The sequence below is a fragment of the Chiloscyllium plagiosum genome, unplaced genomic scaffold, assembly GCF_037043375.1.
Source record: "Chiloscyllium plagiosum isolate Xiang-an unplaced genomic scaffold, Cpla_swu_hap1 HiC_scaffold_33, whole genome shotgun sequence".
NCBI lineage: Eukaryota > Metazoa > Chordata > Chondrichthyes > Orectolobiformes > Hemiscylliidae > Chiloscyllium > Chiloscyllium plagiosum.
This window is the reverse complement of record NW_028270171.1, coordinates 13,223,556-13,292,792: the sequence shown is the minus strand read 5'-3', so window position 1 is coordinate 13,292,792 and position 69,237 is coordinate 13,223,556. Positions and strand designations below refer to the sequence as shown.

At 44.4% G+C, this 69,237-nt stretch overlaps 7 protein-coding genes across 7 annotated transcripts; 6 read left to right on the top strand and 1 right to left on the bottom strand.

Annotated features, from left to right (window-relative positions):
• Window positions 1-723: 723 nt before the first annotated feature.
• On the bottom strand, window positions 724-3,581 carry LOC148141214 (ferritin, middle subunit-like). Its single transcript, XM_087978030.1, has 4 exons — window positions 3,480-3,581; window positions 1,958-2,104; window positions 1,499-1,624; window positions 724-879 (listed from the first exon to the last, which is right to left on the bottom strand). The coding sequence occupies exons 1-4, from the start codon at window positions 3,579-3,581 to the stop codon at window positions 724-726; spliced, it is 531 nt and encodes a 176-aa protein (XP_087834156.1).
• Window positions 3,582-11,186: 7,605 nt separating this feature from the next.
• LOC122542227 (ferritin, middle subunit-like) lies at window positions 11,187-15,451 on the top strand. Its single transcript, XM_043679741.2, has 4 exons — window positions 11,187-11,288; window positions 13,419-13,565; window positions 14,528-14,653; window positions 15,296-15,451. Exons 1-4 carry the CDS (start codon window positions 11,187-11,189, stop codon window positions 15,449-15,451), a joined length of 531 nt encoding a protein of 176 aa, XP_043535676.2.
• A 4,238-nt stretch (window positions 15,452-19,689) lies between these two features.
• Window positions 19,690-25,751, top strand: LOC122542226 (ferritin, middle subunit-like). Its single transcript, XM_043679740.2, has 4 exons — window positions 19,690-19,791; window positions 24,038-24,184; window positions 24,829-24,954; window positions 25,596-25,751. The coding sequence occupies exons 1-4, from the start codon at window positions 19,690-19,692 to the stop codon at window positions 25,749-25,751; spliced, it is 531 nt and encodes a 176-aa protein (XP_043535675.2).
• A 4,780-nt stretch (window positions 25,752-30,531) lies between these two features.
• LOC122542225 (ferritin, middle subunit-like) lies at window positions 30,532-34,389 on the top strand. The gene is made up of 4 exons (XM_087978097.1): window positions 30,532-30,633; window positions 32,849-32,995; window positions 33,294-33,419; window positions 34,234-34,389. Exons 1-4 carry the CDS (start codon window positions 30,532-30,534, stop codon window positions 34,387-34,389), a joined length of 531 nt encoding a protein of 176 aa, XP_087834223.1.
• Window positions 34,390-38,453: 4,064 nt separating this feature from the next.
• LOC122545631 (ferritin, middle subunit-like) lies at window positions 38,454-42,289 on the top strand. Its single transcript, XM_087978028.1, has 4 exons — window positions 38,454-38,555; window positions 40,773-40,919; window positions 41,222-41,347; window positions 42,134-42,289. Exons 1-4 carry the CDS (start codon window positions 38,454-38,456, stop codon window positions 42,287-42,289), a joined length of 531 nt encoding a protein of 176 aa, XP_087834154.1.
• A 3,281-nt stretch (window positions 42,290-45,570) lies between these two features.
• Window positions 45,571-50,807, top strand: LOC122542221 (ferritin, middle subunit-like). The gene is made up of 4 exons (XM_043679734.2): window positions 45,571-45,672; window positions 49,353-49,499; window positions 49,839-49,964; window positions 50,652-50,807. Exons 1-4 carry the CDS (start codon window positions 45,571-45,573, stop codon window positions 50,805-50,807), a joined length of 531 nt encoding a protein of 176 aa, XP_043535669.2.
• Window positions 50,808-56,621: 5,814 nt separating this feature from the next.
• Window positions 56,622-61,348, top strand: LOC122541973 (ferritin, middle subunit-like). The gene is made up of 4 exons (XM_043679266.2): window positions 56,622-56,723; window positions 59,544-59,690; window positions 60,000-60,125; window positions 61,193-61,348. Exons 1-4 carry the CDS (start codon window positions 56,622-56,624, stop codon window positions 61,346-61,348), a joined length of 531 nt encoding a protein of 176 aa, XP_043535201.2.
• Window positions 61,349-69,237: the final 7,889 nt, after the last annotated feature.

The window sequence follows — 69,237 nt, the reverse complement described above, 5'->3', positions numbered from 1 at the left end:
CGGATGGATGGTTTTGGTCAATTTGCTGTCTCCATTCCTTTCTACTAAAGGAGTAGAGTTCCTGCTACCTCAAGCAGGAAGTGGGCAAGGAAGAGAGAGATGTGTACATGTGAATTAATATGACAAATACTTTAGTTACTACGAGGAACATGAGATAGACCAAGCCAATACAAATAGACCTTTAAATTGTATCAGCTTGCTTCGCCTGTAGGATCTACTAGATCAGAACTGGCTCATTGGAGAGAGTTGGTCATTCAGGCCATCATCTGCACCAGCCTCTCCTTCCCACACACTGGAAAAGAAAGATTTTATTCTAATGGAGTTGTGCACCCAATTCAGAACAGTTGGTGTAAAGCCCAGCCTATGTTGGCTCCAAACCAATTATTTACCATATGTGTTCCCGATCTGCCTTCACAAACAAGGATCAAGCATTGGTTTCAAACACACATTTCAGGGAATCTAAGTTCTGCACTGGTACTCCACCACTGTGCCCACTTACAGTAGGGAAGAGATCAGTGTGATCACCAGAAATCTGTTAGATCACTGATCATTCTACTGGAATTCAAGCTCCTGTAAATGGACATTAAACCTGCATCAGTAATAGGAACAAGCATCAGACATGGGTAGATTTTTCTTTAATTATGTCCAAGTTATTCAACATAGCCACTTTTGACATTATCCAGAGAAAGAGGAAGTGAGACACGAACAGTATTCAATGTCCCACTAACTGCTGTCCTCCAGCGAGAGCCTGTCAAACAGGTACTCTCCCAGCCCATTCTCAGGAGCTCCCAGACGCTTCAGGTTGGTGATGTAGTCCCCAAGTCGCTTGATGATCTCAACCTCCTCATCCAAATAGTGAGTCTCCAGGAAGTCACACAGCTGGAAGGAAGGTAGAGTGTCAGATATTAAAAGAGAAGTCAGAACATGGGAGCATGGGAGTGATCAGCTCCTATGCAGCTCATTCTCCATCATTCAGGCTGTTTACAACTATGGGGGGGGGAGAAAGGAGGAGGAGTTTCACCACATAGGATCACAGAAAGGCAGTGGTCATTATGCACAGCAACCTCCCACAGAGACTAGACATTTTGCCAACAAGTACAGGATAAACATTGGACAAGATCCAGAGGGTACATCACCACCCCCCACCCCCCTCAAAAATAAAACAGCAGAAACTCCCTCCAATGTTCGTTGGAGATGAACTGTAGTTTGCTGCACCAGTTTTGCCCCTCCAGTGGCTCTCCAATCTACAACACATTGGAGAATACAGAGGCACAGCTAGTCAGGGAAGAGAAAACTCAGTTTCATCCAGATATTGACCAAATGCCAAAAGGAGGATTTAGTGTTGTTACCACAAGATTCTTAAAGGCTTTGCTGGAAATGTAGCATATTCAGAAGTACATTAGATTACTAAACAGTTTGTGGCTTTGCAATGATCAGGCCAGTGTGAAGTGTTGCCCTGAGGGTCAGGCAGTGATGAGAATGAGGTGGTGAAGCTTACATGAGGGTCAGTCTGGGCAGTGGCGAGTTGGTGTAGATCCAGCAAACTCTGGTTCACATTCTTCTCCAGATCCAGGGCAACCTGCATTGCCTGCAGACTGTTACCCCACTCATCCCTCTCTGGCTTCTGAAACATGGAAACAAAGGACAGTTAAGGATCAGAACAACCAGCTGTTTCAGGTTGCTTTCACCTTGCACATTTGTCAATGATATTAAAGGAGCCACAAGAGTCAGACAGGTCAATATATTCCTTACCATGGAGTGGAATTTAAAGAATTCACTGCTCCTTGTGTATCTCCCCTACACAGGGGATTTCAGACTTGTCTATGGGGCTGATCCCAAGATCAGACAGAAAGCTAGACTAGAACTTGAATTCCCACACCCCCTTCAGGATGTGAAAACCCTGTCACTGATTTGAAGCCACATCACGCAAGCTGCCATTCACCCTCCATATTCCCACCTTCACATCCTGGAGGAGGACTCTGCCTCCACGCTGATTCTGGAATTTCAGCAGCTTCTCTGCATGTTCCTGCTTCTCCTGGGACTGAGCTTTGAAGAACTGGGAGAAATGATGCAGGGCAACATCATCCCGGTCAAAGTACGACATCTGAAAGAAGAATCTTTATCCTGTTAACACATCACACGCAGTGACCCAAGTGGTCACAGACTTCTGGTGATTCAATGACAGAATTAAGGGTCTTTACTCAAGCAGTGTTGTTCCTCAGGACAAACTGGCTCAACTAGCTTCACAAGCCACTATGCAGCAACTCTAGGGATAGGAAGGAGCTACAATCAGAGTCAAAGATGTACAGCATAGAAACAGACCCTTCGGTCCAACCTGTCCATGCCAACCAGATACCCCAACCAAATCACGTCCTACCTGCCAGCTTATATCCCACCAAACCCTTCCTATACATATACCCATCCAGATGCCTTTTTAAATGTTCCAATTGTACTCACCTCCACCACTTCCTCTAGCAGCTCATTCCATACTTGTACCAGCCTCAGCATGAAAAAGAATTGCCCCTTGGGTCTCTTTATATCTTTCCCCTCTCACCCTAAACCTATGCCCTCTAATTCTGAACTCCCTGACCCCAGGGAAAAGGCTGTTTATTTATCCTATCCACACCCATCCTGATTTTGTAAACTTCTACAAGGTCACCCCTCAACCTCTGACACTCCAGGGAAAACAGCCCCAGCCTGTTCAGCCTCTCCCTATAATTCAGATCCTCCAACCCTGGCAACAACCTTGTAAGTCTTTTCTGAACCATTTCAAGTTTCACAACAACATTTTTCCAATAGGAAGGAGACCAGAATTGCATGCAATATTCCAACAGTGGCCTAACCAATGTCCTGTTCTACCACAGGACAACATCCCAACCCCCCCCCCCCAACTCCTGTACTCAATACTGCTGACCAATAAAGCATACCAAACCCCTTCTTCACTATCCTATCTACCTGCAACTCCACTTTAAGGAGCTATGAACCTGCATTCCAAGGTCTCTTTGTTCAGAGACACTCCCAACGACCTTACCATTAAGGTGTACCAGTCCTGCTAAGATTTGAACACCTTCACTCAATACACCGAGTTCACCTCCTAACCAGTAATATTTAGACTTTGGCCAACATTAGAAACAGAGCACTATGACCAAAGTGTGAATATATTGTTTTTAAGCTGGGACAGCTGCAAAAACATGCAGCAACTCCTTCAGAGGAAAGAAAGAGTCTGACAACTGACTAGACTTATTACACTCCATCAGGAAAAAGTTTAGATAGTGGACTCTCCCCACTACTCTTCAGCAAAACATCACATCCTTCAGCCAGATTCAGTTATTTTTTAGCATCAAATATATTTTAATCATTAAAATTATATACATAGTCACTAAAACAGCTTGGTTCTATGTAGCATCATAGAAGAAAACAAACAAATACTAGAGTTTGACTCTATCCAAAGATTCAGTCTTAACCCCACAGAGACTCACCAAAGACTGATAGAGATAGGAGGCAGTCAGCTCGATGTTAATCTGTTTGTTGACAGCTGCTTCACAATCCTGGTGGTAGTTTTGACAAACCTGGGAGGCCATTTTGTCAATACAATTCCTAAACAACAAACTCCCAATCTAAAAATCCACTATCATGGAAATTGGATTTATACTCTAGGAGCAGGCCCACAATTTATTAAACAGGAAATGACATCATCAGTGATGCCAATCACTCTTGCTAATCACATGAAGAGCTACTATGTCCAATCAGATTCCAGTCAGCACAATATGGGATTTTGGGTCTCATGAGTCAATCAGAATATTAAAGGTCTCCTTAAGGGCAGTACTTGTCACTGGCCACCTGGGTGTTTTCCTATCTTCCTGGTGGTGGAAATTGAATAAAGATTCGTGCACTTTGTGTCTTCCACTGTGTCTCCCACCTGCACACACACCATGGGTGCTGGGGATAAAATAAGCACTACAAGAAAAAAAAATAAAGAAAAAAAAGAAGAAAAAAAAATTAAAGGTCTCCTTCAGACTGGAAATAGCGCAGAGATATGCGGATATTTATGCAGTCCCTGTAAAACCACCTAAAGCTGAACAGCCCCAATTCCAAAGGTCTCCTGAACCACAGAAGCCCCCATCACATACCTACCATGATCCCAGTGGAGCCATTTACAGTGATGAGGATGAGAATGAGGATGAGCAGTATCGAAGACAATTAGCTGACCATTCAAAGCGTGGTTACTATGGACAACATGCAGTGCAACCAACCAAATACAGGGACACCGAATGGTAGAAAACAATATTTTGTAATCCAAATTTTTTTAAAAACAGAAATTTACAAACACAAGCTGGAAATGGACAGCGGGTCTGTTGGTGCCTGAATTTTCAGCTGCTGATTGACTCGCTAAGTATTTGTGCAGCATTTTTATTTTGATAGGTCTTTATGGAATAACCTACTTTATACCTTACAAAATGCTATTCTAACTGCCTTTACTGTATTTTTCCCTCATCATTTGATTGAATTTTTTTTTGTTGCACTTCAAGATAAAGAGCAAATTACAATAAAGTATTTGAGCTGACCAGATACTCTTAAGTAATTAGATTCCGAACAGTAACAAGTGCCTTTCTCCATGCCCCCTCTCTCGTTTTTTGAACAAAAAGATATATTTGGTGATGGTAATGACACTGGATTTTGGTTTGATTTGAGTGATCAACTGTTGTGGTATAAAGTGCTTGTAGGGACCAGAGAGAAAATATCTAATTTTGTATTGCCATTTGTAATTGATGTGTGTCTGTGTTTTGCACAGTTTTTTTTTGTCTTCTAACCTATTGAAAAGGATATTGTTTTTAAACTGATCAAATAAAATAAATTGTATTTAAGTGTCAAAAATAAAATTAAAGGTCTCCTTCGATGGCAACTCAATGATAATGTCATTGTTCATTCATCTGTGACAATCTTCACACGTCAAATGCAAACTCAGTAAGTGTCTATAAACGCTTATGAAATATTCATCAGAATCTTGTCCTTAACGGGCTGTGTACATAAATTGATCAACCAGAAACTCCAGTGATTTATTGCTGGTAGTTAAGAGATGACAATTGCCTCAGGTGATTTGATGTTGGGTAAAACTGTTCAGTTGTGTATGGTAGCAGTTCTGGATAATAAAAAAAAACAGTAGAACTGCATTTGGTCAGCTGAGAGCAGATGTTATGATAAGCTTGACCAAACCAGAGGAGCTGAGTTAATTTATTTCCTCGGAGGACTCTTCTTCCTGACTCCTGAATGACTGTATTGAAACACTGACAAAATAATAGTTCCAGGGATGGCAAGAATGGTATTACCACTCAACTATTCATACAGTGACCCAGGCAATGTTCAGTGGAACTGGGTTCAAATCCGACCATGGCAGGTGGTGGAATTTGAATTGCCTTTGCTCTCTCTGACAGAGGTACTTGCCAGCAGCCACTGAGCAAGTCCAACTTAGAAATGTTAAGTTACTTGTCCCATCTTTTTGACAATGCGCATAAAGACTGATGCATATCCAATTCCATAGTTGGAGGACTGTGTCAAAAAGATGGGACAAGTAACTTACATTTCTAAGTTGGACTTGCTCAGAGGCTGCTGGCAAGTACCTCTGTCAGAGAGAGCAAAGGCAATTTCGGCTTTCGTAATGCCAAATGGACAATATCAGTTCAAACTCATGCCATTTGGTATGAAAATCGCTCCAGCCACATTTCAGAGACTGACTAATAAGGTCATTGCCGGGTTACCCAACTGTCTGGTGTATATTGATGACCTGGTGATTTTTTAGTCACTCGTGGAAGGAACATTTACAGCATTTATTGGACTTGATCGATTAACTTTGGAAGGCAGGCTTGGTGACCAACCTAGCTAAAGGTGAACTTGCCAAAGCCCAAGTCACCTTCCTGGGCCATGTTATTGGACGCGGACAAATGGCCCCACGGGGTGTGAAAACGAATGTAATTGGGGAATTTCCCACACCGTCGATGAAAAAGGCAGTACTACAGTTCATGGGATTGAGAGGGTTTTACTGAAAGTTTGTGCCGAACTTTAGCAATGTGGCTGCTCCCCTCACCGGACTGTTAAAAAAGGGCAAGAAGTTTCAGTGGACAGCGGACTGACAGCCTAAAAACTGTGATAGCCACTGCCCCAGTATTAGCCACAGCGGATTACACAATGCCTTTCAAGTTGGCTATCGATGCCAGTGATGTGGGTGTCGGTGCGGTGCTCCTGCAGGAGGATGACATGGGAATAGAGAGACCCATTGGGTATTTTTCCAGGAAGTTGAACATTCATCAACAGAAATATTCAACGGTGGAGAAAGAGACTTTGAGCTTGGTGTTGGCATTCCAACATTTCCGAGTTTATATTACCAGCAATGCATCTGAGACAGTCGTATACACCGATCCTTGGTTTTTTTTCAGAGGGGTCATAAACCATTGAGGCTCCAAACTGACTGGTGTGGGAAAGAGATGAAAGGCCTTTTGTTTTATACAATGAGGCCAAATCTTTTATGTTTTTAAAGGTAACCTGTATAAGTCAAGGGGGCGTGGCCAGCTCTCTAGCTGAGCCAGTTCAGTTCAGAAGTTAAGATTGAGTCAGTTTAGCTGTGGGTTGTGAGGAAACAAGTTTGTTTTGAGGGGTCTAGCCTAGTCCATAACAGGAGGCAAAGCAGAAAGTCACCTCAAAGAAGAAGAAATATATTAAGGGAGGATGAGGCAAACATGGATGACAAGGAAAGTCAGAGACAGCGAACAAGCGAAAGAAAAAGCATACAATGTGGTGAGGATTAGCGGGAAGCCAGAGGATTGGGAAAACCAGCAGAGGGTAACTAGAAAAGTAAGAGTGGCTGGAAGATGAAGGTGAGGGTAAGCTAACTAGTGATATAAAACAGGATTGCAAGAGTATTTTTACATATCTACAAGGTAAGACAGAGGGAAGAGTGGACATTGGACAGCTGGAAAATGAAGCTGGGAAAGTAGGGGAAGGGAACAAAGAAGGTGGAGGAACTGAACAGGTACTTTGCATCAGTTTTCACAGTGGAAGGCACCATCACTAAGGCGAATCTACTGGGGAGGCTGAAAGGTCTGAAGGTGGATAAATCACCTGGACCAGGTGGACTACACATGTCGAAGAGTGTGGTGCTGGCAAAGCACAGCCAGTCAGGCAGCATCTGAGGAGCAGGAAAGTCGACGATTCAGGCATAAGCCCTTCATCATGTCGAATCTCCTGCTCCTCGGATGCTGCCTGACTGTGGCTGTGCTTTTCCAGCACCACACTCATCGACTCTGATCTCCAGCACCTGCAGTTTCCCCCAAGTGGACTACACCTCAGCGTTCTGAAAGAGATGGATGAGGAGATTGTAAATGGTGATTTTTCAGGAATCGCTGGAATCTGGCGCGGTTCTGGAAGAGTGGAAACTGGTGCATGTTACACTTCTGTTTAAGGAAGGAAGGAAGCAGAAGACGGAAATTATAGACACTTAGCCTGATCTCTGTCATTGGCAAGAATTTGGAGTCCATTATTAAGGATGAGATTGCAGAGTTCCTCAAACTGTGTGATCAAAGTAGGGCTGAGTCAGCATGGGGCTTCATCAAGGGAAGGTCATGCCTGATAAATCTGTTTGAATTCTTTGCAGAGGTAATGAGCAAGCTGGAAAGAGTGGATGCAATCGCCTTGGATTTCCAGAAGGTCTTTGTCAAGGTGCTGCACAGGAGGTTGCTAAAAAAGATAAGACCCCGTTGTGTTAGGGGCAAGGTACTGGATGGAGGATTGGCTGACTGAACGCAGGCAGTAGGGGTTGTTACAGACCAGACAAAATCCCCTTCAAATATATCTAGGAGATAGCCTAGACCTTCACTTTTATTTAATTTAAAGGCAAGCTTGTAAAGATTGTGCAGTCAATCACATTTGACCAAGTATGGAGCCCGAACAAAACTGGAGTCAAAGGGAATCAGGGGTAAAACTCTCTACATGTTCGAGTCACACATGACATAAAATAAGGTGTTAGTGGTTGTTGGAGGTCCGTCACCTCAGCTCCAGGTGATCTCTGGAGAAGTTTCTCAGGGTAGAGCCTTTGGCGCAACTACCTTCAGCTGCTTCATCAACTGGTTAGAAGACATCTGGATGGGTATATGAATAGGAAGGGTTTAGAAAGATATGGGCCAAGTGCTGGCAAATGGGACTAGATTAGGTTGGGATATCTGATCGGCATGGACGAATTGGACCGAAGGGTCTGTATCTGTGCTGTACATCTCTATGACTCTAAGTGTAAGGTGCTGTGTTCCAGATGTAATTCGAATGCTTACCCTACTTATCTTTAAGCAAAACACTTTACTAAGACACTGGATGTCAGTGGAGTTGCAACACAGAGAGAGGGCACTGGCAGCTCAAGGTGGTCAGATAGGGAACAGGCATCACGAGGCACTGAGGCAGGGAACAGGCAGCACAGGGTGGTTAGGCAGGGAACAGGCATCGCGAGGCACTGAGGCAGGGAACAGGCATCACGAGGCAGTGAGAGAGGGAACAGGAGCACAAGGTGGTCAGATAGGGAACAGGCATCACGAGGCACTGAGGCAGGGAACAGGCAGCACAGGGTGGTTAGGCAGGGAACAGGCATCGCGAGGCAGTGAGGCAGGGAACAGGCATCACGAGGCAGTGAGGCAGGGAACAGGCAGCACAAGGTGGTCAGGGAGGGAACAGGCATCACGAGGCACTGAGGCAGGGAACAGGCAGCACAAGGTGGTTAGGCAGGGAACAGGCATCGCGAGGCAGTGAGAGAGGGAACAGGAGCACAAGGTGGTCAGATAGGGAACAGGCATCACGAGGCAGTGAGGCAGGGAACAGGCAGCACAGGGTGGTTAGGCAGGGAACAGGCATCGCGAGGCACTGAGGCAGGGAACAGGCAGCACAAGGTGGTTAGGCAGGGAACAGGCATCGCGAGGCACTGAGGCAGGTAACAGGCATCACGAGGCAGTGAGGCAGGGAACAGGCAGCACAAGGCAGTGAGAGAGGGAACAGGCAGCACAAGGTGGTCAGGGAGGGAACAGGCAGCACAAGGCAGTGAGACAGGGAACAGGCATCAGGAGACAGTGAGACAGTGAACAGGCAGCACAAGGTAGTCAGGGAGGGAACAGGCATTGCGAGGCAGTGAGAGAGGGAACAGGCAATCAAATACATTGTCTCAGATGTGATTTTAGCAGCAGAGAGAGAACCCAAGTCTTTCGCTGTAACAGCTTCCATGTCCAACTTCAAAACCCCCAACAACTGCTGAAAGCTAAACTAAAGCCCTGGTTCTGTAGGAATCTGACTCCACCCAGTCAGACTGCTTCTATTGTTACAGCTTTGAAAAAAACCTGAAGCCTCACAAGCTGTTTACTTTATTGGCTTGGAAGAGACAGCTCAACTCAAAATGGCTGCTTTAAAAAGAAGAGAACAGAATACACTTCCTAAAGCCATCGTATCGTCACAGGATAAAAGGCTTTTTTTCAGGATAGCATTAGTGGAGTTCTGCAGGGGTTAGTGTGGCAACTACAATAGTTCATGTTATACATTAACGATCTGGATGAAGGAACTGAGGACATTGTTCCTAAGTTTGAACATGTCATAAAGTTAGTGGAGGAATGGGTAGAGTTGAGGAAGTGGGGAGGCTGCAGAAGGACTTGGTAAAAACAATGACTGCAGATGCTGGAAACCAGATTCTGGATTAGTGGGTGCTGGAAGAGCACAGCAGTTCAGGCAGCATGCTGCGCTTCTAGCACCACTAATCCAGAATGCAGAAGGACTTGGACAGTCTGGGAGAGTGGAAAAATAGAGATAGACGGAATACAGTGTGGGAACATGTGAGGTTGGAAGGAAGAATAACAGCATAGATTATTTTCTAAATGGGGAAAGGTTTTGGAAATCTGAATCTCAAAGGGATTTGCCAATCCCAGTGTAACCATCTTTCCCTCTCTCCAAATATGTGCAGTTTAGGTGGATTGGCGATGTTAAATTACCCCTGTAGTGTTCAGGATTGTGCAAGCCTGGTGGTTTAGCCATGGGATATGCAGGGTTACAGGGATAGGGCAGGGAGATGAGTCTGGGTGGGGTGCTCTTTGGAGGGTCAGTGTAGACTTGTTGGGCTGAATGGCCTGTTTCCACACTGTAGGGATTTTATGATTATTGTCACGTGTATTCCAGTACAGGAATACAGGAGTACAATGTCACCATTCCCAGCAACATCTTAGCTACAAATGTTCTTAGGTACAATGCAGAAAAATAAAGAAATAAAGTTAAAAGTTCAACATTACAGTCCTTCTTAAGTGTTTAGCTGTGCTGGGCTCACACTCCCCACGAGAGCTCGATCACCTCTATGCTGGGCTTGATGTAGAGTATATTTTGTCTTAGAGTATATTTTACTGTCATTTTCAGTTCAGACATTTCCACAGTTTGCACTTGATTTTATTTTTGTTTGTTGTGTGTGTGCAGGTGTGAGACACAGTGAGAGACACAAGGTGCACAAATCTTTATTCAGTTTCCACCACCAGGAAGAAAAGAAACACCCGAGTGGCCAGTGACAAGGTGCACCCTTCACATCAAAGGGCAATGCTGTGTGATCAAACAGTGAAGGAGTGGGCAGGGATTTAATCAAAATAGAGTTGGAGGGGGTAGTAAAGCACTCCACTCCCTGTGGTGCACCACCTCTCCCTTAAATTCTCGAGGGTGTTGGTAGACACCACGTGCTCCTTCTCCAGGGACACCCGGGCTCTGACATACCCGCGAAAGATGGGCAGGCAATCAGCCGTAATGACTCCCTCCATGGCCCACTGCCTGGACCTGTTTATGGCAAGTTTGGCCAGGCCCAGGAGCAGACCCACGAGGAGATCCTCTGACCTACCCTCCTCCTCCACACCAGGTGCCCAAAGATCAGGAGCATGGGGCCATTCCTCATCAAGGAGTTGGTGATTGGTTGCTGGGTTCAAAACTCATCCCATGCTGCTTGGAATCTGATTGGACATGGCAGCTAATTGATTAATGAACAAGGGTAATTGGCCATCACTGATGATGTCTTTGAATTTGTGCTTAATACCAGGGGTATAAATTCAAGTTTGAGGGCAGTGGGGGATTGCATATAGTTGGTGTTAAGCTTTAGTGTGTGCTAGTTATTGTGGTTTGCTGGTGAAGTCCCCATTGATAAGATGGCCTCCCAGGTTTGTCAAAACTATCACCAGGATTGTGAAGCTGCTGTGAACAAGCAGATTAACCTGGAGCTCACTGCCTCCTATCTCTATCAGTCTTTGGTGAGTGTTGTCTGTTTTTAAAGTGACTTGATGCAGTTAGATATATGTAAACATTACTTTTGTGTATCAAGGTCTTTTTGGTTTTGTTTTGGATAGTCTAAGTTCAATGTTTGGGTTTGATCTGCAGCTGCAGAACTGAACTGCTTTTGTGTGTGTATATGCAAAGATCTATTTTATGAATAAAATGTCACTTGAAATAAGTGACTTTTGAGCTGTTGTGGGAATGGCAGGTACTAAACAAATCCATGTTTAAACTCTTAGAGTTTTATACTCTTAATTTAGTAATTGGTTGGTTGATGGATGTGAAGAGCAAGTAGGTAAAAGGTGAGGAGCATATCAGCCATGACTGGTGAAGCAGATGTGATGGGCCAAATGACCTACTTCAGTTCTTTCATCTTATGAACTTGAGCTCTACACTAAGAAGCAGTTTGAATATCTGCATAGGTGACAGTGGTGATAGACTTCAGTATTGGAATAACTCACAGGCCAGACCCTGTAGTACTGCCCATTTGGGTGTTTCCTTACTTCCTGGTGGTGGAAATTGAATAACCACTTGTATACCTGTTGTCTTTTACTGTGTCTCTTGTATACACAAGACTTTCAGTTTGCACTTCATTCATTTTGAACTGAAAATGACAGTAAAACATATGAAGACAAAACATACACTAGATTTAGTATTTTCCAAAGCTTGCTATAATTAATATAACTTAATATTAGAAATGAGAATTGATATGCATTCCACAATCTGAGCTTTTGAAGCTGAGTAAATACTAGACAGCTCAAAGGTGCACATGTATGAACTGAGGAAGAGTAACTTCTGAAACATGGGGAAACTTGTGCTTTTGTATCCAGGAGCACGTTGACCTAGGCATCAAATAAAATCCTAGCATTGGGACTTGTGGTCATGGGATTGCCTGGCTTCCCAACTTCTGAAAAGGGGTGCATTCCTTCAAAACAAGGATCTGAGCTATTTTCAGCAAAAATAGCATCTTCCTGTTTGGAAAGTTTTTGAAGTAGCACAAGTGATAGTGAAGTTAACTTGATTTATGGGAGAAAGTACAGGGAATGTAACTTCCTGTTTTGAGACAGGACTGATGTGATGGGTTGAATAGTATCCTTCTGTACTATAACCACGAAATTGTTCTCTCTTCACACAACTTGGCAGGTTGTTCTGTAGCTATCTTAACCAGTTCATTGGCATAATGTCCCCTCTATGTAGCTAGATAGGATGTGGGTGAGAAGAATCCAGATGGAAAGTGTTGTCATGGTTAGTCTCTAATCCATTCTCTGGATCTGACTGGACAATCCCCAAGACTGTCAAATGACCATCTCCTTGAGTTCAGTGGGCGTTGGGCAATCTGAGAATGGTGACAAACTGGGTAAAAACAGTAGCTCTCACTTGGGTTTCTAACTTTGCAGCTTTCTATCACTTGGACATGTGTATCTCTAAATTATTGCCAATCTAATTAGTGCCTGTGCAAAAAGTGCTTCCTTTCAATCTTTTTGAATTGAAGGAATTTTGACACTTCCTTCCTCTAGCTAGTCCTAATGATCTAGATTAGATTAGATTACTTAGTGTGGAAACAGGCCCTTCGGCCCAACAAGTCCACACCGCCCTGCCAAAGTGCAACCCACCCATACCCCTACCCCTACATTTACATTTACCCCTTACCTAACACTACGGGCAATTTAGCATGGCCAATTCACCTGACCTGCACATCTAGTAGCAATGTAACTATTGCTTTAGTGTCTTTGATACTGAAAGTCAGAATTATTGAAGCTTCCAGTGTTGTACTGGCCAGTTGTATCTTTGGTTAATGTTGCTCCTTCTCTTTCCCATCCTGCCACTTAGATGCTGCAAGATTTAATCTTGCCCTAATACATTGACTGGACTGAATGTCTCATTATTACTGTTCTTTAAATTCTCAGGCAGTTGAATAGACTTTCTCCTGGGTGAATATCCCCATTTTTGGAATCATCTAAGATCTTGAACTCCAATCTGAGGAAAGTGGGTATTTACTTGTTATGGAGTAATTCACTGGCCCAGACAGAGCTAGGAAAGGGTTGGTTCCAGTTGTGAACTAGAATTGGGCCCAGTGCGTTAATGGGATGGAAATGGTTCTCTTTCAGATGTCGTACTTTGACCAGGATGATGTTGCCCTGCACCATTTCTCCCAGTTCTTCAAAGCTCAGTCCCAGGAGAAGCAGGAACATGCAGAGAAGCTGCTGAAATTCCAGAATCAGCGTGGAGGCAGAGTCTTCCTCCAGGATGTGAAGGTGGGAATGTTGGGGAGGGGAGGGAAATGGCTGCTCTTGTGATGAGTTCAAGTCAGTGACAGGATTTTCACATCCTGAAGGGAAAGTTCTTCAGGTTTCATGATCTCTGTACTGATCTTCAGGATAGTGAAGGTGTTTAGCATGCTTTCCTTTATTGGTCAGAGCATTGAATCTAGGAGTCAGGTGGTCATGTTGTGGCTATGTAGTGTTGGTTAGGCCACTTCTGAACTATTGTATGCAATTCTGGTCTCCTTTCCATTGGTAGGACATTCGGAAACTAGAGTTCTGAAAAGGTTAACAAGAATGCTGCCAGGTTCTCCCTTTAGGAAGAGGCTGGGGTTTTCTTTGAAGCATCAGAGGCTGCGGGTGTCCTTGCAGGCTTATAAAATCAGGCATGATAGGATAAACTTGGACAAGTCTACCCCAGGGTAGAGGAGTCCAGAACTAGAGGCCATAGGTTTAGGGTGAGGAGAAAGGTAAAGGAGCTAAGGGGCAACTTTTTCATGCAGAGGGTGGTCCATGTATGGAATGGGCTGCCAGTGGAAATAGGTATAATTCTACACTTAGAAGCCATCTGGATGGGTACATGAGGGTTGAGGGACAAATGGGACTAATTTACCTAATCTGGTTGGCATGAATGAGTTGGACCAAAAGGTCTTTGTGCTGCACAACTCTAGTCCTGGCACCATGTGGATAAGAATGTCTCCACCTCATTGTGGGACTGAGATCCATCCTGACATACAAATTATTTTACCTGTCCCACAACCCCATGATCAAGAACACATTGACCTTTCCCGGGCTTTGTGCTTCACTGACACCCCAGTACCAAGCAAATTGCTAGAACTCCACTGGTTTCATCATCTCTATATGGAGAGAGTTAACACTGAATCCTGTTAACTTTCAGCTTTTGTGAAAGCAACTTGAAATGGCTAATTGTTCTGTCCTTTGTTTCCATGTTTCAGAAGCCAGAGAGGGATGAGTGGGGTAACGGGCTGCAGGCAATGCAGGTTGCCCTGGATCTGGAGAAGAATGTGAACCAGAGTTTGCTGGATCTACACCAACTCGCCACTGTCCAGACTGACCCTCATGTAAGCTTCACATTCTCATCACTGCCTGACCCTCAGGGCAACACTTCACACTGGCCTGATCATTGCAAGGACCCATTAGAGAACCATCAGTCTTGTCCTGAATAACTATATTGTAAATAAGGATACTAAATGAACAATGAAATACTGCTTGAAATTTAAAACTAAATTGTATTTCATTGACTGTAGCTGTCTCTGTAAAGAATGGTCTTCTCGAGCTCCATCTTGAAGATTCGAGCCCTAGTCCAGAGCCATGCACTGACTGTTGTACTACAGGACCCTGTCTCAATTCCTTCATGAAGAGCTGCCCTCCCTTTAAGGGGTAATGCCCTCTGGAACTTGGCCAATGTTCTAGCCTGTTCATGGCAAAACCTCATCTCTCGTAGGAGCTTGCTATGCTTTCTAACTATTCTTTCCTATTAGCATTCTTAGTGACTACAGTCCAAATCTTCCTTGCACCATACCACTCTTCACTTTTTAAGTTTATCTCTTTAACCACTCACACCTCCCTGTAAACTCTTTAGCACATTCAGTGGTCTAACCCTAACAGTGAATGTAATTTTTGACATGAGGCAGAAAACCGCATGAATATTGGAGAATGAGCTGGATAGAAACTCTTGTAATGTCTGTCTGCCTTCCTTCCAGCTGTGTGACTTCCTGGAGACTCACTATTTGGATGAGGAGGTTGAGATCATCAAGCGACTTGGGGACTACATCACCAACCTGAAGCGTCTGGGAGCTCCTGAGAATGGGCTGGGACAGTACCTGTTTGACCGGCTCTCGCTGGAGGACAGCAGTTAGTGGGGCCTTTGACAGCAATCTCTTTACCTGCTTCATTCCAAAGCTGCTCCTAGAATTTAGAAATGAGTAACAAAGAAATAGCTGTGTTGGATCACTTGACAATAAAGAAATCTGTTGATCTTGCCTATACTTGCTATTTTGATCACCTGGTTACTTAAACCTCAAGCTTGACTTGGTCAAATGATTCAGTGACTTATCTGAGTGATCACACTGGATTCTCTTTTGATTGAGGGTGAACAAGTTGTTATGCCTTTTTAGAAAGTGCTGACTTGATGGGAATAAGGTTTATGGTACTGCAGTCTTGATAGTGAAATCCCCTGAAAGGTGTGTAGGGGGAATTAAATTACAACTTGCATCCCATGAAAAGGGGCTTCACTTTGATTTACTGTTGTGTACTGAGATAGTGAAAAGCTTGCTGCTGTACAAGCAGATCATAGTAACCAAGGAAAGATCCAAAAGACTTAACATAAGGCTATAGTGCACAGACACAATTAGCATTGTTTGGCCTCTGCTCAGCATCTGACTTTGTTATCTGAGGAGTGCTTTTTGGTAAAAGGCAGAAAGATACCATCTGTTCCTGGTCTGTAACTACATTCCAATCCTACATTTGATACCTGACTTATCTCACCCAGCTCACTGGGAGCAAGTCCCACATTGTTTGAAACAAACTTAACTGCTGAATAGTATGTATCACTCTTGCCACTGCCCTAAATTGAACACGTTCTACTGTTGAATTCACTTTCACTGTGGAATCAGGCAATTTGTGACCCCTCTTACAGTTTATGGGCTTTAAAAACCTCCTAAGGAGATGGTCTGGATGACGGATCAGGTTAAGAACATTTGACACTAGCATAAAAGGGCAAATGAAGCTGCAGGTTATTCCTCACATTAGTATGAATGATGGGGGGGGGGAGAGAAAGGAAGGTTTTAGTGACTGTACAAGGTTAGGAGTGGTTAAATTAAAACCCTCAGTGTAATTCCTGGTTTGCTTCCCACTGCCAGCTCCCATGGAGGGAAGGGGGTAAAAGAGTTACTCCAATGGCTGGAGAAGTGCTGATACGTTCAGAGTCTTGGCTCATTGGGATTATTTTCTGGGACTGGAAACCCTGCGTGAAGGAAAGAACTGTTTGTCACACCAGATGCACTCTGTCTAAACCAACTGAATACTGCACCCACACTCACCACTCACTCACTACTCAGTTTGAGCCTAACATCCTAAACCTGACTGGGATTAGAAGTGTTGATGCTCACAAGAGCACCTAAATTGATTTGGAGCAGGCCAAGCCTCCTCCAAATATAGCCAGGAGACAATCTGCATCTTTAATGTTTCTTATTTAAAAGCAAGTGTAAGGTGCTATGTTCCAGATGTGATTTGATTGGTTCCACCACCCTCTTTAAGCAAAGCATGCTTTACCCTTACCCTACAGTTAAAATACAAATGAGAATCATTGTATTGGAGCACTTAACAGAATAATAGAGTATCTAACTTTTAAACACTAATTCCAATCTAGTGACATTCCACAAATACACCCATGACAAAGTCAGTCAAATATAATGTCTCATGATTCGGGTAGCAAACAGATGTTGCAGCTTTCACATTCCCCCTCTTCTTCCCCCCCCATAACTGCTGAAAGCTGAACTAACTGGTTTTGAGAGCCTGACTCCACCCAGTCGGCTAACCAGTTCCCTATCCAGGTCAGTACATTAGTGTTAACCCAATGCACAATAATACTTTTGAGAGGTTAGTAAAGGCACACATTAACTCTAGCCTCCAAGATTTCCCTGATCTGCTACAATCCGCCAACCATCATAACAGGTCCATGCCAGATGCCATCTCCCTGACCCAACACTGATTCCTGGAACATCCAAATGACAAGGACACCTATATCCGGCTCCTATTTATTAACTTTAGTTCCAGCTTCAACATCACAATTCCATCATGACTCATCTCCAAACTCCTAGAGCTACGACTTTGCAACTCAACTTCCTGACCCACAGACTGCAATCAGTAAGGGTAGAGCTAATACACCTCTAACTGCTGTGGTTCTGTTCACCGAGCTGGAAGTTTTTGTTGCAAACGTTTCGTCCCCTGTCTAGGTGACATCCTCAGTGCTTGGGAGCCTCCTGTGAAGCGCTTCTGTGGTGTTTCCTCCGGCATTTATAGTGGTCTGTCCCTGCCGCTTCCGGTTGTCAGTTTCAGCTGTCCGCTGTAGTGGCCGGTATATTGGATCCAGGTCGATGTGTTTGTTGATGGAGTTTGTGGATGAGTGCCATGTTTCTAGGAATTCCCTGGCTGTTCTTTGTTTGGCTTGCCCTATATACCGGCCACTACAGCGGACAGCTGAAACTGACAACCGGAAGCGGCAGGGACAGGCCACTATAAACACCGGAGGAAACATCACAGAAGCGCTTCACAGGAGGCTCCCAAGCACTGAGGATGTCACCTAGACAGGGGACGATACGTTTGCAACAAAAACTTCCAGCTCGGCGAACAGAACCACAGCAACGAGCACCCGAGCTACAAATCTTCTCACAAACTTTGAACACCTCTTTAACACTGATGCCCTGCAAGGCTGAGCACTCAGCCCCTTACTGTACTCCTTGTACACTTAGGACTGTGCAACAAACACTATATTGGACAGACAGGCAGGAAACTAGCGACCAGGATACACGAGCATCAACCAGCCACCAAAAGACGTGACCAACTATCACTAATATCCACACACAGAGACAACAAGGAACGCCAATTCAACTGGGAGTATACATCCATCCTGGGACAGGCTAAACAAAGACACACATGGTAATTCCTACAGGCCTGACATTTGAACCGGAACTCCATCATAAACACACTGATTTGGATCCGATTTACCAATCTCTCAGAAAAAGAACCGGAAATGATATCACCCACCACAACAGACCAGGACACATAAACAGAATTCAGGACATTATACCAGCACCTCACCAGAGGCTCAGTGATGATGTAACCTGGCATGGTGATGAAACATCTGAGAACAAACCTTCCAGCTCAGCGAGCAAACTTGTACAATGAAAGGGGAGTGGCTAGTTCTCCCAGCTCAGCTTTGCTCTGGTTTGGTTTGGGCTTTAGCAGTAGTGTTGAAGAAGCTGCTGGTCCCAGAGAAGCAGGTCCAGGAGTATTCTCTCTCTCTCTCTCTCTCTCTGACTTCTCTCCTATAAGAATCCATGTTCGATTTTACCTTTTGTGCCAAGGGGTGTTTATGGGGATCGTTGCAAGTATTTGGAACAGCATCGTAAAGTTGGGATAATCTGTTGGGTTTTCGGAGCGGTTAAGTTATTTGGTATTCTGCTCTCTTTAGTTTGTGTTTCATTCAGTAATCTTGTAAATCAAATCTGTTTTGTTTAAAACTAAGTGGTTTGACCAACTGCATCTCTCCTGGAATATCCGCTGTACACCTGCTTAAAGCAACAGGCAAAGTTAGAGTCTGAGCTACTTTCTTGAAATGTTTTGAAGGGGTCTGGCCTGGTCTATAACACAGTCCATCATGAAAACCAGCCTTCCATCCACTGACTCCATCTATACTTGCCTCAGGAAAGCAGCCAACAAGATCAGAAATGCTTCCTACCCCAGTTATACTCTCTTCCACCCTCTTCTTTCAGGCTGAAGATACAAAAATTTGAAACCCCACATCAACAGATTTAAGAACAGCATCTTCCCAGCTGTTGATATTATGAACAAACCTCTTATACATTAGAATTGATCTTTCTCTGCACCTTCTCTGTAGCTCGAACATTATATCTGCATTCTATTCTATTCCCCTGATGTATTTGTGTAAGGTACGATTTGTTTGGGCAGCACACAGTACAATAGTTTTCACTGTATCTCAGTATGTGTGACAATAATAAATCAACAAAATCAAAAAGTATTATCATTAAGTATTTTTATTGTTATTTTCAGTTCAAACATTTTCACAGTTTGCACTTGAGAAGGAGATCAAAGGTCAATCAGCAATTTCTCATTGTTGATTCTGATTGGTTCCTGGGTCCAAATCACATCCTGTGCTGACTGGAACCTGATTGGGCATGGCAGCTGAATGATTAATGAACAGGAGTGATTGGCTATCACTGATGATGTCATTGAATTGCTGCTTAATTCCAGGGGTATAAATTCAAGTTCCATGGCAATGGGTTATTGGTTGTAGTTGGTGTTAGATTTATTTTTGAGAGAGGTGCTTGTGTGTTTTGGTGTCTACTTTGGCTAAATGGATTCTCAGGTTTGTCAAAACTATCACCAGGATTGTGAAGCTGCTGTCAACAAGCAGATTAACCTGGAGCTCACTGCCTCCTATGTCTATCAGTCTTTGGTAAGTGTTTTTTTTTTTTTTGTCTCTGTTTTAAGGGGCTTCTCTTAGGAAGTAAATTTCCCCTGACATTATGGGAAAATGTAGGGAATTGTAACTAGTTCTAATCTGAGCCCAACCAGGCTGGGCTCAATGATATCCCTCTGCACTAATGTTGAAATTTTTGTTTTTCATCTAGACTTGATTTGTAGCATGTTGTTGTTTTTTGTAGCTGTCTTAAACCACTAAGCCAATGGAGCTAATACTAATGATGTCCTATATATAATAGATGGAAAGTGCTGTCTGTTAGTCTGTAACACACTCTGGATGTTACTGACCAGTGCAATTCCTTGGGTCTGTCCTTAAATTATCTCTCTGCACTGGCTTAATGGGAGTTTAGTCACTCATGTTGAGGAGATGGAGATATCTATCAGACAAGCTGGGTAAAGGCAGCAGCTGTCATTAATCTTACAGTTAAACCATGAAATCAGAAACCAATTACTTCATCAGAGATGTACAGTGTGGAAACAGATCCTTTTGGTCCAATGTGTCCATGCTGACCAGATATCCCATCCCAATCTAATCCCATTTGCTGATACCAGTTGTACATCTCTTGATTTCCTCTGCTTTGTTACATCCCCTGGGCAAATTACTTGTTCATTTGATGTCATGCTGCTCTTCAGCCTCTCAAATGTCAAATTGAGGAGCTAGGGCAAAAGAAAAATCAGACAATGTCCCTTAATGATGACTGCCAAAGGCTCTGACATTGAAAGGTTTGAGAGGTTAGTGATGGCACACACCAACTCCAGCCTCCCAAAATGCCTCTACCTGCTGCAATTCAGCAAACATCGTAACAGGTCCATGCCAGATGCCACCTCCCTGACCTTGTGCTGATCCCTGGAACATCTGGATGACAGGGAAACCTACATCTGGCTCCTATGTCTTTTTTTAGACACAAAAATGGAAGCCACTAGAAAAGCTCAGCAGGTCTGAGGAAGGTCACTACACCTGAAACATTCACTCCAATTTCTCTTCAGATGCTGCCAGCCTGCTGAGCTTTTCCAGCAACTTCTGTTTTTGTTTCCTATTTTACAGCATCCGCAGTTCTTTCGGTTTCTATTTATTGGCTTTAGCTCCACCTTCAACACCATAATTCCATCCAAACTCATATCCAATCATTAAGGTTTTGGGACTCTGCAGCTGGATCCTTGACTTCCTGACCCACCGACTGCAATCAGTAAGGATCGGCTACTACACATCCACGATAATCCTCAACCCCAGTGACCTGCAAGGCTGTACACTCAACCCCTTACTATACTCCTTATACACCCTCAACTGTGTGGCCAAATTCAGCTCTAACTCTTTCACAAATTTGCTGATGACACGGCCGTAGTGAGTTGAATCTCAAACAACAATGAGACAGTGTATGGAAGGAGATAGAGCGCTTAGTGGTGTAAAGATAACAATCTCTCCCTCACGAAGGAGCTGGTCATTAACTTCAGGAAGCAGAGTGGAGGGCACACCCCTGGCTGGATTGATGGGGTTGAGGTGGAGTTGGTCAAGAACCTCGCGTTCCTAGGAGTAAATATCGCCAATGATCTGTCCTGGTCCACCCACATGTCAAGGTACACCATTGCCTCTGTCCTCAGGAGGCTAAGGAAATTCGGCATGTCTGCAATGATTCTCACCAATCTCTACAGATGTGCCGTACAGAGTATCCTATTCTGATGCATCACAGCATGGAATAGCAACTGCTCTGCCCAGAAATTAGTTGTGAACACAGCCCAGTCCATCACACGTACCAGCCTTCCATCCATTGACTTCATATCCATATCCTTCCTGCTGCCTCAATGTTATCACTTTAAAAAGGTTATTTTGTCTGGGTTTTTTTTTTTGAACAAGATGGTAAAAGTTGAGGAGCCAGAGAGTCAAGGGAGCCTTTGGTTTTTTTATTTAATAAACACTCCCCTGTACAATGGAAAGGAAATAGCCAGTTCTCTCAGTTCAGAGGCTTTCTAGTTTTTTTTAGCTGCAACAGTCTCAGGATGTGAGTACCAGAAGAGTTGCAAGCTTCAGTAAGTGATTCCGAACTGACTTACTCTGAAATCTCTCTGGATGTTCCCTCCAGCCTGTAAGAATCTGTTTCGATTTATCTTTTTGCCCAAGGCTGTGTTTATGGGATGTTGCTGGATTGGAACACTTAATTAGTTAAGTTGTTGTTTTGGGTTGATTACGTTTTCCAATGGTTAAGTTATTCTAAATTCCACTTTCTTTTGTTCGTGTTTCAACTGTAGTGTTTAAATAAATGGTGTTTTGTTTAAAGCTGGTTTGGCCAGTTGCATCAAACCTGGAACACCCACTTCACCTCTGCCTTTAAAATAAGGAAACATTAGGGTCTAGGCTACCTTCTAATATTGAGGGGTCTGGCTTGGTCCATAACACAGGAAAGCAATCAACATAATCAGAGACCCCTCTCTCCCCGGTTATACTCCTCCATCATGCAGAAGATATAAACATTCAAAAAACACATACCAACAGATTGAAAAGCAGCCTCTTTCCCACTGTTATCAGACTTCTGAACAAACCTTTCATACATTAGAGTTGATCTTTCTCCGCACCTTCTCTGTAGCTGGAACACTATATTCTGCATTCTGTGTTCTATTACCTTGATGTACTTAAGGTATGACTTGTCCGGATAGCACGCAAAACAAAACTTTTCACCGTATCTCAATACATTTGACAATAACAAATCAAATCAATTTTATCTTAAATTACATTTAACTGTCACTTGCAGTTCAGATACTCTTAACTTGCACTTCAGAAGGAAATCTAAGGTCAATCAGGAATTTCTCCTCCATGGATTGTTGATTCTGATTGGTTCCTGGGTCCAACTCTCATCCTGTGCTACTTCTAATCTGTTTAGACAAGGCAGCTGATCAATCGATTGATTAACAATTGGTCATCACTGATGTCACCTGAAGTGCTGCTTAATTCCCAGGGTATAAATTCAGATTCATTAGCAGTGAGTGTTTAGATGTAGTTGGTTTTAGGCCCTCTTAGAGTGAGGGAAGTGGTTGTGTTTTGATGGTGATTTGGAAAAAGCCTACTGTGGCCAAATGGATTCCCAGGTCTGTCAGAATTACACCAGGATTGTGAAGCTGCTGTCAACAGGGTGGTCTAACTAGTCCACACCAACACTATAACCCACCCAGACCCATTCCTCTACCATATTTCCCCTGACTATGCACCTAGCTGACACATCTCAGCATGCATGGGCAGTTTTGCATGGGCAGATGAACCTGGAGCTCATGGCCTCCTATCTCAGTCTCTAAGTTTTTGTTCTGTTTTAAAGTGTCTATTATGAAGTAAACTTCACTTGAAGTGATGTGGGATTGTACCTTTAGTGTTCCTAGTCAGAGATAGCCCAACCATGATGGGCTGCATGATCTCCTTCTGGACTAACATGGAAACTGTTTTTCCTTTCATCTAGACTTGATCTGTAGCATGTTTTTTTTTGTAGCTGTCTTAACCACTCATCAAATGGAGCAATACTAATGGTGACCTTCCATATGTAATGGATGCAAAGTGCTGTCAATGTTAGTCTTTAACACACTCTCTGGATGTTACTGACTGGTGTAATTCCTTAGGCCTGTCACCAGAGTATCTCCCTGTACTGGTTTAATGGGAGTTTGGTCATCCCTGTTGAAGTGATGGAGACACCTATTGGACAAGCTGTGTAATGGCAGCAGCTATCATTAATCTCTCTCTTGGGTTTCTGATTTTACAGCTTCCTCCAGGGTGGAAATAGGCCATTTGGTCTAACTAGTCCACACCAACACTATAACCCACCCAGACCCATTCCTCTACCATATTTCCCCTGACTATGCACCTAGCTGACACATCTCAGCATGCATGGGCAGTTTTGCATAGCAAATTCACCTAACTTAGTATTGGGATAGTTTTAATGCAATAATTTGCATGTCAGGGCAGATCTGTCCCCACAAGGGAGATGGCTGGCTCAGTGGTTAACACTGCTATCTCCATAGCACCAGGGACATGGGTTTGATTCTGCATTGGGTGACTGGAGTTTGCACATCCTCCCTCTGTAGGAGGACCCCCATGTAGATGTGGGGAGAATGAGTGGAGTTTGCACTGTCACCTGAGGGGGGTGGGGGGGAAATAATTCACTCCCAGACAGCAGCTGGGAAAAGGTTGGTTCCAGTTGTGAACTAGAATTAGGCCCAGTGATGTGTAAATGGTTCTCTTTCAGATGTCGTACTTTGACCGGGATGATGTTGCCCTGCACCATTTCTCCCAGTTCTTCAAAGCTCAGTCCCAGGAGAAGCAGGAACATGCAGAGAAGCTGCTGAAATTCCAGAATCAGCGTGGAGGCAGAGTCCTCCTCCAGGATGTGAAGGTGGGAATGTTGGGTGGTTGGGGGGGTAGGAGTAGGATGTGATGTGGGAGAATGGCTGCTTGTGATGTGGTTTCAAGTCCGTGACAGGGTTTTCACCTCCTGAAGGGGAAGTAACTAGTTTCTCTAGGTTTTTACTCAGTTTGATCCTTCCATACTGACACCACATGGACCAGAATGTCCCATCTTTTGATTAAATTCCCTACAGTGTGGAAACAGGGACTTCAGCCTGACAAGTCCACACCAACCTTCAGCAGTCCCCCAGAATCATTCCCTACACTTACCCCTGACTAATGCACCTAAAACTATATATGGACAACTTAGCATAGCCAATTCACCTGACCAGCACATCTCTTGCAATATGGGAAGAAACACATGGACAGTCACCCAAAAGAGGAATAAAACCTGGGTTCCTGGTGCTGAGGCAGCATTGCTAACCACTGGGCCACCCATCTCTTTTGTGGGGACTGATCTCTAGCACAAATGGGCAAGGTGAAACCAAAATCAAATTGCTGGAGAGATCAAGAGTCTCTTCTCCAATCTATGGAGAGACATTAAGAGTCCCATTATTCTTCAGAATTGGTGAAAGCAACTCTGAAGTATTTAATTGTTCTGATCCTTAACTGTCCTTTGTTTCCATGTTTCAGAAGCCAGAGAGGGATGAGTGGGGTAACGGTCTGCAGGCAATGCAGGTCGCCCTGGATCTGGAGAAGAATGTGAACCAGACTTTGCTGGATCTACACCAACTCGCCACTGCCCAGACTGACCCTCATGTAAGCTTCACCACCTCCTCATTCTCATCACTGCCACACCCTCAGGGCAACCTTTCACTGGCCTGATCATTGCAAAGACCCACAGACCAATTACGGAACCACTACAGTCTTGTATCGCTACATTCTAGTTATAAGTAGGAATATCAAATAAACAATACTGTTTGACATTTAAAACTAAACGTGCATTTCACTGAGTGAGGCTGTATCTCCATAGTGAACACTCTTGAGCTCAGCTTAGATTCAGGTCTTTAGTGTTGTACTACGATGAACTACTGATGGTGTCCTATCCCTGTCACAGCTCCTCATGGAGTTGCTTGCCCTTAGTAGGGGCAGTGCCCTCTGGACCCTGGTCAGTACTTTATCCTGCATTTTGACAATCATCTGCTCACTTGTTGGAGCTTGGTAACTGCTGCATTTCTACTAGCATATCTGTGGTACAATCCAAACTTCCTTCCACAACACCAGGTCTCTTTCAACACTCATACCTTCTATTATACTGTTAGGATGTTCAGTGAATCATGGGAGAAACATAATGTTATGGTTTAATTTTGACATGAGGCAGGAAACCACTTCAACATTGGAGAATAAGCTGTAAAGAAACAGAATTTTGTAATATCTGACTCTCTCTACCTTCCTTCCAGCTGTGTGACTTCCTGGAGACTCACTATTTGGATGAGGAGGTTGAGATCATCAAGCGACTTGGGGACTACATCACCAACCTGAAGCGTCTGGGAGCTCCTGAGAATGGGCTGGGAGAGTACCTGTTTGACAGGCTCTCGCTGGAGGACAGCAGTTAGTGGGGCCTTTGACTGACTGCAGTCTTTGTCTGTTTGTATCCAACTCATTGGGAGAATTTCTCCAGAAAGCAAGAACTTGTACTAAAGAAACGAATGGGAAATAAAGATCACTGATGTCCCTCGCTCTGTTCTAATCAGTGGCTATAATTTTCAGTTTCTTCCAAAGGATTGGAATCTGTTCCAGAATCTCTGGCCTATCCAACTCCAAGAGTGATTATGCTGGAGCTCTTGACTTTCTTTTTTGGGGGGGGTGGGCTGGATTTGTGCTTCTATTCCATTTCTGCAAGTTGCAGAAGTAGCTCTTCCAGGAGCACAGTGGGTGTAAGATACTGCAGTTTTAATCAGACATTCCCTCTGCAATGGGGAGGTCTGATGGTAAAAGCTGAGCCTGAATTTTGTATTACAGGACAAAATGTACTGTGCCCACCCCACATACAATGCCTCAGTCACCCATTTGATTTGGGAATGGCATTTTTCTTTAGATTACACCCACCTGTTCTGTAACAATACCCCCCCAATGCTATCTTGCCCCGAGGTTTTCTGTCCTCTTGCTGAGGAAGACGTCAGTTGTGTACAGTGAATTTGCAACAAATAATAGTTTACAATCCAATTCTGAATCCTCCAGAGTGGGGGAGGGAGGCTCTATTCAGACCCTGAGAAGCAGCTTTAGGCTGTGGTTTCATATTCATCCTGAAGGGTTTATGCCTGAAACATTTTTTTTCCCCCCCCCACCCTCTTCTCCTTTGCTGCCAGACCTGATGTGCTTTTCCAGCAACACATCTTTAACCTCTGATCTCCAGCATCTGCAGTCCTCACTTTCTCATTCATAATGCACAGGGTTACTGAACTGTTCCCAGGAAGTGAGCTGCTCCTTTGCAGGGCTGGTATGGATAGGCCACAGAAACCTCTTACAGACTGTGGGTAATTCTGGTCTCCTTTCCATAGGAAGGATGTTGTGAAACTCTCAAGTTCAGGATAAGATTTGAGGATGTTGGAGGGCTTGAGCTATGGTGAGATGCCAATAGACTGAGGCTGTCTGAGATTTACAAAATCATGAGCAGTTTGAATAGTCTAGTCATTTTCTCAGGGTGAGAGTCCAGAACTAGAGCATATAGATCTAGGGTGAGAGGGGAAAGATTTGAAAGGGACCCATGGGGCAACTATCCATCACAGATCAGTGTATGGAATGAGTTGCTAGAGGAAGTGGAGGCTGCTACAATTACAACATTTAAAAGGCATCTGACTAGGTACATGAATAAGAAGGGATGTGGGCCAAGTGCTGGTAAATGGGACTGGATTTATTTAGGTTGCCTGGTCAGCATAGACCAGTTGGACTGAATGGCTTGCTTCTGGCCTGTACATCTACTTACTTTACCACAATACTAGCATTCTCTATAGATCCTGCATGAAACACACATCGCTAACAATAGTGACAGCAGGTCCTGGACCTTCCTGTGGCTTGTCACTTCAACACAATCCTGCCCCCGTGCCCACATGTCTGTCCTTGGCCTGCTGCAATGTTCCAGTGAAGCTCAACACAAACTGGAGGAACAACATCCCCTCTCCCGACCAGGCACGTTCCAGCCTGCCAGTCTCAACATTGAATTCAACAACTTCAGGTGATTATCTCACCTCGACTCCTCTGTTTTCATTCTGCTCTGTAATTTTACTTTTTTTTAACACTGTTCTGTACCTCTTATTTCTTGATTGTCTGTCTCTCTTTCTCTCGCTCCCCACTCTCTCTCCTTTTTCTTCTCCTCTTCCCCTTTTGTTACCCTTCTCTTTTCCATTTTGCCTCTGCTTCACCCATTTCCCTCCCTTTCCTCCTTTCCCCCCCCCCCCCCCTCCCCCCCCCCCCCCCCCAATTTTGACACAAAGCACTGGTTTCAGCCTTGTCATTCACAGCTCCTAATCTCTCTATGCACTCTCATTATCACCACTTTATTGCTACCTTTGCTTTGGGAGCCATGACTCCCCTTCTCTCAGCCTAGTATAAATACCTCCCTGTTTCTCCCTTCTTTTAGCTTTGACAAAGGGTCAGTTAGACTCAACGTCAGCTCTTTTCTCTCCTTACGGATGCTGCCAGACCTGCTGAGATTTTCCAGCATTTTCTCTTTTGGTACTCATCATCTGTTCAACAGGCAATTCCTCCTCATCTTACTCTAGCTCAGGAATCCTTCCCAGTGCATTGGGACGGTTATTATTGTTTCTTTCACGGCTACTACCATTTTCACTCAACAACCACATGTTCTGCCTAACATTTATCTATTCCTAGGCTGTAGTTACAGTCTATCTTGCATCTGAAATACCCCACCAGCTCATTGTAGGCAGGGGCCACTGAGAACATCATAATAAATGGTTTGAAACAATAACATTTTCACTTTTGCCCAGACGATGCTGAGTACACTCCCATTGTCTGACTGTCCTGAATTGGATACATTGCTCCATTACTGACTCATTCCTGAAGAAGGGCTTATGCCCGAAACATCGATTCTCCTGTTCCCTGGATGCTGCCTGACCTGCTGCGCTTTTCCAGCAACACATTTTCAGCTCTGATCTCCAGCATCTGCAGTCCTCACTTTCTCCCCATTACTGACTGGTCTGCCAGTAAAAGTAAATTCCATTAGAATAAAATCTTCCTTTGCAATGTCTGGGGTTGTGGGTTCAAACTTGTGAAAGAAGTTGGCAAAGAGCATGGGACGAATGTTCTCATCTGCCATGTATTAATTGAGTCAAAAGATCCTGCAGCCCAAGCACACTGATATCCCAATAAGAGTTTCAATTATGTGAAAATTCCAGTAGTAGCAATGTACCAGCGCAATAAGTATTTCTGCCATGTTATTCCAACACCTTCGCCGACCTAACTCCTGCTCGAGGTAGAAGGAAGGGGTTCCCCCACACAGAAGCAGTAACTCCACAGATATCAGAAAGAAGAAATGGGACCGGCAAATTGACCAAAGCCATCTATCCATCCCATGTCAGCTCAGGTAGAAGGTGGTGACAACAGTGAGGACTGAGGTAAAAACAATGACTGCAGATGCTGGAAACCAGATTCTGGATTAGTGGTGCTGGAAGAGCACAGCAGTTCAGGCAGCATCCAAGGAGCAGCGAAATTGACGTTTCGGACAAAAGCCCTTCATCAGGAATAAAGCAGTGAGGACTGGCCAATTATAAAACCCAACTCCAAACCCACAGTGCACTCCTGCTGTACTGACCTTTGACCCTGCCAGTCCCAGCCTGGTAAAGCTCAGTGTATAATTTCACACCAACAATATTTGAGAAACTGAGTTCAAACAATTTCTGAACTGATCCTGACCCTGGATAACGTCAGCAGCTGCAATCTACAAAAGGTCACAGGCATCTCTTTTCTTTGAGAGAGAGAGAGAATTAGTGTGGGGTTTGAGAGTAACTGCTCCACCAGCCTGAGGAGATAGGAGCTCCATGAATTTCATGGCAGGGACCGGGGAGTTAGACCCCTGTTGAACTAAACCAGCTTTTCTTCTCTCCCCGCTCCCATTAGAGACGATATTGTCTCAATGTGCACATCAGCACAGAGCAATTGGGCTGAATGGCCAGTTTCTGTGCTGTTCACTTGATGTAATTTGATGTGCACCTGCCAGAAAATACCTCATCACAAACTCTCTGGTTATCCTTAACACCATGAATAACTCAATATGGATATAATACAATGGTGGGCACCATCATGATTCCAGTAACTAGTTCGAGGATGATTAGACATAGACATAAACATCGCTGAGATACTCAGGTGACTGGGGTTTGGTTTAGAACATAGAACCTAGAAAAGTACAGCACAGAACAGGCCCTTTGGCCCACGATGTTGTGCCGAGGTTGAATCCTAATGTAAAATATAATAACTTAACCTACGCACCCCTCAAACACTGCTATCCATGTGCATGTCCAGCAGTCGCTTAATTGTCCCTAATGACTCTGCTGCCACCACCACAGCTGGCAATGCATTCCATGCATTCACAACTCTCTGCGTAAAGAACCTACCTCTAACGTCTCCTTTATATCTTTCCCTTAGTATCTTAAAACTATGACCCCTCGTACCCATCAAACCTGCCCTGGGGAAGAGTCTATTATAAATAGACTTTAAATAATCTAGAAATAATAGCCTATAAATAGACTTAGGTTTATAAATGCGGCTTCCTGTGTCTTGTGAAATCTGCAAGGTAATCACAGAAGGTTCCATCATTTGTCCATTTATCATCAGTTGCCTCTGTTGGGTGACCCATAAACATACTATTTCTGTTGCTTTATACCAATTGAAAACTGTTTCCTGAAAATGATGCTCTATTTTCCATGGTCTGCCAACACTACTATTGGAATGTTAAGGGAATATGCTCCTCAGAGTTACAAACCAATATAACTCTGCCAATTGGCTTCAGGCTTCTCTTCATATACTGCCCCACATGGTGTCAAAATGAGGAGTTAGAGCATGTTTACATAAGTGTCTATTTTCCTGTCATTTCCAGTTCTGACCCTTTCTGAATTTGCCTTTGAGAAGAAGGTCAAAGGTCCATCAGCAATTCCATCATCAATGAGTTGTTGATTCTGATTGGTTCCTGAGTTCCAAAATATCATCCTGGGCTTATTCAAATCTGATTGGATGTGGCAGCTGATCAATTGATTAACAAGAGTGATTGGTCATCATTGATGATGTCATTGAATTACAGCTTAATTCCTGGTGTATAAAGTCAATGGGAGAGGGGATTTGGATACAGTTGGTGGTAGTTTGGTAAAAGGTTCTATTGGTAAAATGGCTTCCCAGGTTTGTCAAAACTATCACCAGGATTGTGAAGCTGCTGTTAACAAACAGGTTAACCTGGAGCTCACTGCCTCCTACCTCTATCAGTCTTTGGTGAGTGTTGTTTTGGTTTAAAGTGACATCTATTTGTGAAACTGGAATGCTCCAAGTAGCTGGACTGTTCTTTATCTCCTGCCCCTTGTAGTGAAATGGTTAAGGAAAAACTCCTTCTGACCATGAGTCCATCAGGAAGTAGTCAACATTCCCTGTCCTTGGAAAAAGGTGGATCCTGTGATGTGGTTCCCCAAGCAGTCTGTCATGTCACTTGATGGAATGACTCCTCATGAGAACTTTCCAATCAGCACTAAGATATGGCTTGGCTGTTGATGAGAATGATAATGCCTGAGACCTTTCATGTGCCTAGTGTGTCTGAGTGCTATTTTGAAGCAGCTGAGGGGTCTATACAGACTCTCTCAATCTTCTTCTGAAATGTACCTTTGTAAAAGAAGCATGGAGAAAAGTTTTTTTTTTGAGGCTTGTCCTGACTAGCTCTCCACTCCCTGGTTTGTTCCTGGGGATGCACACTGAGAAACAGACTTTCACTGGAGGGCCACCTCAGTGAAAAAGGCTGTTGGTCTGCCTGAAACCTTGACTTCCAGGTCAAGGAGTTGACCCTGACTGTCTTGTAGATGGTATATTCCAAGGTCTGGGACTGTTGAGGGAAGCCCTAAAGCTGAGGGCAGTTGGTGCTGAGGGGAAACACCACTAAAGACTTCTAATTTAAATTAGGGCCTGTTCAGTTATTGGGCTCTCCTGGTGCTTCAAATATAAATGGGTATAATGTGCAAGTATGAAATGCTTGTGGTTTGTTTAGTTAGTCAGCTCCAGTCTGTTTCATAAGCTACTGTAGAGAGCTGGACTCCTAGTGACTATGGATAGGAAGATTATAAATAAAATACTATAACTTAAAAGGCACCTGTTTTATGAAGTGAATACCTTTCTCCATAAGGAAATGGAATGTGATCAGAGTCCTGTTAGATGTGATGGATGGATGGAGTGGTTTCCTTCTGTGCTGATGTTCACCTCTTCCTTAACACTCCCTTTTCTTTTTGCCCACTTCAACCATTTTGGTCTAAAACAATATTATATTGTTTTCTTCTAGTTGATTACTTGTCTGAAGTAGTAACACAAGCTTGAATTGTTGACTGTACCTTCATTGGGCTGTGGGATAGATAATTGATCAGAGCTGTAAATTTTCTCTGGGTTAGTCATAACATTCATTGTCTGGACACAATTTGGGCTTGTTGCCTTTCCCAGGGAAGTGGGTCATGGACTGACTCAGTACAGTGAGGTGGATTGGGTTTGGTGAATGGTGACATCTAGTGGATTAATGTCTACACTCTAAAGCTGTGCCTTTGGGTCCTGGTCTCTTAATGGAACCATCATCCCAATGTTAGACACTGCAAAGATTATCCTGTTCGCAGAGATCAGGCCCAAGGGTGCAGTTAAAGGGAGACTTTTTTGTACAGATGAGAAACTACTTTTGTCAGAAGTGACTCTTCTGGAATTCACTGCTACAGAAGACTTGTTTCTCAACCTTATTCTCCTGCTTTCTCAAACTTTGATCCTCTTGATATTCAAGAACCTGTTGGCCATGTTTGGATAGGACAATGGCCAAATCTCTGCTCCTATCTTGTATTTAAAGACAAAAGCCTCATTAATCACCCAGCTGGGTTTAATCTTGCTGCACAATCCCTTTCTGATCCCAGATGTGTATATCTAGACTTTTCCTTGTTACAAATACTTGGGTGACTTGTAGTTTGAATGGAATGTAAAAATGTTGGTTACTGTTAGAATTCTTGTTTTGAATACCATTCCCTGCCTTCCTAAACCCCTCCTGGTTTTCCCCAGGAGACAGATGAATATTTCATTTCTCTCCTGTAGTATTTATGAAGGTCCTAACCATCCTTTCCCAATCTATTTCTTTTCCAGTGGTCTGTTGTTTCCTGGCTACACTTAATTTCACAATTTTAGTTAAAATGATACATTCAATATAACATGGAGGTATGAGACTAAAACTTCACTTTGCCATGAAAGCTATCACTTCTGCAAGTTCTGTATTGGATTTCAGTTCATCTACCTAATGGCTAACCTTTCATTGAACAGGACATTAGGTGAGAGACTGTTAAATCTCCCTGAGGAAATAGAAGAAAAGATTTCCTGCTGAATGTGGTCTGATCAGAGAGCAGCTGGGAAAGGGCTGCTTCTGGCTTTGAGACGTACAATTGGGCCCAGTGATGTTAATGGGATATAAATGGTTCTCTTTCAGATGTCGTACTTTGACCGGGATGATGTTGCCCTGCACCATTTCTCCCAATTCTTCAAAGCTCAGTCCCAGGAGAAGCAGGAACATGCAGAGAAGCTGCTGAAATTCCAGAATCAGCGTGGAGGCAGAGTCCTCCTCCAGGATGTCAAGGTGGGAATGTTGGGGAGGGGAATGGTTGGAGAGAAATGGCTCTCAATGTGGCTTCAAATCAGTGGTAGGATTTTCACCTGAAAGAGGAGCTTTGCCTGTCTGATCTCTCTGTACTGGCAAAGATTATACACAGAATGTACCCTAATTTACAGGGGGATGTTTATGCTATCTCATAATCCAACTGATCAGAAGATCATTCCTTGAACATCCAGTTTGAGTACAAGTGGGCAAGGTGACCTCCAATAGCTGGTAATTGTTCTGTCCTGGTCCTTAACTGTCCTTTGTTTCCATGTTTCAGAAGCCAGAGAGGGATGAGTGGGGTAACGGTCTGCAGGCAATGCAGGTTGCCCTGGATCTGGAGAAGAATGTGAACCAGAGTTTGCTGGATCTACACCAACTCGCCACTGCCCAGACTGACCCTCATGTAAGCTTCACCACCTCATTCTCATCACTGCCTGACCCTCAGGGCAACACTTCAGTGTCCCTGGAAGCAGGAATCCTGACTGTACAACATTCAGTACTCCTTTAATGTTGATACAACTGACCTTGCATCCATCTCAAAAGAACTGCAACAAAGACAAACTGCTGGTGAAACGGATTAGATCTGGCAGTGTCTTTGTGAAATTGGGTAACCCTTCAGTTACCTATGAAGGGTCATGGGACCTGAGACAGGAATCTTTGTTGTTTCACAGATGCTGCCAGATCTACTGAATTTCTCCAGTCCAATGCATTTCATTCTAGTATTTCCATAAATGGAGTGTTTCCATGAGCCAGTGTTATAGATTGGAGATCCACTCCAGGGGGAACAATTGGTGCAGGGTGCATTGTGGGTCCCCATGAGCTCACCAACGAGCATTGGAGGGAATTGCTGCTGTTTGAGCAGGGATGTACCCTCTGGAATCTGACCAATGTTTATCATGTACTTGTCAGCAAACTGCCCAGGTCACTGTGGGATCTTGCTGTGTATGCTGACTACTGCATCTAGTGTGTGTTCACCTAATGTGGTGAATTGTATGTCACCACCCACTCAATGTTAGTCCCTATTTAACACTCTCCCATCCCCAGTGAAACCTCTAACTGGTCAGGTGAATTAACTTGGGAGAAAGCCCCCCTCCACCTCATGGCTTTATTTTTAAATGAGGCAATAAACAGCCTGAATGTTGAAGAATGAGCTGGATAGGATCTGATCACCCTACATTCTGATTTCTTTAATATCTGACTGTCTGCCTTCCTTCCAGCTGTGTGACTTCCTGGAGACTCACTATTTGGATGAGGAGGTTGAGATCATCAAGCGACTTGGGGACTACATCACCAACCTGAAGCGTCTGGGAGCTCCTGAGAATGGGCTGGGAGAGTACCTGTTTGACAGGCTCTCGCTGGAGGACAGCAGTTAGTGGTGCCTTTGACTGGTCTTTGCCTGTTTTGTATCCAATTCCTTGGGAGAATTTCTCTAGAAAGCAGGAACTTGTACTGAAGAAATGAATGGGAAATAAAGATCATTTGATCTCTCCTACTCTGCCCTAGTCAGTGGCTTTAATTTTCAGCTCATCTTCTGACAGTTTAAAATCTGTTCCCAAATCTCTAGTCTATACAATTCCAATAGTGATTACACTGGGGCTGTTAATTCAGGGGTTTTGTGCTTTTATTCTATTCCTTGGAGTTATGCGTGTCGCTCTTCCATGAGCATGGCAGGTGTAAGATACTGCAGTTTTTTAATCTGACCTCTCCTCAGCATTAGGGAGGTCACATGGTAAAAAGGAGCCTGTATTTTGTATTAAGGACAAAATGAACTGTTCCCACACATAAACTGTCCCTGTTGCCCATTTGATGTAGGAATAGGCTTTTTCAAGCATTCTCTTGGATGAAAGATTACACTCTCCTGTTGTGTGACAATATCCCAATCCTATCTTGCCCCTGATGTCCTCTGTACTCCATCTTCTGAGGAAGAGGTCAGTTCTGTATTTGCAGCAAACAATAGATCTCAATAAGATTCTGAATTGGGTGAGGGAAGGCTCTGTCCAGACCCTTAGAAGCAGCTGTAGCCTGTTGTGCATTGAGTATGCAACAGGGTTACTGAACTGATCCCAGGAAGTGAGCTTGCCCTTTGCAGGACTGGTATGGATAGACCACTGAACCCTCAGACTACTGTGGGCAATTCTGTTCTGCTTCCCATAGGAAAGGTATGGTGAAAACCAAGAGTTCAGGAAAAGATTTGAGGATGTTGGAGGGCTTGAGCTATGAGGAGAGGTTGACCAGGTTGGGCTGCTTTAGAGGCTTATTAAATCATAAGTAGTGTGAATAATCAGGTTGTTTTTCACAGGGTGGGAAAGGTCAGAACTAGAGGGTATAGGTGTAGGGTGAGAGGGGAAAGATTTGAAAGGGGCTCATGGGGCAACTTATCGCAAATTGCTGTATGGAATGAGTTGCCAGAGGAAGTGGAGGCTGGTACAACTACAACCTTTTAAAAGACATCTGACAAGGTACATGAATAGGAAGGGATGTGGGCCAAGTGCTGGTAAAGGGGACTGGATTTATTCTGGATTAGTGGTGCTCGAAGAGCACAGCAGTTCAGGCAGTATGCGAGGTGCAGTAAAATCAACGTTTTGGGCAAAAGCCCTTCATCAGGAATACAGGCAAAATGCCTGAAGGGTGGAGAGAGATAAGTGGGGGTGGGGAGAAAGTAGCATAGAGTACAATAGGTGGGTGGGGATGAAGGTGATAGGACAGGGTGGAGTGGATAGGTGGAAAAGAAGATAGGCAGGTAGGACAAGTCATGGGGACAGTTCTGAGCTGGAAGTTTGGAACTAGGGTGAGGTGGGGGAAGGGGAAATGAGGAAACTGTTGAAGTCCACATGCCCTGGGGTTGAAGTGTTCCGAGGCGAAAGATGCGACGTTCTCCCTCCAGGTGTCTGGTGAGGGTGCGGCGGCGAAGGAAGCCCAGGACCTCCATGTCCTCGGCACAGTGGGAGGGGGAGTTGAAATGTTGGGCCACAGAGCGGTGTGGTTGATTGGTGCGGGTGTCCCGGAGTTGTTCCTTAAAGGGCTCTGCTAGGAGGCGCCCAGTCCCCCCAATGTAGAGGAGATCGCATCGGGAGCAACTGATACAATAAATTATATTAGTGGATGTGCAAGTAAAACTTTGATTGTGGAAGGCTCCTTTAGGGTCTTGGATGGAGTTGAGGGAGGAGGTGTGGGCGCAGGTTTTACAATTTATCAAGCTATCTGGTCAACATAGACAAGTTGGAGCAAATGGTTTGTTTCTGTCTTGTATGACTCTATCATAATGCTAGCATTCCATAGATCCTACATGAAACACCTATGGCTAATAATAGTGACGAGAGTTACTCAAATCCTCATCTGTTCAACAGGCAGTTCCTCCTCATCTCGCTCTAACTCAAGAATCCTTCCCAGCGCAGTGGGACGGTTATTTCTTTCCCTACTACTACCACTTTCACTCAACAACCACATGTTCTGCCAAATAGTTATCACTTATCCATTCCTGGGCTGTAACTACAGCCTATCTTGCATTTTACACCTGATATACCCCACCAGCTCATAGTAGGTAGGGGCCACTGAGAACAAGTCACAGTAAATGGTTTGAAACAATTTAAATGTTCACGATGCTGAGTCCGTCCCATTATCTGACTGTCCTGAATTGGACACACTGCTCCATTAGTGACTGGTCTGCCAGTAAAAGTTAAGTTCCATTAGAATAAAATCTTCCTTTGCGATGACAGGGGTTGTGGGTTCAAACTTGTGAAAGGAGCTGGCACAGATGATGGGCTGAATGGTCTCCTCTGCAATGGACCAATTGTGTCAATAGATCCTGCAGCTCAAGCACACTGATCCCAGTGGGAGCTTTAATTATATTAATATACTTTACCTGTTCCCCAATCCCATTAGTAGCAATGTACCAGGGAGATAGGGCAATAAGTATTTCTGCCATGTTATTCCAACACCTTCACCCTCCCCCCTCCCCCCTCCCCTACCTAGCTCCTGCTCGAGGTAGAAGGAAGGGGTTCCCCCACACAGTCTCAGTAACTCCACTGATACCAGAAAGAAGAAATGGTCACAGCAAATTGACCAAAACCATCCATCCATCCCATGTCAGCTCTGGAAGAAGATGGTGTCAGCAGTGAGGACAGGCCAATTATAAAACCCAACTCCAAAGCTGCACTCCACTCCTGCTGTACTGACCTTTGACTCTGCCAGTCCCAGCCTGGTAAAGCACAGTGTATAATTTCACACCAACAATATTCGAGAAACTGAGTTCAAACCATTTCTGAACTGATCCTGACCCTGGATAAGGTCAGCAGCTGCAATCTACAAAAGGTCACAGGCATCTCTTTTCTCCATGTGAGGGAGAGAGAGAATTAGTGTGGGGTTTGAGAGTAACCTCTCCACCAGCCTGAGGAGGTAGGAGCTCCATGAATTTCCACGGCTGGGACAGGGATTGGAGCCATGCTGTGGACTCCTTGCTGCTATCACCCAGGTAGCCCCCTGTCTAACTGAACCAGCCCATCTCCCATCTTCTTCCTGCCCCCTCCCATTAGAGCCAATATTGTGTCAATGTGCACATCAGCATGGAGGAATTGGGCTGAATGGCCAGTTTCTGTGCTATTCACTCAATGTAATTTGATGTGCACCTGCCAGAAAATGCTTCATCACAAACTCCCTGGTTATCCTTAACACCATGAATAACTCAATATGGATATAATACAATGGTGGGCACCATCATGGTTCCAACAATTAATTCAAGGATGATTAGACATAGACATTGCTGAGATATTCAGGTCACTGGGGTTTGGTTTATAAATAGAGCTTCCTGTGTCTTGTGAAATCTGCGAGGTAATCACAGAAGGTTCCATTATTTGTCCATTTATCATCAGTTGCCTCTATTGGGTGACCCAAAAACATACTATTTCTGTTGCTTTATACTAACTGAAAACTTTCCTGAAAATGATGCTCTATTTTCCATTGATCTGCCAACACTGCTGTTGGATTATTAGGTAAATATGCTCCTCAGAGTTACAAACCAATATAACTCTGCCAATTGGCTTCAGGCTTCTCTTCATATACTGCCCCACATGGTGTCAAAATGAGGAGTTAGAGTATGTTTACATAAGTGTCTATTTTCCTGTCATTTCCAGTTCAGACCCTTTCTGAATTTGCCTTTGAGAAGGAGGTCAAAGGTCCATCAGCAATTCCATCATCGATGAGTTGTTGATTCTGATTGGTTCCTGAGTTCCAAAATGTCATCCTGGGCTTATTCAAATCTGATTGGATGTGGCTGCTGATCAATTGATTAACAAGAATGATTGGTCATCATTGATGATGTCATTGAATTACAGCTTAATTCCTGGGGTATAAATTCAATGGGAGAGGGGATTTGGATACAGTTGGTGTGTGATAGGGTTGTGTTTGTTGGTGGTAGTTTGGTGAAGGCTCTATTGGTAAAATGGCTTCCCAGGTTTGTCAAAACTATCACCAGGATTGTGAAGCTGCTGTTAACAAACAGGTTAACCTGGAGCTCACTGCCTCCTATCTCTATCAGTCTTTGGTGAGTGTTGTTTTGGTTTAAAATGACATCTATTTGTGAAACTGGAATGCTCCAAGTAGCTGGATTGTTCTTTATCTCTTGCCCCTTGTAGTGAAATGGTTAAGGAAAAACTCCTTTGACCATGAGTCCATCAGGAAGTAGTCAACATTTCCTGTCCTTGGAAAAGGTGGATCCTGTGATGTGGTTCCCTGAGTAGACTATCCATGTCATTTGATGGAATGACTCCTCATGAGAACTTTCCAATCAGCACCAAGGTATGGCTTGGCTGTTGATGAGAATGATAATGCCTGAGATCTTTCATGCGCCTGGTGTGTCTGAGTGCTATTTGAAGTAGCTGAGGGGTCTGTACAGACTCAATCTTCTGAAATCTACCTTTGCAAAAGAAGCATAGGGAAAGGCTTCAGTTTTTGTTGAGGCTTGTCCTGATTAGCTCTCCACTCCCTGGTTTGTTCCTGGGGATGCACACTGAGAAACACTGACTTGGCCTGGAGGACCACCTCAGTGAAAGAGGCTCTTGGTCTGCCTGAAACCTGGACTTCCAGGTCAAGGGGTTGAGCCTGACTGCATGTTGTAGATGGTATATTCCAAGGTCTGGGACTGTTGAGGAATGCTCTAAAACTGAGGGCAGTTGCTGCCAAGGTGCTGAGGGGAAAGACCACTAAAGACTTCTAATTTAAATGAGGGCCTGTTCAGTTATTGGGCTCTCCTGGTGATTCAAATATAAATGGGTATAATGTGCAAGTATGAAATGCTTGTGGTTTGTTTAGTTAGTCAGCTCCAGTCTGTTTCATAAGCTACTGTAGAGAGCTGGACTCCTAGTGACTATGGATAGGAAGGATATAAATAAAATACTATAACTTAAAAGGCACCTGTCTTATGAAGTGAATTTCATTTCCTTATGGAGAAAGGTATGTGATCAGAGTCCTGTTAGATGTGATGGATGGAGTGGTTTCCTTCTGTGTTGATGTTCACCTCTTCCTTAACACTCCCTTTTTTTTTTTTTGGCCCACTTCAACCATTTTGGTCTAAAACAATATTATATTGGTTTCTTCTAGTTGATTACTTGTCTGAAGTAGTAACACAAGCTTGAATTGTTGACTGTACCTTCATTGGGCTGTGGGATAGATAATTGATCAGAGCTGTAAATTTTCTCTGGGTTAGTCATAACATTCATTGTCTGGACACAATTTGGGCTTGTTGCCTTTCCCAGGGAAGTGTGTCATGGACTGACTCAGTACAGTGAGGTGGATTGGGTTTGGTGAATGGTGACATCTAGTGGATTAATGTCTACACTCTAAAGCTGTGCCTTTGGGTCCTGGTCTCTTAATGGAACCATCATCCCAATGTTAGACACTGCAAAGATTATTCTGTTCGCAGAGATCAGGGCCCAAGTGTGCAGTTAAAGGGAGACTTTTTTGTACAGATGAGAAACTACTTTTGTCAGAAGTGAATCTTTTAGAATTCACTGCTACAGAAGACTTGTTTCTCAACCTTATTCTCCTGCTTTCTCAAACTTTGATCCTCTTGATATTCAAGAACCTGTTGGCCATGTTTAGATAGGACAATGGCCAAATCTCTGCTCCTATCTTGTATTTAAAGACAAAAGCCTCATTAATCACCCAGCTGGGTTTAATCTTGCTGCACAATCCCTTTCTGATCCCAGATGTGTATATCTAGACTTTTCCTTGTTACAAATACTTGGGTGACTTGTAGTTTGAATGGAATGTAAAAATGTTGGTTACTGTTAGAATTCTTGTTTTGAATACCATTTCCTGCCTTCTTAAACCTCTCCTGGTTTTCCCCAGGAGAAAGATGCATATTTCATTTCTCTCCTGAGGTATTTATGAAGGTCCTAACCATCCTTTCCCAATCTATTTCTTTTCCCGTGGTCTGTTGTTTCCTGGCTACACTTAACTTCCCAATTTTAGTAAAAATGATACCTCCATGTTATATTGAATGTATGAGACTAAAACTTCACTTTGCCATGAAAGCTATCACTTCAAGTTCTGTGTTGGATTTCAGTTCATCTACCTAATGGCTAACCTTTCATTGAACAGGACATTAGGTGAGAGACTGTTCAATCTCCCTGAGGAAATAGAAAAGATTTCCTGCTGAATGTGGTCTGATCAGAGCAGCTGGGAAAGGGCTGCTTCTGGCTTTGAGATGTACAATTGGGCCCAGTAATGTGCTAATGGGATATAAATGGTTCTCTTTCAGATGTCGTACTTTGACCGGGATGGTGTTGCCCTGCACCATTTCTCCCAGTTCTTCAAAGCTCAGTCCCAGGAGAAGCAGGAACATGCAGAGAAGCTGCTGAAATTCCAGAATCAGCGTGGAGGCAGAGTCCTCCTCCAGGATGTCAAGGTGGGAATGTTGGGGGGTGTATGTTTGGAGAGAAAATGGCTCTCAATGTGGCTTCAAGTCAGTGGCAGGATTTTCACCTGAAAGAGGAGCTTTGCCTGTCTGATCTCTCTCTGTACTGGCAAAGATTATACACAGAATGTACCCTAACTTACAGGGGGATGTTTATGCTATCTCATAATCCAACTGATCAGAAGATCATTCCTTGAACATCCAGTTTCAGAGTACAAGTGGGCAAGGTGACCTCCAATAGCTGGTAATTGTTCAGGTCTGATCCTTAACTGTCCTTTGTTTCCATGTTTCAGAAGCCAGAGAGGGATGAGTGGGGTAACGGTCTGCAGGCAATGCAGGTTGCCCTGGATCTGGAGAAGAATGTGAACCAGAGTTTGCTGGATCTACACCAACTCTCCACTGCCCAGACTGACCCTCATGTAAGCTTCACCACCTCATTCTCATCACTGCCTGACCCTCAGGGCAACACTTCAGTGTCCCTGGAAGCAGGAATCCTGACTGTACAACATTCAGTACTCCTTAATGTTGGTACAACTGACCTTGCATCCATCTCAAAAGAACTGCAACAAAGACAAACTGCTGGTGAAACTGATTAGATCTGGCAGTGTCTTTGTGAAATTGGGTAACCCTTCAGTTACCTATGAAGGGTCATGGGACCTGAGACAGGAATCTTTGTTGTTTCACAGATGCTGCCAGATCTACTGAATTTCTCCAGTCCAATGCATTTCATTCTAGTATTTCCATAAATGGAGTGTTTCCATGAGCCAGTGTTATAGATTGGAGATCCACTCCAGGGGGAACAATTGGTGCACTGTGGGTCCCCATGAGCTCACCAATGAGCATTGGAGGGAATTGCTGCTGTTTGAGCAGGGATGTACCCTCTGGAATCTGACCAATGTTTATCATGTACTTGTCAGCAAACTGCCCAGGTCACTGTGGGATCTTGCTGTGTATGCTGACTACTGCATCTAGTGTGTGTTCACCTAATGTGGTGAATTGTATATCACCACCCACCAAATGTTAGTCTCTATTTAACACTCTCCCATCCCCAGTGAAACCTTTAACTGCTCAGGTGAGGTAACTTGGGAGAACCCCAGACTTCATCTTCAAGTAAACAGCTTGAATGTTTGAGAATGAACTGGATAGGAACTGATCACCCTACATTCTGACTACTTGTAATATCTGACTGTCTGCCTTCCTTCCAGCTGTGTGACTTCCTGGAGACTCACTATTTGGATGAGGAGGTTGAGATCATCAAGCGACTTGGGGACTACATCACCAACCTGAAACGTCTAGGAGCTCCTGAGAATGGGCTGGGAGAGTACCTGTTTGACAGGCTCTCGCTGGAGGACAGCAGTTAGTGGGGACTTTGACTGTGGTCTTTGCCTGTTTTGTATCCAACTCCTTGGGAGAATTTCTCCAGAAAGCAGGAACTTGTACTGAAGAAACAAATGGGAAATAAAGATCATTTGATCTCTCCTACTCTGCTCTAATCAGTGGCTTTAATTTTCAGTTCATATCTTCTGACAGTTTGGAATCTGTTCCCAAATCTCTAGTCTACACTTCCAATAGTGATTACACTGGAGCTGTTAATTGGGGGTTTTGTGATTTCTTTTTAATTTCCATTCCTTAGTCACGAGTGCAGCTCTTCCATGAGCATGGCAGGTGTAAGATACGGCAGTTTTATTCTGACCTTCCCCTCAGCAATGGGGAGGTCACGTGGTGAAAAGGTGAGCCTGAATTTTGTATTACAGGACAAAATGAACTGTTCTCAAACATTTACCCATTTTGATTTAGGAATACTTTTCCAAGCATTCTCTTGGAGAAAATAGATTTACACCCACCTGTTCTGTAACAATATCCCAATCCTATCTTGCCCCTGATGTCTTCCATCCTCTCTCTGAGGAAGAGGTCAGTTCTGTACAGTGAATTTGCGGCAAACAATAGTGCACAATCCAATCCTGATTGTGCTGAGGGAGGGAAGGCTCTGTCCAGACCCTTAAAAGCAGCTGTAGTGTCTTGTTGCATATTCATAATGCACAGGGTTACTGAACTGGTCTCAGGAAGTGAGCTGCTCCTTTGCAGGGCTGCTTTGGATAGGCCACAGAACCCTCTTACAGACTATTGTGGGCAATTCTGGTCTCCTTCCCATAGGAAAGATGTTGTGAATCTTGAAAGGGTTCAGGAAAAGATTTGATGTTGGAGGGCTTGAGCTATAGGGAGAAGCTGACCAGGTTGGGGCTGCTTAGAGGCTTATTAAATCAGTGGTGTGAATAATCAGGTCATTTTTCACTGGGGGGGGAAGGATTGGAAAGGGGTCTATGGGGCAACTTACAATCACAGATTGTATATAGAATGAGTTGCCAGAGGAAGTGGAGGCTGCTAAAATTACAACCTTTAAAAGGCATCTGACTAGGTACATGAATAGGAAGCGATGTGGGCCAAGTGCTGGTAAATGGGATTGGATTAATCAGGCTCTGGTCAGCATAGACCAGTTGGAGCAAATGGTTTGTTTCTGGGCTGTATGACTATCCTATAGATTCTGAATGAAACACCTATCACTAACAATAGTGACTTGAGTTACTCAAATTATCTGTTCAACAGGCAGTTCCTCCTCATCTCACTCTAACTCAGGAATCCTTTCCAGAGCATTGGGATTATTATTGTTTTTTCACTACCACTTTCACTCAACAACCACATATTCTGCCTAATAGTTATCACTTATCTATTCCTGGGCTGTAACTACAGCCTATTTTGGCACTTTACACCTGATATACCCCACCAGCTCGTAGTAGGCAGGGGCCACTGTGAGCAAGTCATAGTAAATGGTTTAAAACAATAAAACTTTTGCTCAAACAATGCGGAGTCTATCCCATTATCTGATTCTCCTGAATTGGACACATTGCTCCATGAGTGACTGGTCTGCTAGTAAAAGTAAATTCCACTAGAATAAAATCTTCCTTTGGTGGGGTTGTGGGTTCAAACTCCTGAAAGGAGCTGGCACAGATGATGATGGGCTGCATGGTCTCCTCTGCAATGTCTCAATAGATCCTGCAGCCCAACCATACTGGTCATAATGGGAGCTTCAATTATATGAAAATAGTTTACCTATCCCACATTCCCAGTAATAGCAATATACCAGGGAGATGGGGCAATAGGTATTTCTGCCATGTTATTCCAACACCTTCACCCTCCCCCCTCCCCTACCTAGCTCCTGCTCGAGGTAGAAGGAAGGGGTTCCCCCACACAGTCTCAGTAACTCCACTGATACCAGAAAGAAGAAATGGTCACAGCAAATTGACCAAAACCATCTATCCATCCCATGTCAGCTCAGGTAGGAGATGGTGACAGCAGTGAGGACGGGCCAATTACAAAACCCAACTCCAAAGCTGCACTCCACTCCTGCTGTACTGACCTTTGACCCTGCCAGTCCCAGCCTGGTAAAGCACAGTGTATAATTTCACACCAACAATATTCGAGAAACTGAATTCAAACAATTTCTGAACTGATCCTGACTCTGGATAAGGTCAGCAGCTGCAATCTACAAAAGGTCACAGGCATCTCTTTTCTCCATGTGAGGGAGAGAGAGAGAATTAGTGTGGGGTTTGAGAGTAACCTCTCCACCAGCCTGAGGAGGTAGGAGCTCCATGAATTCCCACATCCGGGACAGGGATTGGAGCTCGTCGCTGCTATCACCCAGTTAGCCCCCTGTCTAACTTCTCCCATCTTCTGCCCCCACCCTCACCCCTCCCATTAGAGACGATATTGTCTCGATGTGCACATCAGCACAGAGCAATTGGGCTGAATGGCCAGTTTCTGTGCTGTTCACTCAATGTAATTTGATGTGCACCTGTCAGAAAATACCTCATCACAAACTCTCTGGTTATCCTTAACACCATGAATAACTCAATATGGATGTAATACAATGGTGGGCACCAACATGATTCCAGTAACTAGTTCAAGGATGATTAGAACATAGACATAGACATCGCTGAGATACTCAGGTCACTGGGGTTTGGTTTATAATTGGGGCTTCCTGTGTCTTGTGAAATCTGCGAGGTAATCACAGAAGGTTCCATCATTCATCCATTTATCATCAGTTGCCTCTGTTGGGTGACCCATAAACATACTATTTCTGTTGCTTTATACCAGTTGAAAACTGTTTCCTGAAAATAATGCTCCATTTTCCATGGTCTGCCAACACTGCTGTTAGAATGTTAGGGGAATATGCCCCTCAGAGTTACAAACCAATATAGCTCTGCCAATTGGCTTCAGGCTTCTCTTCATATACTGCCCCACATGGTGTCAAAATGAGGAGTTAGAGTATGTGTACATAAGTGTCTATTTTCCTGTCATTTCCAGTTCTGACCCTTTCTGAATTTGCCTTTGAGAAGAAGGTCAAAGGTCCATCAGCAATTCCATCATCAATGAGTTGTTGATTCTGATTGGTTCCTGAGTTCTAAAATGTCATCCTGGGCTTATTCAAATCTGATTGGACGTGGCAGCTGATCAATTGATTAACGAGATTGATTGATCATCACTGATGATGTCATTGAATTACAGCTTAATTCCTGGGGTATAAATTCGATGGGAGAGGGGATTTGAGTATAGTTAGTTGTAGTTAGAAGGTTCTATTGGGAAAATGGCTTCCCAGGTTTGTCAAAATTATCACCAGGATTGTGAAGCTGCTGTTAACAAGCAGATTAACCTGGAGCTCACTGCCTCCTACCTCTATCAGTCTTTGGTGAGTGTTGTTTTGGTTTAAAGTTTCATCTACTTATGAAACTGGAATGCTCCAAGTAGCTGGATTGGTCTTTATCTCCTGCTCCTTGTGCTGTAATGTTTAAAGGAAAAACTCCAACAGAAAGTGTTTAACATATGCTGTCCTTGAGGAAAAGAAAGTGGATCCTGTGACGTTTCCCTGAGCAGGCTATCAATGTTATTTGATAGAATGCCTCCTCAGCAGCTTGTTTCAACAAGCACCAAGATATGGCTTGGCTGCTGATGAGAAGGATAGTGCCTGGTCTGTCGCTTGTAAAGTAGTTGAGGGGGGCTGTACTGACTCACATCTTCTGGAATGTACCTTTGAAAAAGAAATGTGGAGGAAACTTTCTTTTTTTTTTTTTTTTTGTTTGCTTGTCCTGAGCAGCTCTCTACTTTATGGTTTGTTCCTGGGGATGTGCACTGAGAAACACTGACTTGGTGTGGAGGACCATCAAATCAGTGAAAGATGCTCTTGGTCTGCCTGAAACTTGATCTTCCAGGTCAAGGTGTTGAATCTGACTGAGTATAGATGGTACATGAGAGCTGCCCTAAAGCTGAGAGCAGTTGCTGCTAAGGTGCTGAGGGGAAAGATCACTAAGATCCTCTAATGTTAAATGGGGGTCTGTTCAGTTATTGGGCCCTCCTGGTGTCTCAAATGTAAATAGGGATAATGTGCAAGTGTGAAATGCCTGTGGTTTGTTTATAGTTTAATGCCAATCACTGTTTGTAGACACTGTAGAGAGCTGAACTCCTAGTTCCTATCTATAGGAAGGTTATAAATAACTTAAAAGGCACCTGTTTATGAAGCAAAACTTATTTCCTTATGGTGATCTCTAATTTTCACTCGAGTCCTGATGGGTGGAATGGCTTCCTTCTGTGCTGATGTTCACCTCTTGCCCATTTCAACAATGTTGGTCTAATAGACAATATTAGGCTTCTTCTTCTTCTAGTTGATTACTTGTCCTAAATATGTAACAATTCAAGCTTGTATTAATTATACCTTCACTGGGCTGTAGGATAGATAACTGACCATTCAAAGATCTGGAATTTTTTTTCTGGGTTAGTTATGACATCCACTGCCTGGACACAACTTGTGCTTGTTGCATTCCCCAGGGAGTGACTCAGTGCAGTGAGGTGAATTGGGGTCTGAATGGTGACATCCAGTAGATTAATGTCTGGCATTCTAAAGCTTATCCCTTGGGGCTGTCACCTGCTAATGGAACCATCATTCCAATGTTAGGACACTGCAAAGATTGTTCCATTAGCAGAGACCAGGACCCAAGGGTGCAGCTTTTAAAGGGAGATCGTTTTTGACCAGATGAGAAATTACTTTGGTTGGAGGTGAATCTCTTAAAATTCATTGCCACAGAAGGCTGGCAGCTGGGTCACTCTGTAAATGAAACCATGTGTTTCTCTCTCAACCCCATTCTCTGCTTTCTCCTTATAAATCTTGATCCTCCTGACAATCCAGAACCCATCTGCCATGTTTGAATGGAGTGGACTGAATGGCCTCCTATCTTATCTTCAAAGACAAGAGCCTCAGTAGTCACCCAGTTGGGTTTCAAACTTGCTGTGCAATCACTTTCTGATACCAGCTGTATATCTAGACTTTTCCTTTTATGCAAATATCTAGGTGACTTGTGGTTCAGATGGAAAGTAAAAATGTTGGTTACTGTTAGTATTCTTGCTTTGAATTGAGTAACATTTACTACCTTCCTATAACTTCTCCTGTTTTTTCCCCTGGAGAAAGTTGAATATTGCTGGGGTTTTTTTTTTTAAAATGACCACCTTTCCCACTTCTGTAGTATTTATGAAGCTCTTGATCATCCTTTCCTGATGTTTCTTTTCTAGTGGTCAGTTATGTCCTGGCTAATATTTCATTTCCCAATTCATAAAAATGATGCCTTGATATACTGAATGTATGAGACCAAATCTTGACTCTGCCACAAAAGCTATCACTTCTACAAGTTCTGTATTGGACATCAGTTCCACTACCTACTGGCTGGTGGATAAATCCCCAGGACCTGATCAGGTCTACCTGAGAACTCTGGGAAGCTAGAGAAGTGATTGCTGGGTCTCTTGCTGAGATACCTGTATCTCAATAGCCAACCTCCTGTCTTCCAGCACCTCACCTGTGACTAATGTAGTGCACCTTTAAGGTGGTAAGGACAAGCCAGGGAACTATAGACCACTGAGCCTGTTGGAGGGAATCCTGAGGGACAGTATGAATTTGGAAAGGCAGTGACTGATTAGGGATAGTCAACATGGCTTTGTGCGTGGGAAATCATGTGTCTCAAACTTGACTGAGGTTTTTGTTTGAAGTAATAGAGGATTGAGGGCAGTGTTAGATGTGATCTATATGGACTTCAGTAAGGTGTTTAGCAAGGTTCCCCATGGGAGACTGATTAGCAAGGTTAGATCTCATGGAATACAGGGAGAACTAGCCATTTGGATACAGAACTGGCTCAAAGGTAGAAGACGGTGGTTTTTCAGACTGGAGGCCTGTGACCAGTGCAGTGCCACAACGATCGGTGTTGGGTCCTCCCCTTTTTTTGTCACCTTAAATGATTAGATGCAAGCATAAGAGGTACAGTTAGTAAGTTTGCAGATGACCCAAAATTTGGAGGTGTAGTGGACAGCAAAGAGGGTTGCCTCTGATTAAAAAGGATCTTGACTGGATGGGCCAATGGGCTGAGAAGTGGCAGGTGGACTTTAATTCAGATAAATGCATGGTGCTGCATTTTGGGAAAGCAAATCTTACCAGGACTTGCACACCTTAATGGTAAGGTCCTTGGGAGTGTTGCTGAACAAAGACCTTGGAGTGCAGGTTCATAACTCCTTGAAAGTGGAGGTGCAGGTAGATAGGATAGTGAAGGTGTTTGGTATGCTTTCCTTTATTGGTCAGAATATTGAGTACAGGAGTTGGGAGGTCATGTTGCAGCTGTATAGGGCATTGGTTAGGCCGCTTTTTGATAGAAAGGAGACCAGAATTGCATGCATATTCCAAAAGAGGTTCTGAAACTTGAAAGGGTTCAGAAAAGATTCTACAAAGATGTTGCCAGGGTTGGAGGATTTGAGCTATAGGGAGAGGCAGAACAGGCTGGAGCTGTTTTCCCTGGAGTGTCAGAGGCTGAGGGGTGACCTTTAGAGGCTTACAAAATTGAGGGACATGGGTCAGGTAAATGGCAAAGTCTTTTTCCTGGGGTCAGAGTCCAGAACTAGAGGGCATTGGTTTAGGATGAGGGGAAAGATAGAGGCCTAAGCAGCAACTTATCTCACAGAAGGTGGTATGTCTATGGAATGAGCTGATAGAGGAAGTGGTGGAGGCTGGTACAATTGCAACATTTAAGATCCATTTGGATGGATATGTGAAAAAAGGTTTGGAGGGATATGGGCTGGGTACTGGCAGGTGGGAGCAGATTGGGTTGGGATATCTGGATGGGTTGGACCAAAGGGTCTGTTTCCATGCTGTACATCTCTGACTCTGTCCTATTCAATGGAAGGTTAGTCATTAGGTGAGAATCTTCAATCTACCTGAAGAAATGGAAAAGGATTCTTGCTGAACATAGTCTGATCAGACAGCAGCTGGGAAAGGGTTGGTTCCAGTTGTGAACTAGAATTGGGCCCAGTGTTAATGGGGTGTAAATGGTTCTCTTTCAGATGTCGTACTTTGACCGGGATGATGTTGCCCTGCACCATTTCTCCCAGTTCTTCAAAGCTCAGTCCCAGGAGAAGCAGGAACATGCAGAGAAGCTGCTGAAATTCCAGAATCAGCGTGGAGGCAGAGTCCTCCTCCAGGATGTGAAGGTGGGAATGTTGGGGGGGGGGGGGGGTGGAGAAGAGTGGGAGGGGAGAGATAATGGCCCTCCAAGTGGCTTCCTGTCAGTGACAGGATATTCACACCCTGAAAGGGGGGCTTTGCCTGTCTCATCTCTCTCTACTGGCAAAGACTACACACAGAATAATACGTACCCTAACTTACAGGGGGGGGGGGGGGTTGTTTATGCTATCTCCTAATCCAACTGATCAGTAAGATCATTCCTTGAATGCCCAGTTTGAGTACAAGTGGGCAAGGTGACAGCAGACCTCAATAGCTGGTAACTGTTCTGTCCTGATCCTTAACTGTCCTTTGTTTCCATGTTTCAGAAGCCAGAGCAGGATGAGTGGGGTAACGGTCTGCAGGCAATGCAGGTTGCCCTGGATCTGGAGAAGAATGTGAACCAGAGTTTGCTGGATCTACACCAACTTGCCACTGCCCAGACTGACCCTCATGTAAGCTTCACCACCTCATTCTCATCACTGCCAGACCCTCAGGGCAACACCTCACTGGCCTGATCATTGCAAAGACTCACAGACCAATTAGGGAACCAGCACTGTTGTATATCACTATATTCTAGTATCATACATCAATATCAAATGAACAACATGAAATACATTTGACATTTAAAACTAAACTTGCATTTCACTGTGGCTTTACCTCTGTAGCGATCATTCTAACTTGAGCTCAATGTTAGATTCAAGCCCCACTACTGGGCCTTTGCAGTGAGTGTTTGTACTACGATGAACTGCTGAAGGTGTCCTGTTCCTGCCTGTCTCTCCTCAGAGTTCCTTTACCTGAGGAGGGGGTGCAATGCCCTGTAGACCCTAGTCTACTTTATCCTGCATCTTGATGGCAAAATCACATCCACTCACTTGTAGGAGCTGGCTAACTACTGCATTTCTATTAACATTGCTATCTCAATGACTACAGTCCAAATAATTCCTTCCACAACACGGGTCTCTCTCAACATTCATACTGCCTGGTAAACTGTTAGAATGTTCAATGATGAAACCTGGGAGAAACATAATGTTATGGTTTAATTTTGACATGAGGCAGGAAACCACTTCAACATTGGAGAATAAGCTGTAAAGAAACAGATATTACAAGATTCTGACACTCTCTCTCTGCCTTCCTTCCAGCTGTGTGACTTCCTGGAGACCCACTATTTGGATGAGGAGGTTGAGATCATCAAGCGACTTGGGGACTACATCACCAACCTGAAGCGTCTGGGAGCTCCTGAGAATGGGCTGGGAGAGTACCTGTTTGACAGGCTCTCGCTGGAGGACAGCAGTTAGTGGGGCCTCTGACTGACTGCAGTCTTTGTCTGTTTGTATCCAACTCTCATTGGGAGAATTTCTCCAGGAAGCAGGAACTTTTCCCATCCATTCTTCAGTTAAAATAAAGATCATCTGATCTCACCTACTCTGTTCTAATCACTGGCTTTAATTTTCACCTTTTTATATCTTAAGGTTTGGAATCTGTTCCAGAACAATCTCTAGCCCATCCAGTTCCAACAATGATTACACTGGAGCTCATGATTTGGGGGTTTTGTGCTCTTTATTCCATTCCTTAGAGTCACGATTGTAGCTCTTCCATGAGAATGGCAGGTGTAAGATACTGCAGTCTTAATCTGACATTCCCCTCCGCAATGGGGAGGTCAGGTGGTGAAAACAGAGCCTGAATTGTGTATTCCATGACACAACCAACTGTTCCCATACCACCTATGCTGTCCCTGTTGCCCATTTGATTTTGGAATAGATTTTTTTTTTCCCAAGCATTCTCAAGAGATTACACCCACCTGTTCTGTAACAATACCCTAATCCTACCTTGCCCTTGATGTTGTCCATCCTCTTGTTGAGGAAGTCGGTTCCATACAGTGGATTTGCAGCAAACAATAGTTCAATCCAATTCTGAATCCTCTAGAGTGGGTGGGGGGGGGAGGGAGGCTCTATCCAGGCTCTTTAGAAGCAGCTTTAGGCTGTAGTTTCATATTCATAATGCACAGGGTTACTGAACTGATCCATGAAGTGAGCTGCTCCTCTTGCAGGGCTGGTATGGATAGGCCACAGAACTTTCTTACCGACTATTGTGGGCCATACTGGTCTCCCTGAAACTTGACAGGGTTCAGGAAAAGGCTTGAGCTCTGGGGAGAGGCCAAATAGGCTGAGGCTGTCTCAGGTTCATAATATCATGAGCATGTGAATAGTCAGGTCACTTTCTTCTGGTGGGAGAGTTCTAAACTAGAGCCTATAAATTTAGGGTGAGGGGAAAGATTTGAAAGGGGCCCATAGGGCAACTTTTTCTCAGATTGTGTGGAATGAGTTGCCAGAGGAAGTGGAGGCTGGTATAATTACAACACTTTAAAAGGCATCTGACTAGGTAAGTGAAGTGGAAAGGATGTGGGCCAACTGCTGGTAAATAGGACTAGGTTTATTTAGGCTATCTGGTCAGCATAGACAAGTTGGAGTAAATGTTTGTTTGTTTGTTTCGGTCCTGCACGAAACATCTATCACTAACGAGTGACTTGAGTTACTCAAATCATCTGTTCAACAGGCAGTTCCTCCTCCTCTCACTCCAACTCTGGAATCCTTCCCAGAGCATTGGCGCAATATCACTTTCTTTCACTACAACTACCACTTTCACTCAACAACCACATGTTCTGCCTAACATTTATTACTTATCTATTCCTGGGCTGTAACTACAGCCTCCTCCTGCATTCTATACCTGATATACCCCACCACCTCACACTACGTGGGGGCAAGTGTGGACCAGTCATAGCAAATGGTTTAAAACAATAAAATTTTTCACTTCTTTGCCTAGGCAATGCTGAGTAGAACAATACAGAACAGGCCCTTCAGCACTTGATGTGGCATTGACTTGTGGACTATTCTCAGCTTATTATTTTCCCCCCTACACTATCCCATCATCATCCATGTGCTTATCTAAGGATTGTTTAAATCTCCCTAATGTGGCTGAGTTGACTACATTAGCAGGTAGGGCGTTGCATGACCTTACCACTCTGTAAAGAAACTGCCTCTGACATCTGTCGTAAATCTATCACCCCTCAATTTGTAGTTATGCCCCCTTGTACACACTGACATCATCATCTGTAGGGGACAAAGACTTTCACTATCTACCCTAGCTAATCCACCAATCATCTCATATGTTTCTATCAAATCCCTTCTTAGCTGCCACCTTGCCAATGAGAACTGGTTCAAGTCGCTCAACCTTTCCTCATACGAACGAACTTGCAGACCAGGCAACATCCTGGTAAATCTCCTCTGCACCTTTTCCAATGTTTCCACATCCTTCCTGAAATATGGGGACCAGAACTGTATACAATATTCCAAGTGTGGCCATACCAGTGCTTTGCATAGTTACAGCATGATATTTGTGGCTCCAGAACTCAATCCCTCTACCAATGAAACCTAACACCGAATGTTGCCTTAACAGCATTATCCACCTGGGTGGCAACTTTCAGGGATCTATGTACATGGACTCCAAGATCCCTCTGTAAATCCACACTACCAAGAATCTTTCCATTGACCCAGTGCTCTGCCTTCCTATTATTCTTCCCAAAGTGCATCACCTCCCATTTAGCTGAATTGAACTCCATTTGCCACATCTCAGCCCAATTCTGCAGTTTATCCAAGTTCCCCCTGCAACATTCTTCCACACTGTCCACTACTCCACCGACTTTAGTGCCATCTGCAAACTTACTAATCCATCCACCTATGCCTGCGCCTCAGTCCTTTATAAAAATGACAAACAGCAGTGGTTCCAAAACAGGTCCTTGTGGCACACCACTAGTAACCGGACTCCAGGCTGAATATTTTCCATCAACCACAACTCGCTGTACTCGCTGCCTTTCAGAAAGCCAGTTTCTAATCCAAACTACTAAATCACCCTCCATTCCATGCCTCTGCATTTTCTCCAACAGCCTACCATGTGAAACCTTATCAAAGGCTTTACTGAAGTCCATGTATACCACGTCAACTGCCCTACCCTCATTGAAGTCCCAGGTATGTATCCGTGCTGCAAGCTCACCCAACTTATTTCAGATACTTCTGGCATTGAAGTGGACACACTTCAAACCACTTTGCTGTCTGCTAGCACATTCCTGTGACCCTGAAATCCTGTCCCTATCCTTCCTACTCTCATTCTCCTGTGCACTGCAACTACACCTCCAGTTCCCATCCCCCTGCTGAGCTAGTTTAAACCCACCCGAATAGCACCAACAAATTTCCTACCCAGGATATTAGTACCCCTCTGGTTCAAGTGAAGACCGTCCTGTTTGTACAAGTCCCACCTTCCCCAGAATGAGCTCCAGTTATCCAAAAACCTGAAACCCTCCCTCCTGCACCATCCTTGCAGCCACATGTTCAGCTGATATCTCTCCATATTTCTTGCCTTGCTGTCACGTGGCACAAGTAACAATCCAGAGATAACTCTGTTTGTTCTAGCGCTCAGCTTCCACCCTAGCTCCCTGAAATCCTGCCTTACATCCCTATCCCTCTTTCTACCTATGTCGTTGGTACCTACATGGACAACAACTTGAGGCTGGTCACCCTCTCCCTTTAGGACCCCAAAGATACGATCTGAGACATCACGGACCCTGGCACCTGGGAGGCAACACACCAACTGCAGGTCTCGTTCGTTCCCTACAAACCTTCTATCTGAGCCTCTAACTATTGAGTCCCCAATGACTAACACTCTCCTCCTTTCCCTCCCTTCCGTGCAACAGGGACAGGCTCTGTGCCAGAGACCTGGGCCCCACTGTGTACCCCTGGTAAGTCGTCCCCCTCAACAGTATCCAAAACAGTATCCATGTTTTTCAGGGGAACGACCACAGGGGATCCCTCCACTGACTTTTTTTTTTCCCCCTTCGAACAGTCACCCAGCTTTCTTTATGCCTAGGTGTAACTACTTCCCTGTAACTCCTATCTATCACAGCCTCTGTCTCCCGTATGATCCGAAGTTCATCCAGCTCCCGCTCCAGTTCCCTAACACAGTCTGGGAGGAGCGAGAGTTGGGTGCACTTCCTGCAGATGGACTTGGATGGGACACTAATAGCGTCCCTCACCTCAAACGTCATGCGGAGGAACACTGCTCTCCCTGCACTGCCACCCCTGCTAGTCCCCTTACCACAAAGTAAAAAAGAAGAGACGCTTACCTGATATGTCCCTGGTCTTTAAGGTTGGATGGGAGGTCCTACAAAGGGAGGGTCTCGGGTTGAGAAAACACTGACTAATATAGCTGGATGGGAATAAAAATAAGAAGTTCCTCCTTTCCCAGTAACCTCTGCTCTCTGAGTACACTCCCATTGTCTGACTGTCCTGAATTGGACACAATGCTCCATTAGTGACTGGTCTGCCAGTAAAAGTTAAGTTCCATTAGAATAAAATCTTCCTTTGCGATGACAGGGGTTGTGGGTTCAAACTTGTGAAAGGAGCTGGCACAGATGATGGGCCGAATGGTCTCCTCTGCAACGGACCAATTGTGTCAATAGATCCTGCAGCACAAGCACACTGATCCCAATGGGAGCTTCAATTATATGAAAATACTTTACCTGTTCCACATTCCCATTAGTAGCAATGTCCCAGGGCAAAAAGTATTTCTGCCATGTTATTCCAACACCTTCGCCTACCTAACTCCTGCTCGAGGTTGAAGGAAGGTGTTTCTCCACACAGTCTCAGTACCTCCACTGATATCAGAAAGAAGAAATGGGCCCGGCAAATTGACCAAAGCCGTCTATCCATCCCATGTCAGCTCCGGAAGAAGATGGTGTCAGCAGTGAGGACTGGCCAATTATAAAACCCAACTCCAAACCCACAGTGCACTCCTGCTGTACTGACCTTTGACCCTGCCAGTCTCAGCCTGGTAGAGCTCAGTGTATAATTTCACACCAACAATATTTGAGATACTGAATTCAAACAATTTCTGAACTGATCCTGACCCTGGATAAGGTCAGCAGCTGCACTCTACAAAAGGTCACAGGCATCTCTTTTCTCCATGTGAGGGAGAGAGAGAATTAGTGTGGGGTTTGAGAGTAACCTCTCCACCAGCCTGAGGAGGTAGGAGCTCCATGAATTCTCATGGCCAGGACAAAGGTCAGAGTCATGCTGTGGGCTCCTCACTGCTATCACCCAGTTAGCCCCCTGTCTAACTGAACCAGCCCATCCCCGTCTTCTGCCCCCACCCTCTCCCCCCATTGGAGACAATATTGTCTCAATGTGCACATCAGCACAGAGCAATTGGGCTGAATGGCCAGTGTCTGTGCTTTCACTCAATGTAATTTGATGTGCACCTGCCAGAAAATACCTCATCACAAACTCTCTGGTTATCCTTAACACCATGAATAACTCAATATGGATGTAATACAATGGTGGGCACCATCATGGTTCCAGTAACTAGTTCAAAGATGATTAGAACATAGACATAGACATCGCTGAGATGCTCAGGTCACTGGGGTTTGGTTTATAAATGGGGCTTCCTGTGTCTTGTGAAATCACAGAAGGTTCCATCATTTGTCCACTTACCATCAGTTGTCTTTATTAGATGACCCATAAACATACTATTTCAGTTGTTTTATACCGACTGAAAACTGTTTCCTGAAAATGATGCTCTATTTTCCATTGATCTGCCAACACTGCTGTTGGAATGTTAGGGGAATATGCCCCTCAGAGTTACAAACCAATATAACTCTGCCTCAGTCTTCTCTTCATATACTGCCCCACATGGTGTCAAAATGAGGAGTTAGAGTATGTTTGACATTAGCGTCCATTTTCCTGTCATTTCCAGTTCTGACCCTTTCTGAGTTTGCTCTTGAGAAGGAGGTCAAAGGTCCATCAGCAATTCCATCATCGATGAGTTATTGATTCTGATTGGTTCCTGAGTTCCAAAATGTCATGCTGGGCTGATTCAAATCTGATTGGACATGGCAACTGATCAATTGATTAACAAGAGTGATTGGTCATCACTGATGATGTCTTTGAATTACAGCTTAATTCCTGGGGTATAAATTCAATGGGAGAGGGGATTTGAGTATAGTTGGTGTGTGATAGGGTTGTGTTTGTTGGTGGTAGTTTGGTGAAGGCTCTATTGGTAAAATGGCTTCCCAGGTTTGTCAAAACTATCACCAGGATTGTGAAGCTGCTGTCAACAAGCAGATTAACCTGGAGCTCACTGCCTCCTATCTCTATCAGTCTTTGGTGAGTGTTGTTTTGGTTTAAAGTGACATCTATCTATGAAACTGGAATGCTCCAAGTAGCTGGACTGTTCTATGTCTCCTGTCCCTTGTAGTGAAATGGTTAAAGAAATACTCCTTTTGATCATGAGTCCATCAGGAATGTATGCTGTCCTTGATAAAAGAATGTAGGTCCTGTGGTGTGGTTCCCTGAGCAGACTCCTCTATCTGATAGAATACCTCTTCACTTGAACTTTCCAACAAGTACCATGATATGGCTTGTCTGGTGTTGAGAAGGATAGTGCCTGTGAGATCTTTCATGTGCCTGGTCTGTCTGTGTCTCTGCTGCTTTGAAACAGTTGAGGAGGGGACTTTACAGACTCTCTTATCTCCTTCTGGACTGTAACTTTGCAAAGGAAGTGTGGATTAAAGTTTGTTGAGGCTTGTCCTGAGCAGCTCTCTACTCCCTGGTTTGTTCCTGGGGATGCACACTGAGAAACACTGACTTTGCCTGAAGGACCATCAACTCCATGAAAGATGCTCTTGGTCTGCCTGAAATTGTCTTTTTATGTCAGAGTTGACCCTGGCTTGTGTTGTAGATGGTATGTTCCAAGCTCTAGAACTGTTGAGGGATGCCCTAATACTTAAGATAGCTGCTGCCAAGGTGCAGAAGAAAAGGTTACTAAGATCTAATGTTAAATGGGGGTCTGATCAGTTATTGGACCCTCTTGGTGTCTCAACTGTAAATAGGTATAATGTGCAAGTGTGAAATGCCTGTGGTTTGATTTAGATATAGGAAACACCAATGTCTGTTTCATGTGACAGCTGAACTCATAGTTTTATTCAATAAGTATTCACTATTTTAAAAGGCACCTGTTATGAAGTAAACTTGTCTCCTTATGGAGACAGGTCTAAGATTTGAGTCCTGTTAGATGTGATGGATGGAGTGGCTTCCTTCTGTACTAATGTTCACCTCTTAACACCCCTCTTGCCCACTTCAACCATGTTGGTCTAATAAACAACATTGTGTTGGTTTCTTCTAGTTGATTTACTTGTCTTAAGTATGTAACAATACAAGCTTGCATTAATTTTACCTCCACTGGGCTATGGGATAGATAATTGACCATTCAAAGAGCTGTAAATTTTCTCTTGGTTAGTTATAACATTCACTGTCTGCCTAGACACAATTTGTGCTTGTTGCATTCCCTGGGGTAGTGGGTAATGGAGTGACAGTGCAGTGAGATGAATTGGGGTCTGTGAATGGTGACATCTAGTGGGCTAATGTCCACACTAAAGCTGGGTCCTTGTCTCTCCTGCTAATGGGAACCATCATCCCAATCTTAGCAGAGACCAGGACCCAAGGACTGCTTAAAGGGAGACCCTTTTGGTACAGATGAGAAACTACTTTGTCAGAAGTGAATCTTTTGAAATTCATTGCCAGTGGAGGCTGGGTGATTCTGTAAGTTAAGACATGTTTCTCTCCACCTTCTGCTTTCTCCTTGCCAAGGGGATCAAACTTACAATCAAACCCATATTCCACACTTGAATGGAGTGGGCTGAATGGCCTAATTTCTGCTCCTATGGTGTATTTAAATACAAGAGACTGCTTAAAATAAAGCATACTGTGGATGCTGGAATCTGAAACCGAGATGCTGCTAGACCCGCTGAGATTTTCCAGTATTTTCCCAAGAGCCTCATTAGTCACTCAGTTGGGTTTTAAACTTGCTGCACAATCACTTTCTGACGCCAGCTGTGTATATCTAGATTTTTCCTTTATTTAGATGACTTGTGGTTCAGATGGAAAGTGTCAGTTGCTGTTAGAATTCATGCTTTGAATTGACTAACATTTTACCACCTTCCTATAGCTTCTCCTGGTTTTGCCCTGGAGAAAGATGAATTTTTTTAAACAATTTACCTTCTCTTCCACTTCTGTAGTATTTATGAAGTCCCCGATCATCCTTTTCCAACCTTTATTTTTAGTGCTCAGTTGAATTCTGGCTACTACTACACTTCCCAAATCACTTAAGAATGATTCCTCAATGGACATTAGTTAGGCTACTGTTGGAATATTACATGCAAATCTGGTCTCCTTCCCAATGGAAAGATGTTCTGACCCTTGAGGGTTCAGAAAAGATTTACAAGGATGTTGCCACAGTTGGAGGGTTTGAGCTATAGGGAGAAGTTGAATAGGCTGGGGCTGTTTTCCCTGGAGTGTCGAGGGGTGACCTTGTAGAGACTTATAAAATTGAGGGATATGGATAGGATCTAGTCCAGAACTAGAGGGCATAGGTTTAGGATGAGGTGAGGGGTGGGGGGGGAAGATGAGACCTAAGGGGCAAACTTTTCATGCAGAGGGTGGTATGTGTATGGAATGAGCTGCCAGAGGAAGTGGTGGAGGCTGGTACAACTACAGCATTTGAGGCATCTGGATGGGTATATGAATAGGAAGGGTTTGGAGGGATATGGGCCAGGTACTAGCAAATGGGACTAGATTGGGTTGGGGTATCTGGTTGGCATAGACAGGTTGAACCAAATGGTTTGTTTCTGGGCTGTGCATCTCTATCACTGTTATACTGAAAGCAATGAGACTAAATCTCCACTTTGCCACGAAAGCTACGACTTCTGCAACTACCGTATTTGTAGTGCAACTGAAGTCCACTATCTACTGGCTAACCTTCCACTGAACAGGACATTAAGTGAGACTGTTCAATCTACCTGAGGAAATTGAAAAGGATTCTTACTGAACATGGTCTGATCAGACAGAAGCTGGGAAGGGGCTGCTTCCAGCTTTGAGACCTACAATTGGGCCCAGTGTGTTAATGGGATGTAAATGGTTCTCTTTCAGATGTCGTACTTTGACCGGGATGATGTTGCCCTGCATCATTTCTCTCAGTTCTTCAAAGCTCAGTCCCAGGAGAAGCAGGAACATGCAGAGAAGCTGCTGAAATTCCAGAATCGGCGTGGAGGCAGAGTCCTCCTCCAGGATGTGAAGGTGGGAATGTTGGGGAGGGGAATGGCTGCTCTCATGATGTGGCTTCAAGCCATCAGTAACTGAGTTTTCACATTCCGAAGGGGAGCTTTGCCTGTCTGACCTTGTTATACTGGCAAAGACTACACACAGAACAATACATTTTACTGTACATTAATCATGTGTAGCCTAACTTACAAGGTGATGTTTAGGCTATCTCTCAATCCAACTGATCAGCAGTAAGAAAGTACAAGTGGGCAAGGTGACAGACCTCCAATAGCTGGTAACTGTTTTGTCCTGATCCTTAACTGTCCTTTTATTTCCATGTTTCAGAAGCCAGAGAGGGATGAGTGGGGTAACGGGCTGCAGGCAATGCAGGTTGCCCTGGATCTGGAGAAGAATGTGAACCAGAGTTTGCTGGATCTACACCAACTCGCTACTGCCCAGACTGACCCTCATGTAAGCTTCACCACCACCTCATTCTGATCACTGCCAGACCCTCAGGGCAACACTTCAGTGTCCCTGGAAGCAGGAATCCTAAGTGAACAACATTCCTTGATATTGGATACAACTGACCTTGCATCCATCTGCAGATTCTGCAAAGACAAATTGCTGGTGAAACTGATTAGATTCCCTACAGTGTGAAAACAGGCCTTTCAGCCCAACAAGTCTGCACTGACCCTCTGACTAATGCACCTAACAGTATGGGCAGCTTACCATGGCCCATTCACCTGACCTGCACAGCTGTGGGAGGAAACCAGGTGAAACCCATGCAGACACAATGTCTGGATTTTGCAGTCACCCAAGGCTGGAATTGAACCCAGGACTTGTGAAGCAGCAGTGCTAACCTGAGCCACTGCTGCCCAAAAGCATACTGTTATCTTGCAGCATCTCTGAGCAATTGGGTAACCCTTCAGTTATGAAGGGTCATGGGACCTGAGACAGGAATCTTGTTTCACGATGCTGCCAGACCCAGTCCAATGCATTTCACTGTAGCGTTCCCCCTAAATGGAGCACAACCATGAGCCAGTGTTCTAGATTAGAGGTCCACTTCAGGGACACTTGGTGTAAGGTGCACTGTGGGTCCCATGAGCTCACCAATGTGCACTGGAGGGAGTTTGAGCCGTTTAAGAACGGGGATGTACCCTTCGAAATGTGGCCAATGTTTATCCTGTACTTGTCAGTCAACTGTCCAGGTCACTGGGATCTTGCTGTGTATGCTGACTACTGCATCTGTCTGTGATCCTAATGTGATGAATTGTATATCATCTACCCAATGTCAGTCTCTATTTAACACACTCACCACCCCAGTGAAACCCTTAACTGGTCAGTGAAGTAACTAAGACCGTGCCACCTTTCTTTTACCCCCCCCCCCCCCCCCCCCCCCCCCAGCCCCCCAACTCATGTTTAGTTTTGACATCAGGTGTAAACAACTTGAATGTTGGAGAATGAGCTGGATAGGAACTGATCACCCTACATTCTGGCTTCTCTTATAGTAGCTGACTGTCTGTCTACCTTCCTTCCAGCTGTGTGACTTCCTGGAGACTCACTATTTGGATGAGGAGGTTGAGATCATCAAGCGACTTGGGGACTACATCACCAACCTGAAGCGTCTGGGAGCTCCTGAGAATGGGCTGGGAGAGTACCTGTTTGACAGGCTCTCGCTGGAGGACAGCAGTTAGTGGGGCATGGGGTACTGTGTACGTAATCCCTGGTTTGATTGCTTCTGCCTCCCAGAGAATTATTGAAATCTTCCCAGGAAGAAGGAACTTAGAACAAATCCAATTGCTGTTCTGTGCAAATTGAAATAAAGATATTTGTTGATCTTGCTTATTGTCCATTATTGAAGCCACTTCTAGCTTTAATAGTCCATAGGTCACAAGTGTGGAAATGCTCTAATGATTTGACTGAAATGCTAATTCCACTAGACCTCCCTGATTGAGAAGTTTGGTTACTGTGTTCCTCTTGGTTGTGTTTTCTCTTTCTCAGTGATCCTGGAGTTCATGACTATGGGTGAAAACTTTCCTTTGGTACTTTAGGGTGGGTAGGGAGTGGAATAGGTTTAGCATCTGGGAAAGAAAATTTAAACAAGCTTTTAGTTTTCTTCTACCCCTTTGCCTGAATTGAGGCATAGATAGAATAAATAGACAGTCTTTTCCCTGGGGTGGCAGAGCCCAGAACTAGAGGGGCATAGGTTTAGGGTGAGAGGGGAAAGATATAAAAGGGGCCTAAAGGGTAATGCCCTCACACAGGGTGGTGTGTGTATTAAAATGAGCTGCCAGGAGAAGTGGTGGCAGCTAGTAAAATTGCAACGTTTAAAAGGCATCTGGGTGGGTATATGAATAGGAAGGGTTTAAAGGGATACAGGCCAAGTGCTGGCAAATGAGACTGGATTAGGTTACTATATCTGGTCAACATAGATGAGTTAGACCAAAGAGTCTGTTTCTGGGCTGTACATCTGACTGAGTAATATCCTCTGTGAGAAGGTGCTTGATATAAGAGCCCAACTATTCCCATCCTGTAACAATGTTCCTTTCTGTCTACTATATCGGATGGCATCAGTTTAATCCGAGTGAAGCTGCTTTCCAGAGGGTTGCTGTGGACTCGAGGGGCTGAATGGCCTTACTCCACATGGAGAGGTTTTTTCCAACAACAATAAAAAGATCAGAGGTGGGTTTCTATGTGAATAACAAAACTGTTGGTTGATTATAAAACCAGATTGACTTGTCAGAAACCCAAAGCTAATTAATAGTTTGCAATATGAGTATTTGAAATAATCTAATATGGGCATATATCCACATGGCAGTTGCTAATATTAGAAGCAGGTATAGACTATTTGGCCCTTCAAGTCTGCTCTCCTGCACCTTTATCATGGCTAATTATCAAGCTCAATACCCCAATCCCACCTTCCTCCATATCCCTTCACCCACAAGATCTGTATCAACTTCCTTGGGAAAGTGTTAATGGTAAATGAGGCATCAAACTGGTTTCTTTCTCTTAGATTTTTTTTTTTGGAGCTTCACTCGGGAATGGAAAGCATTCCATCACATTCCTGACCTGTGCCTGGTGTCATTAGGACAGATGTTGGACAGTCAGGTGGTGAGCTATTTGCTACAGAATGCTAAGCCTCTGACATGTTCTCTCAGGCCATTCATCCAATTATAGTTTGGATTGTGGTGCTAGAAAAGCGCAACAGGTCAGGCAACATCCAAGGAGCAGGAGAATTGACGTTTTGTGAAGAATGCCCCCCCATCAGGAATGACAAAGGGCTTTTGCCCAAGATGTTGATTCTCCTGTTCCCTGGATGTTGCCTGACCTGCTGTGCTTTTCCAACAACACACTCAACTCTGATCTCCAGCATCTGCAGTCCTCACTCTCCCAATTACAGTTTGGGCATTGTGTTCCATTTGTTCAGTTAAGTCAACATGGGCCCAAGCTGGTGTTTCAACATGTTAGACATAGCATGCTAACTGGCCCTTCAGCCCAACTCATCCTTGCTGACCAAGTTTCACCAAACTGCACTAGTCCCATTTGGCCCATACCCCTCTAAACCTTTCTTATCTGTCCACCTATCCAAATGTCTTTTTAAATGTTGTTATTGAACTTGCCTCTGCCATATCATTCCATATATGCATTGCCCCCTGGTCCTTCTTAAATCTTTCCCCTCTCACCTTTAAACCTATGCCCTCTAGGTTTGGATACCCCCTACCCTGGGGAATACCTTGGTTATTCATCTTATCTACGCATCTCAAGATTTGATAAACCTCTAAGGTCACCCCTCATCCTCCTATGCTACAGGGAGAAAAGTCTCAGCTTTATTCCAGCCTCTCCTTATAACTCAAGCCCTCTAGTCTCTAACATTCTTGTCAAATGCTCTTGTCAAGCTTTGCTCTGGCTGGTGGGGGAAGGTAGCAAAGAGTACAATGGGTGAGCGAGTCTGTTTCAGGACATGGTTGAAGAGCTTCAGGGCAGAGGAAATGACTTGTAGAGAGAGGAGGAAAACTTCTTCAAGGCAGGAATCCTTGCAAGAGGATTCGCAGTTGGGTTAAAAATCAACTACGTAAAAACATGGACTGTCATACTGATTATGTGTGGAGTAGATGTGGTCTTGATTTTTAAATATTTGCTTTCTCTGGTAACTGGCATTGTCTATTAACTCAACAGAACATTGAGTGCTGGAGATCTGGGACAGGACCTGCTGGGGAAACTCAGCAGGTGTGAAATTTTGTGAAGTCACTGGAATCTATATCAATGCTGTTTCATTTCTCAGCAGATGCTGCCAGACCTGAATTTTTGTTTTAAGGGCATTTACTGCATTTCCCAAGTTGTCATAACCTAGTGTCTCACTGAGACAATCTTTCTGAAGGAATTTGGTTTCCCCATATGGGAATGGGATGCTGTGCACAGATGGTGGCCTTCATTAGTAACACAATGGGGGGGGGGGGGGGGTTTAATAATCTGACAGTTGCATAATCTTCTCTGCAACTGTACATTCTATTTTGAATCTTTAAATGTTCCAGTGGCTTGGGGCTTTTATCCCTGGTAATGTTTGTCAGTGAAACCATGAGGGTCATAGATTGGGGGAAATAGATAAGATCTTCTTCCCTGGGGTGGGGGAGTTATAACTACAGGGCACAGGTTTAAGGGGAAAGATTTAAAAGGGACCTATGAGGCAAGTGTTTCATGCAGAGGGTGGTGCATGTATGGAATTCCACACATGAGCCACTTATTATAAATAAAACTCAGTCTATTTTTAAATCCCTCTCCTCTCACCTTAAAAATCTGCCCCCTAATCTTGAACTCCCCCACCTTAGGGACAAGGCACCTGCCATTCATAAGGTCACCCCTCATTCTTCTAAGTTCCAGTGAGAAAAGTCCCAGTCTCTCCTGATAACTGAAACCTTCCATTCCCAGCAACATCCTGCTAGATCTCTTCTGAACCATCTCCAACTTAATAATATCTTTCCTATATAACCTTCCTATAACAGAGCGACCCAGACTGGACACAGTATTCCAGAAGAGGTCTCACCAATGTCCTGCACAATCTCAGGTATAACAGAAAACTGAAATAGTCCTCACTCAAGTTGGTGTATGTGACTTTATAATGGGAGGGGAAGTTGGAGGTGATGATGTTCCTGTGCATTGCAGCCTTTCAACTTCCTGATGTGTGCGGTTGTGTTTGTAATGTTGCTGCAGTGTGTTAATGTACGAGACGGACAGCAGAGGGAGTGAGTGGGGAAGGCGACGCACAGAGTTCCAATCAAGCTTTGTTCTGGCTGGTGTCAAACATCTCAAAGTGTTAGAAACAAAAATAGAAATTGCTAGAGAAGCTCAGCAGATCTGGCAGCATCTGTAGAGAGAAATCTGTAGAGAGAGTACTGAATGGACTCACAAACTATTAACACCTGTACCTGTGTTTTTGTTTTTGCTGCTGTTTACCTAGTATTTACTTATCTATGCTACTTAACTCTGGGATCTGTCTATATTGCTCGCAAAACAAAGCTTTTCACTGTGCGTTGGTAAATGTGACAATAAATTCAATTCAATTCAATTCAAATCAAATCAGAGTTAACATCTCAGGTCCAGTAACCTTTCCTCAGAACTGATGGTAGCTAGGAAAAAAATGTTTTTTATGCAGAAGAAAGGGTGAGGAGAGGGGGGTAAGAAATAAACAATTGGTGGAGATAGAGACATAAGAGAGAGAAGAACAGGTGGACAGACAAATGAGTGGATAATGGTCAGCCTGGGAGGGTGAATAGCGGCTATTAGTGGCTAACAATGGGTTGTGCATAATAACAGATCATGTGATAATAAGGCCTGGTATTTAGGGGTTGGGGTAAGGACCTGGGAGCAGGTGCCTCAAACCCTAAAATTGTAGAATTTGATATTGAGTCCAGAAGGCAGAACAGCTCCCGAGCAGGAAGTGAGGTGCTGTACTTCCAGCTTGCTCTGAGCTTCACTGGAGCACTGCAGCAAGCCTGGGACAGAGATGTTAGCCAGGTGGCTTGTTCAAGTTGCAGGAAACTGGAAACCCATTTTTGCGGGCAGAACGTAGGTGTTCTGCAAAGCGGTCACCTGGTCTACACTTTGTCTCGCTGTCGAAAACACCTACAGCGAGACCTACATTGAGAGCAGCAAATGCTGGCGACTAGAGTGAGTGAAGTGCATCTGGAAGGCGTGTCTGGGCCCATGAGGGTGGCTGTTGGGAGTGAAGGAGGAGTGGGCTAGGTTGTCCGGGAGGAATGGTCCCTCCAGAAGGGGGAGGGGAGGGGAATATGTGTCTGGTAGTTGCCTTCCACTGGAGGTGTTGGAAATGGCAAGTAATGATCCTCTGGATGTGGAAGTTGGTGGGATGGTAGGTGAGGACAGGGAAAACCCTATCACTGTTGCGGGAGGGAAGAGAGGGGGTGAGGGCCAAAGTGTGGGGCTGACGGCTGAGTCAACTATGGTGCTGGGGAACCTAATGTCAGGGAAGAACATGGCCATTTCGCAGACCTCCTGTCAAAGTTGGAATCATCTGAACAGTTTTGACAGAAATGGAGGAACCGGGAGAATGGAATAGAGTCTTTACAGGAAGTAGGGTCTGAGGATGTATAGTCAAGGTAACTATGGGAGTCAGGCAAAAGTGAGTACTGCAGATGCTGGAGATCAGAGTCAAGATTAGAGTGGTGCTGGAAAAGCACAGCAGGTCAGGCAGCATCCAAGGAGCAGGAAAATCAATGTTTTGGGCAAAAGTGTTTCCTGATGAAGGGCTCTTGCCTGAAACATTGATTTTCCTGCTCCTTGGATGCTGCCTGACTTGCTGTGCTTTTCCAGCACCACTCTAATCTTGACAATGGGAGTCAGTTGGTTTGTAGTGGAAATTGGTGAATAGCCTATTCCCAGGAATGATTTTAGGGTTTGAGGCACTTTCTCCCATGTCCTTACCCCAACCCCCACACACTAAGCCATGTTATCACATGATCAACTACGACACACGGCCCATTACACAATCCCCATTAGCAGCCACTCATTCTCCCAGGCTGACCGTTACCCACTCCTTGGTCTGTCCAATTGTTCTTCTCTCTCTTTGGGCTGTCATCCACCTCTTTCCCCACCTTATCTTCTGCATAAAAATAACAACTTTTACGCTAGCTACCATTAGTTCTGAGGAAGGATCACTAGAGCTGAAATGTTAACTCTGATTTCTCTCCACAGATGCTGCCAGACCTGCTGAGTTTCTCCAGAAATTTCTGTTTTTCTCAACCTATCCGATCATTCCTCATAGTTCAGAGACTCAGGGCCAGGCAGCCTCCTCTGCGTTTCATGTACACATCATGAAGTTTCTGTTATTTGTGAGAATGTAATAGCAACCATTGAATGACATATAAATTATATAAATACAATTTATTCTCCACAGCATTTTCTTCAAAACCTGTTTATGTTGCAATTGCTTTAGAATCTTGTACACGCTGTAATTACACAAGCTGTCTCTCTCTCGCTCGATTTGTATTGTAGAATATGATTTTTTTAATTCATTCATCTGATAAGTGTGTTGAAACCTTCGCTTAACTACCTTCATTCACATACCCACAGAAACTCTTGCTGTCTGTTTTTATGTTTCTTGCCAATTTACTTTCAGAATCAAATTTCTCCCTCTTTAGATTAGATTCCCCACAGTGTGGAAACAGGCCCTTCCACCCAAGAATTCCACATCGACCCTCCGAAGAGTAACCCACCCAGACCCATTTCCCTCTGACTAATGCACCTAATACAATGGGCAATTGAGCATGGCCAATCCACCTGACCTGCACATCTTTGGACTGTGGGAGGAAACCGGAGCACCCGGAGGAAACTCACACAGACACGGGGAGAATGTGCAAACTCCGAGGCTGGAATTGAACCTGGGACTCTGGTGCTGGGAGGTAGCAGTGCTAACCACTGAGCCACTGTGCTACCCGCTCTCGCTGGCTTCAATCCCAGGCAATTCTTGTACCATCGGCTACATAAACCCTCCCAGCCGGCATCTGTTGGCTGCTGCCTGGATCCTGACGCGAGATCTCCCAAATGATGTTGGTGCCTGGTGGACGACAGGTTAACCCGCGAGACCCCCTCTGACTTCGTTGCTCAATAATGAAAAAGAACCAGGGTTTTCTTGCTGATATCCTAGCTAACATTTAACATCCAATGAAACACTACAAAGAAGACATTATATGGTCATTATTGCATTGCCATTTGTGGGATCTTGCTGTGCATTTGCCCTTCCATCTTTCCCATGCTGGCACCTGGCAGTTGTTGAAAAGTGTGGTGCTGGAAAAGCGCAGCAGGCCAGGCAGCATCTGAGGAGCAGGAGCATAAGCCCTTCTTCAGGCACCTGGCAGTTCAATTTTGTTTTTTGTTGTTGTTAACAGCCTCACCTTTACCTCCCTCTGCCATCTCCTCCATCTTCTCCAGTCCTACAAACTTTTAGCGGGTCTCTGCGCTGCTCTGATTCTTACATTCTGCTCACTCCTGATCTTTATCTTCCCACCACAGGTGCCAGCACCTGTTAAAAGTGCAAAGCCCTGAACTCCTGTAATCTCCTCTCCCAATCTCTCTGACCCTCTATCCTTCCTTACTCCGACAGGCTGGTCGGCACAGAGCTAATGGGCTGAAGGGCCTTGTTCTGTACTGGCTACCTCGCTGACTCAGTATAAAACTAACTGCTTTCCTGAAACATGTGCTCGGTTGCCCTATGTCCATACGTCAGCTGTTGTCAGTTTTGATTTGATGACCTCCTGCCCCCTCTATGATGCCCTTCAGAGTGCCAGTTTGTTATGGGGGTTGATCTTGTAGCTGGCAGGAGAGTGTTCTGGGTCCACACACAGGGCACATCCTGCGCCCCCAAGGTGTAGCCACACTTTGAGGCAAGTCGTGTGACAGAGATCAAGGACACAAGAGCAAGCTGGAAACACAAGAGGTCACAGACCGGTCAATGGGGTGAGCTGTCCCTCCTCTATGTTGTTTCTCCCAAGATTTTTACTTTAGCTGGTCAGCCACCCTCTCCCCTTAACCTGTACTGACTTCACCTCTATCACTCATTCCTCTCTCTTTCACACACTCCTCTCTCTCTTTCAAACGTACACTCAGGCCTCTCCCCCACACTCCCCTGTCTCTCTCTCTCTCCTTTACACACACTTTTCTATTTCTCTTTCACACACACACTCCTCTCTCTCACACACACACACTCCTCTCTCTCACACACTCCTCTCACACACACACACACACTCCTCTCTCACACACACACACTCCTCTCTCTCACACACACACACTCCTCTCTCTCACACACTCCTCTCTCTCACACACACACACTCCTCTCTCTCACACACACACACTCCTCTCTCACACACACACACACACTCCTCTCTCTCTCACACACACACACACTCCTCTCTCACACACACACACACACTCCTCTCTCTCACACACACACTCCTCTCTCACACACACACACTCCTCTCTCTCACACACACACTCCTCTCTCACACACACACACACCTCTCTCTCACACACACACACACTCCTCTCTCTCTCACACACACACTCCTCTCTC

What these genes read in the sequence shown, in the direction of transcription:
- LOC122541973 (XM_043679266.2), top strand. Translation starts at nt 56,622, where the DNA reads ATGGCTTCCCAGGTTTGTCAAAACTATCACCAGGATTGTGAAGCTGCT. An exon ending in CCTATCTCTATCAGTCTTTG is followed by an intron (nt 56,724 to 59,543) that starts GTGAGTGTTGTT and finishes GTTCTCTTTCAG; the next exon opens with ATGTCGTACTTTGACCGGGA. An exon ending in TCCTCCTCCAGGATGTGAAG is followed by an intron (nt 59,691 to 59,999) that starts GTGGGAATGTTG and finishes TCCATGTTTCAG; the next exon opens with AAGCCAGAGAGGGATGAGTG.
- LOC122542225 (XM_087978097.1), top strand. Translation starts at nt 30,532, where the DNA reads ATGGCTTCCCAGGTTTGTCAAAACTATCACCAGGATTGTGAAGCTGCT. An exon ending in CCTACCTCTATCAGTCTTTG is followed by an intron (nt 30,634 to 32,848) that starts GTGAGTGTTGTT and finishes GTTCTCTTTCAG; the next exon opens with ATGTCGTACTTTGACCGGGA. An exon ending in TCCTCCTCCAGGATGTCAAG is followed by an intron (nt 32,996 to 33,293) that starts GTGGGAATGTTG and finishes TCCATGTTTCAG; the next exon opens with AAGCCAGAGAGGGATGAGTG.
- LOC122542221 (XM_043679734.2), top strand. Translation starts at nt 45,571, where the DNA reads ATGGCTTCCCAGGTTTGTCAAAATTATCACCAGGATTGTGAAGCTGCT. An exon ending in CCTACCTCTATCAGTCTTTG is followed by an intron (nt 45,673 to 49,352) that starts GTGAGTGTTGTT and finishes GTTCTCTTTCAG; the next exon opens with ATGTCGTACTTTGACCGGGA. An exon ending in CTGCCCAGACTGACCCTCAT is followed by an intron (nt 49,965 to 50,651) that starts GTAAGCTTCACC and finishes CCTTCCTTCCAG; the next exon opens with CTGTGTGACTTCCTGGAGAC.
- LOC148141214 (XM_087978030.1), bottom strand. Translation starts at nt 3,581, where the DNA reads ATGGCCTCCCAGGTTTGTCAAAACTACCACCAGGATTGTGAAGCAGCT. An exon ending in CCTATCTCTATCAGTCTTTG is followed by an intron (nt 2,105 to 3,479) that starts GTGAGTCTCTGT and finishes TTCTTCTTTCAG; the next exon opens with ATGTCGTACTTTGACCGGGA. An exon ending in TCCTCCTCCAGGATGTGAAG is followed by an intron (nt 1,625 to 1,957) that starts GTGGGAATATGG and finishes TCCATGTTTCAG; the next exon opens with AAGCCAGAGAGGGATGAGTG.
- LOC122542226 (XM_043679740.2), top strand. Translation starts at nt 19,690, where the DNA reads ATGGATTCTCAGGTTTGTCAAAACTATCACCAGGATTGTGAAGCTGCT. An exon ending in TCCTCCTCCAGGATGTGAAG is followed by an intron (nt 24,185 to 24,828) that starts GTGGGAATGTTG and finishes TCCATGTTTCAG; the next exon opens with AAGCCAGAGAGGGATGAGTG. An exon ending in CTGCCCAGACTGACCCTCAT is followed by an intron (nt 24,955 to 25,595) that starts GTAAGCTTCACC and finishes CCTTCCTTCCAG; the next exon opens with CTGTGTGACTTCCTGGAGAC.
- LOC122542227 (XM_043679741.2), top strand. Translation starts at nt 11,187, where the DNA reads ATGGCCTCCCAGGTTTGTCAAAACTATCACCAGGATTGTGAAGCTGCT. An exon ending in CCTATCTCTATCAGTCTTTG is followed by an intron (nt 11,289 to 13,418) that starts GTGAGTGTTGTC and finishes GTTCTCTTTCAG; the next exon opens with ATGTCGTACTTTGACCAGGA. An exon ending in TCTTCCTCCAGGATGTGAAG is followed by an intron (nt 13,566 to 14,527) that starts GTGGGAATGTTG and finishes TCCATGTTTCAG; the next exon opens with AAGCCAGAGAGGGATGAGTG.
- LOC122545631 (XM_087978028.1), top strand. Translation starts at nt 38,454, where the DNA reads ATGGCTTCCCAGGTTTGTCAAAACTATCACCAGGATTGTGAAGCTGCT. An exon ending in CCTATCTCTATCAGTCTTTG is followed by an intron (nt 38,556 to 40,772) that starts GTGAGTGTTGTT and finishes GTTCTCTTTCAG; the next exon opens with ATGTCGTACTTTGACCGGGA. An exon ending in TCCTCCTCCAGGATGTCAAG is followed by an intron (nt 40,920 to 41,221) that starts GTGGGAATGTTG and finishes TCCATGTTTCAG; the next exon opens with AAGCCAGAGAGGGATGAGTG.